Genomic DNA, 72089 nt, shown 5'->3' with positions numbered 1-72089 from the left:
TAATGAGCAAAACTCACCCCTCCTCCTTGCCTGCTCCAATGAGGGCAGGAATCACTTGTGAGCTGTTGCTCAGAGCCGCTCTGCAATAAATGGGCTTATACACCCCCTACTGGTGGAAAAAAAGTACTTTATTTTTTTTACTGGTCAGAAAACATTCAAGAAGGGTCTTTGTCATTAATTAAACTTGTAATTTAATAACATCAAATATGGACAGACTGGAACCTACATGTTTAAAAAACTATCTAATTATGATTGTAGTTATTTTTTTAGTCAATTTATTTTGAAAATATTGAAAATCTTACATACTCTACCTTTAAAGCGGAATTAACTTTTATTCAGAATTAAACAGGAATTAAAACTCCCATGTAAACGCACGGATTGACATGAGCAAAGTTTTGTCTTAAAAAGCTGTAATTCTTCCTCCGTTTCTTCGCAGACGACGTTTCTGCTGCCACTGATCTTCAAATGAATTAAAGAAGACACGTTTAGCTCTTTTGCCTCCGTCTGCAGCAGAACGAGCTTCACATCGAAAAGCTTCATCCTTCCCTGAGTGCACTCGCCGTTTGGGAAGCTGTTAAAGCTCATTAAACAAAGACACAACAGAAAGTATACCATCGTAGACATGACGGCTGTGTACTGCATTAAACAGGCAAACAGTAAAGGACTCCGACTACCTGCTGGGATCCAGTTGCTCCTGCTGGGATCCAGTTGCTCCTGCTGGGATCCAGTTGCTCCTGCTGCTGGATTCACACTGACCACTCAGACTGTCGACTGGCTGGAAGGAAATCCAGTCTGGTCTCTCAACCTCCAGAGCAGTAAGTGAGAAAATGACCACGTATAAGAAATGACTTGATATGGGATGTTTCCTTTGACCTCTGACCTTTTCTTTTCAGTCAAATGAAACACAGGATTAAGTTTAAGCAGGAGATACAGGATCTTCAGAATTCACTTCAGGGGACGGATCTTTGTCAACAACCACGACAGCTTCGGATCGACGCCCCCATGCTGCGTTCTGATGAAACAACCTTCATATTCTCTGTGAAATAAACCATCCTCGCTTTCCCAGCGAGCTCCCAGTGAGGTATTATGTTGTAATCCGTATGACACGGAGAAGCCAAGGAGCAGCCGACTGCAGAGCAGTGAGGAAAAAAAGAGCACTCACTCTTATTTTTTTTTTTTTCAAAACATTTAAATGGGTTTTAAAACCCATTTAAATGTAAGGATGTTCCCAACACGAGCAGAATAAACCATTTCAGTTATAAGTTACTGAATTCACGAAGATCTACAAAACAAATGCAACAAAAGAAACTCATACGAATAAAAAACAAGTGGAAGAGCATTCGACTGAATCTGCAACAGGTCAGTAAAGAGTTAAAGTCTCTCAGATGTAAAGCTGGAAAGAAGTTCTTCAATGGGAAAATCTGTGTGCAACACAAGCGGCAACATCTGGCGGTAAAAAGTGAAGCCAAAACCTGCAGTTCCCCCTTCATCCACTAGGGGCTGCAAAACAGAGCAAATCCCCATAGACTCCCATGTTAAAAAGACCAACTTCACAGCAGAAATAAACATGTTTACAGCAGGAATAAACATGTTTACAGCCTGGTTAAAAAAACAAAAAAAACAAAAACATTTTCAGTTTAATAGGTCAGGTTTATCTTTATGACAATTGTTGTGGGAGTGAAGTTTTTTTTTTTTTTTTTTTTTTTTAAACTCCTCCGTTTAGAAGTAATTTTAAATCAAAATCTGGCCTATTTAGGGGCGTGTCCTTTTGATTGACAAGTTCCCAATCTCCGGCTTCAAGTAGGAAGAACTAGAACAACTGCGGTTTTTAGCCGGTTAACAGCGTGACTTAACTTTAGCCCGCTTACCTCCGTTAGCTGGTTAGCTCCTGTTATCTCCGGGTTAGCTTGGTTAGCTCTTAGCTACAGGAAGCTCAGAGTTCGCTCGATGTCAATCATCCACCAAGTTGCTTCTCGTCTTTTCGGTCGTAAATTGTAAAAACTACATAATACGTACCAGTTTCGCCGCTATTTTTATTATGAATGTGAAGAAGCAGCTCAACACGAGCATACTACTTCACTTTCTGCAGCATCTGAGAAGGAGAAGAAAGATAGATCACCGAACAAAACAATGCGCGTCATCGGGACAGGACAAGGTAATGAGCATGCTCAGAACGACTGGAACTAACTTAGAGCGGAATGAAGGTTTACATGACAGAGGAATTAAATAGTTTGGAATTAAAATGTAAATAAACCAGACTTACATCGGAACTAAGTTTAATTCTGAATAGATATTTGCATTAGGAATAAATGTTTACATGAACCTTTTTACATCAGTTTAAAGCGGAAATTACTTATTCAGAATTAAAGAGGAATTAAATCTCTTATGTAAACGTAGCAAATGCGAAAGCCAGAATACGTGTAAAAAAACCACACTATTTATCGGAGGCAGGTGACTGTGAGAAACTCGCTGTTTAACTTTGCACAACTGCCTGCTCAGATCCGTGTACTTTGCTACATGTGGTGCAGACGCTGCTGAGACGATTACAAAACAAACTCTGACCTGAAGAAAAACCAACAAACAAGCTGACGAAAAAAACAACCCATCATATAATAAGTTATCTTTTCGTCAATCTGTTTCAAAGAATCATGCAATAGGGAAACTGGGCTTTAAATGACTCCTGAAATAGATAAAAAACTAAGTAAAGCTGGGCAGGAATGTGCTGTAGCTCACATGAACACCACTTTCACATGGACAAATGTTGAGCTGTGCCTCAGAGAGGCGTTGCCACATGCTGGCGACTGTAAATGGCAGCAAAGGGCAACTGTTTTACTGCACGTTACCGAGGTTTTAAAAACACAGTTCACACACTCAGTTTGAGCCATTTGCCATTACAAACATCCTCTGTAGTCATCAGAAACACACAGAGGATTTGTAAAGGAAGGCTTGAAGTGAGCTCATCAAACACTGGCAGCGCCGCGCTCTGACAGCGCTGACATCTGTAATATTCTCTTGGTTTGATCAGTAAATCCCACACATGTCGTTTTGTCTCGTTATTTCTACTGTGCATGACAAAGCCTGGCTGGGAAAGCAAGCAGCAGCTCAGTTCCAGCATGGACTCAGAACATCTAAACATGTACGGCAGATTATTAATGTTTAAGGAAACAGACTTAAAACAGAATGTGTGGAAACGGCTTCATCAGACGCATTCATCAAACTGATCATCAAACGGCCTGGTTGTTCGTCTCCTTTACACCAAACGAGGATACAATGAACAGATTTCAGTTACCAAGACGCTGTTGTGCTTTATGACTGAACTTTTGTCACTTTGAAGCTCCATAACAACATCCAGCATCTATCTACATCCCGCCTCTTCTCTGAGCTCTCTTCTGTCAGTAAAAGTCAGTCTGATATTGACTCTTGTGTCATTCCCGTTCCTTCTTTTTCTTTTGACTTTCTTCTGCGTTCAAAACCTCTAGTGTGTTGTAAATATACATCATGTATGAAAGATGGGCGGAGCCTCCAGTGGTTAAAAGTGAAGCCAAAACCTGCAGTTCCCCCTTCATCCACTAGGGGCTGCAAAATGGAGCAAATCCCCATATACTCCCATGTTAAAAAGACCAACTTCCCAGCAGAAATAAACATGTTTACAGCCTGGTTAAAAAAAAAACAAAAAAAACCCCCAACATTTTCAGTTTAATAGGTCAGGTTTATCTTTATGACAATTGTTGTGGGAGTGAAGTTTTTTTGTTTTTTTTTTAACTCCTCCGTTTAGAAGTAATTTTAAATCAAAATCTGGCCTAATTAGGGGCGTGTCCATTTGATTGACAGGTACGTGATATCCCGCTTCAAGAAGGGGAAATGTAGAACAATCGTGGTGTACAATGGTCTAGACCTGTTCTACATGCACAGCATTTAGAACAGGTGTTTTCACTAACAGGCTCATCTAACTGCGGTGGAGATGAGCTTATTAAATGCACCTTCCCAGTTGTACAGGACTAATAACCATAAGACTTTGTTTTAACAAATGAATAACAAATAAAACACCCATTTCTTTCTTTAAAGAGTTTGAACTGCAAAACAAACAAGACAGAAGCAAAAACATCTGCCATAGAAAAACAGAGACTTCATGGGAAATCAGTTCCACCTTTGTTTCACCTCGACCGAAGATAATCTTTGTACTTAAACTCAGGCTGACAAATCACTGAAAAATAAAGTCCAAAATTCTTAAGATGAAGAAATCCTGGTTCACAAAGGCCACGTGTGTCATTTCAGGGAGCTACGACCATTTTAACATGCTAAACAGGCCTTCAAAGGCCTTATATTGACTCTGCTTCAGTGTAGAAAACAACCAGTAGTGAATGGTAAAATGATAGCCTGTATGAATACACAGTGGGTGCAGTTTCAATTAGGAACAAAAGGTTTGGATCTATGTGGAATTATGCCACGTTGGCCTCGGGGGAGTCATGTTAAATCCAAGCAAACACAACACTCAACATGAACAGTGTGCAGTCACAAGCAAGAGTTAAAAAGGTTCAGTACAAAAGAACATGGCTTACAGCTAATGATTAGCTTCTGCACCAGTTGGCTGAGGCCCATCTCACTAGAGATGTGCCTTTACTAGACAAGTGTTCAGAGTAGAGGAATAAAAATAAAGCCTTAACTCCGTACGAGGAGGCTACGTGGTCCTCAGGCACCCAGATGCTACGCTGGGTTTAAAAATAACATGAATATGAACTAATTCATGATCAGGTTCAGATCAAGTTGTTTGTTTCAGGATGGAAAGCCTCGTGCAGTTCAGCAATGTCACAAAACATCACACGGAGAGGTTAGCGAGACAAGGTTGCCTAGCAACACGGAGATCAGAATATGAGCCAGTGACATCACCGCCTCTGATGTTCAACAGCTGGAAACCTGCCGCTTAGAGCTAAAGCAAAGCATGGGTAAGTTGGCCGCTGCTTTCAGGAGACTTCACAGCAAATCAGACAATCAGTACCTGAACACAACACAACCGTGGATCCAGCTCGTCGCTACTATGTGTTAGCTGCTAACCGCTGCAGTGAGAGCTCTTCATCTTTTTACCTTCCTTAACCCTTTCATGCACAGTGGACATGCAGTGGACACCCATTTACAAGCTTTTTCAGGCATATTCATAAATGAGGACAGTGTTTATGTAAATAAACCACTTCAGTGGATGTTAGTGAGTCATCCAATACGTTTCCACTCACCGGAGGATAAATAAATACATGATATAACTGAACATAATGTAATTACACAAGTTTGCCTTTGCGATAAATAGGAAAACAAAACGATACAGCTGTATTTTATACAAGATTTATATACCATAATTTCCGGACTATAAGTCACACTTTTTTTCATAGGTTAGCTGTTCCTGCAACTTAGAATCCAGAGCGACTTACACATGAAAAAAGAAAAAAGAAAAAATCACAAGCAGCAACAAGAGGGACTTCCGCACCGATATCTCCTACTTTTTAACAATTAAAAATGTAAACAGTAAACATTAGCTTAGAAAGACAACTGAGAACGACTGACCATAAATACCCCTCAAAATAAAATCATATCCTGCAAACTACAAGCTGTAAGTAGTAAAGATTTGCATATAAAAACAGTAACCGAACAGTGTGGTAAGTTTGGAGTTAGTGAGAAACTTGTTAGAGTTGAATGAAGAAGAATGATGAAGAAAACAAAAAAGCTAATTGCAGGCTCAAAGTTCGATGGCTCGCGGAACGAGTTCGCCAGTGGGTGCTTCAACAACGAGATGCGGGGAGACGCTTGTCAACGGTGCGTGTTACGTCTCCACGCGGAGTTGGCAGAGTTATTCAGAAGTCACACAAAGGACGGAGAATACAACGGATTTAGTGATGTGGAGTGAGATTGCATGTTATTAATTACAGTAAAGCTACAATTTAGGTTATAGTTACGTAAAACTGTTATGTTACATAAACACTGGACACTTTTTCTGTTCATGTTTATTTTTTGTGCAGCTGAACAACCTTCATTGTGTTACATATCTTACACCTATTCAGTCTGTTCTCTATTCTTTTATTAATGTTAAAACTTGCCTTCTAAGATGACGTGATGTCTGTTTTTGGTCAAGTCGTTTGCAAAATAAATTACCCGCAAAAATGCGGCTTATGTATGTTTTTTCCTGCCTAATAAAGTATATTTGGCCTAATGCTACTCATGCTACGGAGCGATTTATCGTCCGGAAAATACGGTAATATAATTAAGATTTTATATTATTTTATGGAATACATTGAAATAAATCATAATAAATTCTAAACACTAATAAACAGAAAAGTATTGCGTATGTTTGTAGAGGTAAAATACTGTATTTAAAAAAATGTTGCATTATTTTTATTATTTCATGCATGAAAAGGTTAAAGTAGGAAAAACAGAGAAATACTTTGTTTTTATACGACCCTTTAAATTATATTGTGTCATTAACTGAGTCAAAAGTCTTAAAGTCATTTAAATAATTACAAAGTTGGTCTTTTTAAAATCAGAACTAAACTAAAAAGTTAATCTATAATTTTCAGTTCAAAGCAGGTTATTTGGGGGATATTTTGTCCACTAATGACCCAAAATGATCATAAATAAAGCGACCCACGAGGGTTCTGGGTTAACTTGACGTTTAATGCAGATTTGGACATCCCTGCCCTCCAGATGTTTTTCTCTGAAATCCATTTTTATTCCTTGGTTTTTAACCCAGTACAATGCTTCTTCTGGTCAGCGTGCTACAGTTTGGTTTTATTTACTATTGTTGTTTAATCTCTTACTCCTTGTACGACCAATTGTTTAATTGTGTTATTTCTCTTTTAACTGGTTTATTCTCTTGTTGAGGCTGATTGTGAACAGTTTGTTCCAACTCTGGTTGTTTTAAAAGGCTTTACAAATAAAGCCAACCAGTTTCTGATGTTACAACACCAATTCCCGCTGCATCCCACAGAAAGTAGTGGTCTGAGCGTGGCCACTGGTCGTGAAGATGGCATGTACTGGTAACTGTACCGTCGTTTCAGAAGCTACCAAAAGAAGATCTTTGGTTTGGAAAAGCACCAACCTGTTTTTATCTAAAAGACCCCGAAAGGTGAACGATGGGAACAAGTGCAACTACGCTGTTGGAATAAAATCCCAACTGGTCGAGGAGTGAAAGAAGTGCAACTTGTTTCCATTAGATAAAGATGAAGAGCACGGCGACATGTGGAATATAAACTACTGCCACAAGATTAAAGAGTTTTTCCGTAACCGCAGTACAAAACGCAACCCTGAACTTTGTGTTAGTCTGATAATGGAAAACAGCAGATAATAAAAGAGCAGAACGGCACTTGGCTGAATCTTTGTGTGCAATCATTAGTGGCAGAAAGTGGGACATTTCACACTGATGGGAGGTCAGATCGGCCCTCTCCCTGATTAGCAAAGCCGAAGACGTCAGAAACCTCCAGGCAGGTGCAACTGGAAGTACATCAGCAGGAGCTTTTCTTACATAAATATCTCATTTTCAGTTAAATATTTGCTTTATATGACTGCAAAACTGACCTTCCTTTCAGACACGACAGGAAACATATTAAAGCTAAATGACTTCTTAACCAACGGCGCTGCTTCTGCCTGGAAAAGAGCTAAAAGAAAGCAGAAACTGGAAACTTGGTCTGCCAGCGACGTGTTCACACCGACAGTCTTAAAGCACAAGAATCTACACCGGAATCTGATTGGTTGCGCGGCACTTTGAGCTGCATGATATGGTAAAAAACATCCATACACATACATCCAACCCTGCAAATTCATAAACGAAATGGAAAATCACAGGAATATTCAACCTGAATCTCTCATGCTGCACTCCTTGCAAGCTGTTGCATTTAACCTGCACTGATCTCACCTGTTTTTGTCAACACACCTGTATTTAAGGGTTATTTTTTTATTGCTTCTTTCTTCTGTTCTACGTCCTGAAAACACATTCCGTTCCATCGTGTACAAACCTGAACTGTGTTTTACCACAAAGGTTTGTTTATTGCCGTTGGCAGTAAACAAACGTGTGCAGCAGGTGTCCTTGAAATTGATAGGAACATGAAGTTAATCTTCCTTTCAACCTTATAGGACCTGCGACGGGACTTTTACACACACACACACACACACACACACACACACACACACACACACACACACACACACACACACACACACACACACACACTGCAATGACGATGCTCACATTGTGCAGTCGTTCATATTATTACGACACAAGCTTCTTCACGGACAAACCTGACTCTCTTTCCAGCTTTTCATAAGCAGGAGTTAGATCTGGGCGATTAATCGGATTTTAATCTCAGTACGATCTGGGTTTTCAACGATGATAAAAATAAAAGGGTGTGATTATTTTTCTCTCTGCAGTTTCCTCTCCTGCTGTCTTCAGCTGCTAATCGAGCGTCTCTGGCGTTGCAGCGCTGTGCTGTAAACTCCTCCCACAGCCGCTTTGGTTTCACTCAGACACTGTTGCCAACTTGGAGACTTTCTTGCTAAATCTGGAGACTTTTATTGTTAAAAGCGACAAATCTAGCAGCTTTTACTGGAGTTATTAGAGACTTTTCTGGTGTTTTGGCGACTGACTTGAAGGCACATATTGTTCTGCAGTTACTGTAAGGAAGGAGCAGCGGGAGCCTCTCCCGTCCTAAAGCACTCCCAGGCGGCCAGTCTCAGTCGGCTCCGGCTGCAGGTCAATGTAGAATAACTGCAGTAGGTTGTGGAAGTTCACCTAAACATAGTTTATACCATTGTCAGTGACAACTGGTTGCATTATTTTCCTATACATAGTTCGGTGAGTTAAACACTGTAATATCCCTCGGTTATGGGGTGTTACCATAGCAACGCGTTAACCAGCTGGTTCAGATCAGCCGTCTTTTAACAGGTGAATGAGAGAAACGCGCTGCAGCCTGACAGCGGTTGTTTGGTATAAAACGTACATCCAGGCCAACATAAAATAGTTCCTATATAAGCGGTAAAAGCAGATTAAACAACTCGGAACCGTCCATTAGACGGTTATAATGCACGACACAGAGTCTAGAACACCACGACGCGCAGCGTTGTTTATAAATACTGGATAATTGGGTTAAATAATCGAGATCTCAATTTCGGTCAAAATAATCGGGATTATAATTTTTGTCATAATCGAGCATCCCTAGCAGGAGCCCCTCCCACACTGCTACACCTAGATCAGCCCCACAACCCCCACGCTGCCCCTAAATACACATTGATTTGAATCAGGTGTGTTGCAGCGGAGACACTTGGAAAAACCTGCAGGACACCAAGGTTGGGGATCCTTGGTCTAGTCTTCTGCAGCCACAGCCAGGAACAAATTATCCGCTCTGCCAAAAAGGTGATCGGCAGCCTCCCATCTCTGAACTGGACACCTCCAGGACCTGGAGACATGCCGCCAAGAACCCAAACATCGTGGACCCAGAATGTTTTCAGTCCCTGACCGCTTCATCAGGACCAGGACCTGACGGCACTCTGCAGCTGAGCCGTAATGCCCCCAACAAGTCATATTTAGCTTTGTTCATACTTAAAACTATTTATATTGTATGTATGCAAAGCCTTTTGTTAGCTTTTTATCTGTTTTTCCCACGACACGATAACAAATGACTCATACTGTAAATGGCCTTTACAGAACCAGTAAATAAAGTCTGTGTTTCCAGTCCCAGATGGATCAGAACCATTATATCTTCATTTATTACAGAACCAGTAAATAAAGTCTGTTTCCAGTCCCAGTTGGATCAGAACCATTATATATTCATTTACATTGGTTTCGGTGCTGTCTCTTTGGAAGGTGGGTTGTATTACACATACAGTAAAACGTGCAGCTTGATTTGAAGCCAGTATTACAAATGAAGCCACGTGCTTGTCAGAAGGGCTCGTGAGACAGCCGTAACAGGTAAACATTGGTGTTGCAGGAGAAAATAAAGCGGCATAAATGCCACTGTCAGCAGAAACTAATGAATAACCTTCTATTTGTTGGATTATTTAGAGATCAAGCAGGAATAAACCATCTACAACTCCGCTTTCTTCTTCCTAACACTGACTTACCAGACGCCGGTTGGGTAATTACTCCTCACGCGCTCTGTCATTCATTCCTGCTCAACACCAGTCAAACCAGCAAACTGGTTACAGCCAGCACGATACATTAACCAGTTCGTGTCAGGTGAACGACACAAGCGCCTTTAACCTTTAGGATGCGAAACCACATGGTGTTGTCGTCCAATCATCCTAACTTTATCTCAGCTACCGCGTGCACCAACCGGCAGCGTGCAACGAGCCAGGTAACCGGGCTGTCTGCGCGCGGGCCGCTGTCACGGAGCAGCACGAGCGTTTTAAGTCTCCTAACCGTGTATTTACCGGCTGAATATAGTGGCAGGATAGTCTTACCTTTGACCTCACGTCGCTGTCAGGACACGATAGGTCGTTTGAATGTGCCAGATCGTAGAAGTGCGCGCGAAGGACCGCCCATTCTCCTTGACGCCGGATCGATGCGCTGCGTTCACGTACACTTCGTAAAGTTCAGCTTCTACGCTAATCATAGAAATTATCTGCCTTCGTCAGTCGCATTCACTTTGTGTCACTGTCATCAGTCATTTGCGTTGAAAATACACAATTTATTTGTTTTGTCAAGTGCTAAAGAGGAGTCTCGTTAATAGTGCAAGTCGCTACAGGGAGCCAAATATATGTTATCTTCCCGACATCTATAAAGGCATCACAACACGTGCTTTTACTGCCTCCAACGCATTTAATAAGTAGCTACGTTGATTTTTTTTTTTTTTTTTAAATAATCCATGGAGGACATTTATGGTTGTACAAACTGTTTCAGACGTAAAACAGCCACGTAGCTCCTGAATAGCACCATGTTTTATATTTATCACGACGTCTTTCGTAACCTCTGCTGCAATAAAAGCAGGAAACACCGTCGTCATGGTGATTAATTACTATGGTAATGGCCGCAGATTGATTTAGCGGATGTCATTAAAGCCACGCATCCTGCTCGACGTACACCACGTTGTGCGCATCTTACCAGTTTTTCTTCACCTTGCAAGCTAATGTGGACTCATTTTGTCAGGAGCATCCTCTGTCCTCAGTGGAATCCGTCCTCCATGTTTCCCCAGTGCGCAGCTGCCACATCCCTCTCAGGCTGGTGACTCATGTCTCACCAAATTTATCCTGACACCAGTGTAAGTACCACAGTACCACAGGGTGAGGATGCATGTGGAAAAACACACAGAACAGGTAGACTCCTCTGATTCTCCAGCTTCATGTACATTTACACTGGAAAAAAAGTCATGCGCAAAAGTATATTTTAATAAAGTCATGTCATTATTCAGTCTTTAAATAGAACTGACTTTTTATGATATAAAGTTGAGATGAAAAATGATGAATGCTTTGGGAATCTGCAATGATCCTTCTTTAAAAGGTCAAAAGTTGACACATATGAAAGATGGACGACCTTCTGGCGGTTAAAAGTGAAGCCTATGAAGAAGTGCTTAAAACTGCAGTTCCCCCTTCATCCACTAGGGGCTCAAAAACGAGCGAATCCCCATAGACTCCCATGTTAAAAAGACCAACTTCACAGCAGAAATAAACAGATTTACCTTCACGATAACTGTGGAGGAAATGAATTTTTTCTAACTCGCCCGTTTAAAAGTAATTTAATGTCGAAGTTCAGCATTCAATTAAATTCAAACTTTATTTGTACAGCACATTTAACACAACCAACAATGAACAAAGCACTTCACACGGTTAAAATCAAATTAAGATTAAATATAACAGGCATCAAATTAAATATTAAAATTACAGGAGTGAACAGTAATCACTTAAGACAAAATATGTGGTATGTCACCACTTCAAGTACTTTTGCCATATCTGACAACTGCAAATATAAATTAACATATTTGTGTTAAAACCTGAAACATACACAAGTCATGTAGTTGTGTATTTTAAATGACATGTTATGGCCAGATAATGCCAAAGGTTATGAGAGTCTATGATAACCAGGTTAGAAAGAAAGTTCTTTTCACTTACCTAGTTTAGCCTCTGGCTTGTCCAGCATTTCTACAGAAGGTGTGTTGACAACGCATATTTTCAGTCTTGTCTTCAAACTGCAGTGAACTTTCTCTATCTTGTCCCGATTAGAGATTCCCATGGGTCCAAGAGGGGGAAAAAAACTTTAATTGTCATATGGCAACAACAAAGACTTTGCACCTTAGTGAAACTCAGGCAGAAGCCACTAACCATGTGAGTTTGATGATATCGGCTCGATCGTTTGAGGAATGACATTGCCATCATCACCTCGTAGTCTCCAGCGAAATGGATTAGGTTTTGACCTCCTTTTTTCTTTCTTCCCGAAGAATGGAAGCACAATCGAAACAATGGATGGGTCTTTCCCGGGGTCTCCTCCTGCAGGGACGCACCCGGAACAACTCATCAGGGAGGCATCTAGGAGGCATCCTGACCAGATGCCCGAGCCACCTCAACTGGCTCCTCTCAATGCGGAGGAGCAGCGGCTCTACTCTGAGCCCTTCCCGGATGACCGAGCTCCTCACCCTATCTCTAAGGGAGAGCCCGGCCACCCTGCGGAGGAAACTCATTTCAGCCGCCTGTATATGAGATCTTCTTCTTTCGGTCACGACCCACAGCTCATGACCATGGGTGAGGGTAGGAACGTAGATCGACTGGTAAATGGAGAGCTTTGCATTTTGGCTCTGCTCCTTCTTCACCACGACAGTCTGGCACAGAGTCTGCAGACGCCACACCGATCCGTCTGTCGATCTTACGCTCCATCCTTCCCTCACTCTTGAACAAGACCCTGAGATATTTAAACTTCTCCACTTGAGGCAGGACCTGACTCCCGACCCTGAGAGAGCAATCCACCCTATTCCGGCTGAGGACCATGGTCTCAGATTTAGAGATGCTGATTCCCATCCCAGCCGCTTCACACTCAGCAGTAAATCGCTGAAGTGAGAGCTGGAGATCACGGCCAAATGAAGCCAACAGGACCACATCATCTGCAAAAATCAGAGACCCAATCCTGAGGCCACCAAGCCGGATCCCCTCAACACCTCGACTGCATCTAGAAATTCTGTCCATATAAGTTATGAACAGAATCGTTGAAAAAGGGCAGAGTCCAACCCTCACTGGAAACGAATCCAACTTACTGCCAGAAATGTGAACCAAGCTCTGACACCTGTCGTATAGGGACCGGACAGCTCATACAAGGGGGTCTGGCACCCCATACTCTTGGAGAACCCCCCACAGCAGTCCCTGGGAGTTATGGTCGAATGCTTTCTCCAGGTCCACAAAGCACATGTAGACTGGTTGGGCAAACTCCCATGACCCCTCCAGGACCCCAAAGAGGGTATAGAGCTAGTCCATTGTTCTGTGACCAGGACGAAAACCACACTGCTCCTCCTCAATCTGAGATTCGACTATCCGACGGACCCTCCTCTGCAAGACCCCTGAATAGACCTTACTGGGGAGGCTGAGGTGTGTGATTCCTCTGTAATTGGAACACACCCTTCGGTCACCCTTCTTAAAAAGGGGGACCACAACCCCAGTATGCCAGTCCAGCAGCACTGTCCCCGATGTCCATGTGATGCTACAGAGGCATGTTAGCCAGGACAGCCCCACAGCATCCAGAGCCTTAAGGAACTCCAGGCAGATCTCATCCAGCTCCAGGTGGCTATGCCACCAAGGAGCTTTTTAACCACCTCAGCGACCTCAGCCCCAGAGATAGGAGAGTCCACCCCGAGTTCCACTCCTCTGCTTCCTAATTGGAAGATGTGTTGGTAGGATTGAGGAGGTCTTCGAAGTATTCCCTCCACCAACCCATAACGTCCCAAGTTGAGGTCAGCAGCTCCCCATCTCCACTGTACACAGTATTGATGAAGCACTGCTTCCCCCTCCTAAGTCGCCGGATGGTGGAGCAGAATCGCCTCAAAGCCATCCGGAAGTCTTTCTCCATGGCCTCGCCGAATTCCTCCCACAACCGAGTTTTGGCTTAGCGGCAGCCGAAGCCACATGCCGCTTAGCCTGTTGGTACCTATCAGCTGCCTCCAGAGTCCCACAGGCCAACAAGGCCCAATAGGACTCCTCCTTCACCTTGATGGCATCCCTCACTGCTGGTGTCCACCAACAAGTTCTGGGATTACCACCACGACAGGCACCAACGACCTTACGGCCACAGCTCCGGCTGGCTGCCTCAACAATAGAGGCACGGAACACAGCCCACTCCTACTCAATGTCCCCCGCCTCACTCGGGACATGATTGAAGCTCTGCTGAAGGTGGGAGTTGAAGCTTGCTCTGACGGGGGACTCAGCCAGACATTCCCAGCAGACCCTCACAACACGTTTGGGCCTGCCAGATCGGACCGGCTTCCTCCCCCACCATCTGAGCCAACTCACCACTAAGTGGTGATCAGTTGACAGCTCCTCCCCCCTCTTCACCCAAGTGTCCAAGGCATGTGGCTGCAAGTCCGACGATATGACTACAAAGTCGATCACCAAGCTGCGGCCCAGGGAGTCCTGATGCCAGGTGTACATATGGTTGTATGTTCGAACATGGGGTTGGTTATAGACAATCCATGAAGTACAATAACAAAACACCACTTGCGTTCATGGGGGGTTGGGGGACAATGCTTCCCAATCACTCCCCTCCAGGTCTCGCTGTCATTGCCCACGTGAGCATGGACGTCCCACAACAGAGTCCCCAGAAGGAGCACCCTCCAACACTCTCTCCAAGGACTCCAGAAAGTCAGTACTCTGAACTTATGTTCAGTGCATAAGCACAGACAACAGTCAGGACCTGTCCCCCCACTTGAAGACGGAGAGAAACTACCCTTTCGTCCACCAGGGTAAATCCCAATGTGTAGGCACCAAGCCGGGGGTCAATGAGAATGCCCACATGAGAATGCCCACACCTGCTCAGCACCTCTCACCATGAGCAACTCCAAAGTGGAAGAAGGTTCAGCCCCTCATGAGGGTACTGGTTCCAGAGCCCAAGCCATGCATCGAGGTGAGTCCAACTATATCTAGCCAGAACCCCTCAACCTCGCACACAAGCTCAGGCTCCTTCCCCACCAGAGAGGTGACATTCCACGTCCCTAGAGCCAGTTTCTGCAGCCGAGGATCCAGGGTCCCGGCCTCTTGCTGCTGCTCAGCTCACACTGCACCCGAGTGCCATCTTATTTTTTGTAAAATACAGTATTTATAAAAGAGTGTATCTTTAGGCACACATTTTGGACACAACATGTAGACCTAAACATCAATAAGACATTTAAATATCAGGAACAAACATGCTCACTATTAAAAAAAAATATTTATGTTGAAAACATCACATTACCACTGCTGCCTTAAGTTCATCAGCCAGGGTATGGCTTCTCTGAGAGCAAACAACAGTGAAGTTCTTCAAACTTCACTGTTTTTGAAGTCCTACTGCCTAAACATAAAAATAAAAGATGAGATCCTCAAACAGTTGTTCCCAACATATGAGTTAAAACTGCAGTTTGAATAATTAATAACATGTTCTACGAATTCTGTCACAAGTTATCTGCTTTTTATAATCAAATTATGATTTGCAATGCAATCATTCAAATATTGAAATATACTATACATATCATAAGATCCTAACATTTAAGCTAGCATTCTTAATAACACAATGTGAAATAATCCTATATTATTTTGTTACCATAGTAACAAAAAAATCTATTTTGAAAATCTATTTTAGCAACTTATCCAGATATTAGTTGTGCAAGCTAGCGATCTACCTAGCAAGACAGACAGAAACACAGGTGATATTTTATGTTTTTTCTATGTTCATCAAATAAATTCTAAATGTCTTATCATTCACACAAATCATCAGTGCTAGTCACCATATTATTTATAAATGTCCAAAGCATCCACGGCCACATCCACGTCCATGGATACTTGTTCATGGAATGAGCAAGCGCACTGATTGCAGGGCATGCGCAGGCGCACTGGTTGTTGGAAATATGTAGCAAATCCTACGGAATGCTGAACATAGTTTTTCGTAGATCTTGTATGAATCAGTCATGAGAATACGTTGAACCGCCACAGTAACATTATATCATGCATTTGAGGCTGGTTGATGTGTGTTGTTTTTGTAAACAATCAGTAGCAGCCATCTATGGTCGATGTAAGTAGAAAGAACCAGTTAACCAGTCACCAGTCGAGTCTGTATATATTGTATGAAGATAAAAAGTAAAGACTTAATGATGTTGCTGTAATATATATTGAAATTAGCCGACAAACAGGTTCCCTCTTTGGGTTAATGTTATGTTCGCTAGTGTTTAGCTAAAGACATCATGCAAGCAAGATTAATCAGATCCCTCCACACTTTTAATTAAAAAAAAAAAATCATAAACCAACCAGTAAATATTGGTTTTACTCACCTTTTGCTCCTCTAAATATGATATTTGATCCTCTGAGACACCTCTGTCTCGAAGAAAATCAGTAATATTAGACATTTTCAGACCTCTCTTGCTCTCCTTTAGTGAAACACTGACCCCAGATCCGGCTCCTTGTTAGCAGAAGGCACAGAATTAATATATTATTCTTTTAGGTTTCGAAAAAATCTCAGAATTCTGAGAAAAAAAGTCAAAATTCTAAAAAATAAAGTCAGAATTATGAGATTAAAGTCAGAATTCTGAGAAAAAGTCAGAATTCTGACTTTTTTCTCAGAATTGAATTTTTATCTGTAGTGGCCCTGATACTCTTCCGTCAATAGCGATATAGAGATTTTTAATTAACTATTATATTAAACTTCACAACTTCTGTTTAGGCATAACTAGTAGATTCAATCAATCCATTTAAGAGTTGATCTCTAAACATTTTTCCTCCATGTAAACTGTTTAAAGTGGAACTATTATGTGCATTTCATGCTAATTTATTTTTATTTCTGAGCCCAGAAGGGCTGGGATTGATCGAGTTATTGTCTCAAATCGCTTTATTTACTTCAGACCGACCCTCTCCGTAGGCTGTCAGATCAGCCTGCGGGCTAAACGAGTGGATTGAGACTCTTCCGCATTAAGCCCCGCCTCCCGCCACTGCACTACATCGGGAGCGCGCACCGCAACTGCTTTCGCCGTTTATGTAACATCTCATAAACAGAAAGATTAGGCTGATATAAACTCAATAAAAAAATAAAATACAATGTCAACACATAGCATACAGCCCTACATGTTGGAACCTGAATCAGAGCCCGAAAACGAAGTGGAAAACAGCAACCCACAGCAACGAATGCAGCAGGATGTCTCTCTTTGGTAAACTCACCAGCCATCGTTGGAAATAACTTTATCCCGCGTTTTCCACCCGCCTGATGTATTTGTACATGCCCATGTTAACCAGTAGAAGGTAGCCAATCAACGAACCTTATCCCCCGGGACGTCAAGGATTTCCAAGTAGAAAAAACTCTCTAAAACGGCGCATTTTTCATTGCCATGGAAACCGAACGGAGAGAGTGCTGGAACTCAAACTCAAACATGCGTTTAGGTGATAATGAGTGATAATGGGATAATGTCTGATGAGGATTTAACACAGTAACACTGTAGAAAGCTCAGAAAACTCAAAATACCATAATAGGACCTCTTTAAGCTTTCTTTCTGCCCTTTGCTATAATTTCTATAACATACAAATGGTTTAGCATATTGATACACCAGTTTGAGCTTGCAATACTTATTTTGACCTTAGCTTTAATATGAGGCTACGTGAGCAAGCAGATGTCATCTGGTAGGTGTGTTTCCATTACAGCAGCGTCCTTAGGCCGAGAAACCAACACTATGCAACTTTTACATCCAGGACACGACGTGATGTTTTGCTTTGCGGTGGAATAAGGAGCTGGCTGCTTTGAACATGCAACGTTGCTGATTCAGCAAAGAAATGCAAGAAGGTTAAAAGGGAGAGAGAAACAAAATAAGACTTATCGAAAGATTGTCTTTTGCTGGCTGGAGAGAGCTAACAGGTCAAGTAGGAAGTAAGATCGACGCTGAATTAGCCAGCAACAGCGATAGGGGCGCGTGATGGGAAAATGGCAATCCCTTACAAGCTGTTGTCTCATGACTTGTGTTTTTTTTATAGTAATAGTTATTATAAATCTCCACATAAACATAAGCTAAATCCAGATCTTGTCAAACAACTCGGTGCAACTTAAATACAACTGATTATCATGTTTTTAGTTTTTGCTGCAGCATGAAGTTTTATGTCGAGTCTCCAGGCAAGTGAGCACCAGATCCTCTCTTATTGTATGCTGCTTGGTTATCTCCTCATTGTTCTAGCACAAATAGCTTTCTCTGTCAGCATGGCTTTCATTTCCTCCAACAACACAATCATTTGCTCCTGCTGAGATTGTTAGCTTTGCCAGCACACCTGACATAAAGTTAAAGGAACTTTCAATCTCCTCCTGGTTGTCTGTTGTTGCTATTTACCTATTTCATCCACATGCTTTTCTATGTGACATCCCCTCCACCAAGGTGAGCTGCTGCTGAGTTGTAGATGGATAACTGCTGTTATCTCCCAGGTCTGGGGGAAAGTTAGCCTGTTGGCTAACGGTGTGTTCAGACCAAATGCTCGACGCTGGTCACTAAACTGCCACTTTTGTGTCCGACGCTTCTGCCGCTTGTCTGGAGCGAGCGGCAAACGCGGCGGAAAAGAGAGGAGGGAGGCGGCGCTTTCCTTCTGGTCAGTTTGAATGATGGCGGATATGGCGTGGTTTTATTTAATAAATAAAGCTAGAGGATGTTGTCATAGGGCAGTAATAGTCAGTGGTAATGCAACAAGAGCCGCACTCAGAGAGCTGCCCCCAAACAAAGCGTTGCTAGGCAACGTATCCTGCTAAGTTGCCAAATCAATAACATTCAGCTTTTTAGCAAGGAATGGTTATCCTAAACATTGCACAGAGTAATCGCATCTCAGCCCCGTGTCTGGGTTCACCACAGGCATCCTCCAGGAGCTGCGAGCTGATCGCTCTGATTGGTTGACACCCCGCGTCGAGCGGCCAAAGTTCAGCTTTGTCCATCTCTGGCTTTTGATGCGTGTTACGGAACGGAGCGGAACGCGCGTCGAGCTTAAAAAACTGCTTAAATTTTCGGTACGTTGCATGCAGAACGCCGACGCCCAAAACGCTCAAAACGCAATGCGAGAAAGCTCAACGTCCCCTTGCCACGCCTGCTGCTCTTGACGCTCAAAACGCATTTGGTCTGAACACACCGTAATGGTGGCTCCTGTCTTGGATTTTGGTTTAGATTTTTGGAGTGTTATTGTGTTTAATTCTGAGTTCTGTATAGTTTAGTGCTGTTTGTCTTTCTGAGAATGGATCTTGATTCCATTAAATTTTAGGAGTGTTGTTAAAGGTGTTTTATTCTATTCTATTCTGCAGTCCTTTGGCAGATCCTTTGATCCAAAGTGACTTACATGTGAGTGAGAACAACACAAGCACGTAATTAAACAGTAGATGCATCGTAGGAAGGTGCTGGTGGACTGTCCAGTTGGACGCAGGTCCTTACCTGAAGTGCTACTTTTTTTTCTTTTCTCCCTTCCCACCCCACAATATCAACTATGTTAAAATACAAAGAATTAATACCATGTTTGTTGCAAAGAACTGGGCTCAGTTCTCCAACTTTCCCGACAAATAAAGCTAAACAAAGTGTGGAAGTGGGCTGTACGGTGGCATGGTGGTTAACACTGTGGCCTCACAGCAAGAGGGTTGCTAGTTTGATCCTCGGCTGGGGCGAGGTTTGGACGGTGGCCTTTCTGTGTGAAGTTTGAATGATCTCCTTGGGTTCTCTCCAGGTTATCTGGCTTCCTCCCACCGTCCAAAGACGTGCATGTTAGGTTGATTGGTTACTCTAAATTGCCCCTAGGTGTGAGTGTGAGTGGTAGTTTGTTTCTGTGTGGCCCTGCGATGGACTGACGAGCTGTCCAGGGTGTACCCTGCCTTTCGCCCAGACTGCTAGGATAGGCTCCAGCTTCCCTGCAACCCTTCATCAGATTAAGCCGTTAGGAAAATGAATGTGTGGAAGTGCTCCTTGAAGAGCTGAGTCTTCTGCTTGTCTTTAAAAGTATGACTCTGCAGAGCGGACAACGTTTGGAAGGTCATTCCTCCATCGTGGTACAACAGAGGAAAAGCTGGTGATTTAGTCACAATATCACATTGCAGATGGAAAAGAGCTACCTTTTGCAGGTTTGTGCTCTTCAGTTGTCATTTTAGTTATTGCTTTAGATTACAAGGCTGACGTTGTTATTCATAAATGAAATGTTCTACATTCCATTTTTCTGTCATAATTTAAACATTTTTAGCCTGTGTTGTAAAATGCTGTTTTATGCTGTGAAAAATTGTGATTTCCTTCGATTTATATATCAATGTCTGGTAGGCCGTCTTTGGAAACTGGATTTCTACTGGTAAAAGACTCAGTCACTGATTGGCCATCTCTTTCAGGTGATGGAAGGCACAGTGATTTGTTGTCGTCTTCCTTTGATTTTCCTTCTTCAAGCGTTCCAGAATCAGAGAAACTTTGCTTCTCACTGCTTAAGGGAATGTTTTTATCTACATCAGAGGAAGATTCGATATGTTCAGCTCCTAGGAAGTAATCTGAGTCCAGGACTGAAGTGTTTATTTCTGGATTTGATGAATCTTTCTTCAAAATGTGTTTATTCCAGAAGTGTTTGACCTTTGTGTGGAAGGGCTGTGTTAACTTCTTAATCTGACAATCTTTATGTACTATGTCCTTCTTCAGCTGGTCATTTTCCTTCACTAACAGAAAACACATTTCTTGTGCATCACACATGGCCTTCAGTTGCTTATCACTATAAAATCTATCCCGCATGTACTCGAATGCCTTACGCATGTTGTCCACTTCCCTTTTATGTGACTCCTTGATCTTGTTCATGCGATTGCTTGCTTTTGTCGCCTCTTTTTTTATGAACTGATCCACTCCTCTGGCTTGTGAAACTAAGTCTTTGTTGATGTATTTTTTGACAAATAGACCAAATTTTTTAGGAAATGTTTTTTGGTTGCAATAGGCATCGTGGATGCTCTGTAGATCTCGCTGGAGAATCAGGTTTGCATGAGACATACGGTGGATGGTGTCTCTTAGCTCTTCAATCTTGTGCTCATAGTTTTTTCTAATTGAATTGAAGTGTTTGCTTTTGTCTCGGAGTTGGAAATTCTCAGACGTTAAAGTGTTCTTCTTGGATTTTTCTTCTTCCAATTTCAGTTGAAGTTTATCTGCTTCTTTCTCCTTTTCCGCCAACTTCTCATTGGTTACTCGAAGTGTTTCTATCAAGACGGATTTCTTACATTCGAGTGTTTGTGACTTTTCCAAACACTCTTTTACACTTTTTGACTGAGACTTAATTTCAGCATTCTTTTGCCCCAGAAGTTCAGTCAAATCTTTGATTTGTTTTTGTAACAAAGTTACTTTTGGCCTAAGGTCCTCCCTCCCCTTAATTAAGTTGTTTTCTTGTCTCAGATATTCTGTGTAGTCTTTATATTGACAGATTTCCTTGAAATTTTTCTTAATGGACATAGTTAAATCCTTCTGATCTTGTTTCTGTTTCTTTATGATACCTTCCAGTTCTCCGATCTTCAAATTAGTGTAACCCAGGTCGCCTTGTAATTTCTGTGTTTCTTGTTGATGTTTTTTTCTCATTTCTGCCATATGTTTCTCTGCCTGCTCTTTCTGTAATTTCAGTGAGATTTTATAGGCTTCCTCTGCTTGTTTGTATTTCTCTTTTGCCACATCCTGAACTTGCAAGATCTCTGCTTTCAGTTTTGACACAATCATTTGGTGTTCCTCGTTTAATTTAGCCACAGTTTCTTGTAAAAGATTACAACTGTTCGTTACGTCGTTTTCCAACTTACCATTCCTATTGTGAACTCTCGTAATTTCCGCTATAAAATCGTTTTGTAACACCCTGAGATCTTGTATTTCATTTCTTAGACTTTGCATCCTGTTTGTTGCATCTTCCTTGTCTTTCAAGACACTGTTGTTTGACAAAAGTAATTCATTTGCATGTTCTTTTGACTGTTTTAGTTGTTCCTCAAGAGATGAAATTGTTTCTTTGAGTTCTTGACAATGTACCATTAAAGAAAGGTTTTTTTCCTCAAACATCAACCTTTCAATCTCCATATCGCGTAGAATCTCTTTTTTCACAAATTCTCTATAAGATTTCATTTCTTTCCTTGACTCGGCGTTAGATTTGTGTTCTTTCACTGATGCCATGTTGCGTTAAATGAAATAAATCTAAAATTACAAGAGTGAGCTGTCAGACTGGCAAAAACCTGATCAATGTAGATGTCTCAGGGTGGAATGCCTTTATAGTGGAGCTATGACATCATAAAGCCAAATTTTTTCATGTTGCTTGGCAACATCTTTGAAGAATTCCCCAAGCTCCACCCCCTTTCCACATCACAGGATTTAAAAAAAAAAAGCCCAGGGACATTCTGTTGCTATGGTGACGCTCATTCACCATAGGAACATCCAGGTCTGTGGGTGTGTCCCAATCTGAGCACTAACACTACTTCAACACTACGTTTAAGTGCGTAGTGCGTTTACACTGTCATTTATGCAAAAAATTAAGTGCACCGAAAGTACCCGGATGTTGCCCTAAAATTGTCCAAAAATGTTGTGTGAAATGATCGACACTTCTCACACTAAACTGACACCATGTTGCTGACGTAGAAAAGAGGAGGGACTTTTGAGGAATTTCGAGCAATGTCCAGAGCAAGAGGATGGCGGGGATTAATTTATCGGTGCCTGTAGAGGGAAATTAAATGAAATGAAAATTAATGAATGAAATGAAATAAAAAATACTTTATTAATCCCCAAAGGGAAATTCAATATTATAGTATATAATAATAACTAGAGGAGGTCTTGTTCCGGAGGCTGATGGCTGCTGGCAGGAATGATCTGTATCTTTCAGTCTTACATCAGACCTGAAGAAGCCTCTCACTGAACACACTTTGTTGTTTCATCACTGTGTTGTGGAGAGGGTGTGAAGAATCCTCCATCATCTTCATCAGCTTGTGCAGCATTCTTCTTTGGACAATCAGCTCCAGCGGCTCCAGAGTTACTCCAAGCACAGAAGCAGCTTTCTGGATCAGTTTGTTGATTCTCTTCAAGTCTCTGGTTCTGATGCTACTACCCCAGCAGATGCTGCAAAGCTGACTGCACTCTCCACAACAGACTTATAGAAGATATGCAACATCTTGGTGCAGACGTTAAACCATCTCAGCTTCCTTAAGAAGTACAGTCTGCTCTGACCTTTCTTGTAGATGTAGTCAGTGTTGCACTTCCAGTCCAGTTTGTTGTCCAGCTGAACTCCAAGATACTTGTATTCCTCCACCACCTCCACCTCCTCTCCCAGGATGGAAACAGTGCTTTGTTTATTCTTCTTCCTCCTGAAGTCAACAATCATCTCTTTTGTTTTGCTGCTATTTAATATGAGATGATTGTCACCGCACCATTTAACAAACTGACGGACCAGTTCTCTGTACTCTGCTTCTTGTCCATCCCTGATACACCCCACAACTGCAGAGTCATCAGAGTATTTCTGCAGATGACAGGACTCAGAGTTGTACTGGAAGTCTGAGGTGTACAGAGTGAAGAGGAATGGCCAGAGTACAGTTCCTTGTGGTGCACCAGTGCTGCTGACCTCCATCTCAGACACACAACCTTTCAGTCTCACAAACTGGGGTCTGTTTGTGAGGTAGTCATAGATCCAGGTGGTTGTGGAGGTATCCACCTGGAATTTATGGAGCTTCTCACATAACAAAGCAGGCTGAATGGTATTAAAAGCACTTGAGAAATGAAAGAACATGACCCTCAGAGTGCTGCCTGAATGGTCCAGATGAGAGTGTGCTCTCTGGAGCAGGTATATGATGGCATCTGCAACCCCAAGTCCATTACAATATGCAAACTGTAATGGGTCCTGAAAGGTGTTTACTTGCTTGTTGAGGTGAGCCAGTAAGAGTCTCTCCAGGACTTTCATGATGTGAGATGTCAGGGCAACTGGTCTGTAGTCACTTGGTTCAGCTGGTTGTGTTTTTTTAGGCACTGGAACAAGGCAGGAGGTTTTCCACAGCACTGGGACTGGTGTTGAAAAGGTGCTGGAGACTCGGACATAGTTGTTTTGAGCAGGTCTTGAGAACTCTCTGGTAATATATATGTATATATATATATATATATATATATATATATATATATATATATATATATATATATATATATATATATATATACACATATATATACAGTATCTCACAAAAGTATCTCACCCCTCACATTTCTGCAAATATTTTATTAAATCTGTACATGGGATGACACTACAGAAATGACACTTTGATATAATGTACAGTAGTCAGTGTACAGCTTGTATAACAGTCTGAATTCACCGTCCCCTCAAAATAACTCAACACATAGCCATTAATGTCTAAACTGCAGGCAACAAAAGTGAGTACACCCTTAAGTAAACATGTCCAAACTGGGCCAATAGTGTCAATATTTTGTGAGGCCACCATTATTTTCCAGCACTGCCTTAACCCTCTTGGGCATGGAGCATGGACGAGAGCCACACAGATTGCCACTGGAATCCTCTTCCACTCGTCTATGATGACATCATGGAGCTGGTGAATGTTTGGGACCTTATACTCCTCTACCTTCCGTTTGAGGATGCCCCATAGATGCTCCATAGGGTTTAAGTCTGGAGACATGCTTGGCCAGTCCATCACCTTTACCATCAGCTTCTTTAGGAAGGCAGTGGTTGTCTTGGAGGTGTGTTTGGGGTCGTTATCATGTTGGAATACTGCCCTGGGCCCCAGTTTCTGAAGGGAGGGGATCATGCTCTTCTTCAGTGTCACAGTACATGTTGGCATTCAACGATCTCCCGGTGCTGGAAGAACTCATGCAACCCCAGACCATGACACTCCCACCACCATGTTTAACTGTTGGCAAGACCCACTTGTCTTGTTACTCCTCACCTGCTTTCTGCCACACATGCATGACACCATCTGAACCAAACAGGTTTATCTTGGTCTGGTCAGACCACAGTAATCCATGTCCTTAGTCTGCTTGTCTTCAGAGAACTATTTGCTTGCTTTCTTGTGCATCCTCTTAAGAAGAGGCTTCCTCCTGGGACGACAGCCATGTTGACCAATCTGATGCAGCATGCGGCGTATGATCTGAGCACTAACAGGCTGACTACCCATCCCTTTAACCTCTGCAGCAATACTGGCAGCACTCATACATCTATTTTTCAAAGACAACTTCTGGATATGACGCTGAGCATGTGCGCTCAGTTTCTTTGATCGACCGCAGCGAGGCCTGTTGCGGATGGAACCTGTCCTGTTAAACCGCTGTATGGTCTTGGCCACCGTGCTGCAGCTCAGTTTCAGGATGGTGGCAATCTTCTTATACCAAGGTCATCTTTATGTTGAGCAATAATCTTTTCTTTCAGATCCTCAGAAAGTTCTTTGCCATGAGGTGCCATGTTGAACTCCCAGTAAAAAGTTTGAGTCTTACTGCAAAAACAGCTAATTTAACACACCTGCTCCCCATTCACACCTGAGGACTTATAACACTAGTGAATCATATGACACCAGGGAGGGAAAATGGCTAATTGGGCCCAGTTTGGACATGTTTACTTAAGGGTGTACTCATTTTTGTTGCCTGCAGTTTAGACATTAATGGCTATGTGTTGAGTAATTTTGAGGGTACAGTGAATTCAGACTGTTATACAAGCTGTACACTGACTACTGTACATTATATCAAAGTGTCATTTCTGTAGTGTCATCCCATGCGCAGATATAATAAAATATTTGCAGAAATGTGAGGGGTGTACTCACTTTTGTGAGATACTGTGTATATATATATATATATATATATATATATATATATATATATATATATATATATATATATATATATATATACATATATATATATATATATACAGGTAAGTATACATCTTTACATAGTTGTTTACATTAGGTAATGTTTAAATTGCAATGAATGTGTGCTGATTCATTAATAATTATAGGGTGAACACAATTGCAGAATAATGTAATATACTCTTGACCAGGAGTCTTTTACTAGTAGAAATCCAGTTGCCTACCAGACATTGATATATAAAAGTTAGCACATATAACTGTTTTCTTTAGAGTATAAATACCTGTAGATAAGAGTGTAAAGTACCTATGAAGTCCATAGAAACATAAACAATGTTTGCTTTCATATGAACTGCCTACACTACCTCACCAGTGTCTTTTTTTAAAGAAAGAGGCCTTGAGAGGAAGGTGGAGTCCAAGGCCCTTAACCTGGTCTCCAAATACAAGGTTAGACATGCCGACTTTTCGCTTCTACAGTAAAATGACGTAAATTAGTAGATTAAGATCAAAGCGTATAGATGTATGTGGAGTGCATGTTTTATTTGAGTGTCTTTAGTTCTCCAGGATCTTAGGCGTCCCCGAACCGGGGTCAGCACAGAGGGGAGTGGGTTCACTGCCGCTTCTTGGAAGGGGTATCTCCTTATGGATGAGGCAATAGGGAGCAGGCTGTCTGTGACAATGCCTGTTCTTTCCCTCATCCAGCCTAGAGGTGGCAGTGACCACACTCCTCCAGTGGAGAGGGGCACCACCACCACCTTGTCAACCCCATAAGGACGGCGGGTAGACAGGGTGAAGTATACACTTGGTGCCCTAAAAGATAGCGACAGGGACTACCAGGAGGCGCTGATGGAGATGCAGAGAGAGCAGCAGCGGAGAGAAGAAAGGGAGGCTGCAGAGAGAGAAGAGAGGTGCCATAAGGAGCTGATGGAGAGAGAAGAGAGGAGGAACGGGGAGATGGTTGAGCGGGAGGAAAGGTTTTACAGGCAAATGAGGAAGAGGGAAGAGAGGAGGGACAGGGAGGCTGGTGGTAGGGAGGAGCACCTCCTTGCAACTTTAGAAAAACTCAGATAAGTTGGAATTGTGTTGTAATGTTTGTTGAATGTTCAGTTTTTTTATATTGTTTTTCCAATAATCATAATATAAAAATTTAATTCTATTAAAAAAATGTAAAGACTTTATATTATACATCTTTCTTATACAGACCCACAATTTTCCCAATTAGTCAAATGATTTATTGTCTAGATGTAAATGTAGTTGTGATCGGGGGAGTGACATATCGTTGCCATCCTCTACCTCTCATCAGCCCTGCAGATGGAGGTGCTGGTCCTGCTGCTGGATGTTCCCATCCTGGCATCTTCATCAGTATCCGACTCCAGTAGGTCACCGTTGCTCATGCACATGTTGTGGAGGACGGTGCATCAGACAATGACCTCTGGCACCTACTTCACCTCCAGAGGCTTTAAGAAGATGGACCTCCACCTGGTCTTTAGATTCCCAAAAAAACACAACACACCTCGCATTTCACAGGTAAGAGTTGAAGCGAGCTTCCAGGTGGTTTCGGTTGGGTTTCCCTGAAGGGCGTCATGAGGCAGATGGGCTTCGACAAGCAGGGGTAGCCACTGTCTCCAAGGATGCAGTAACCTGGTGGGGGGTAGGACTGCTGGTAGTAGATGGGGCTGTTCTGCAGGACTCGGGCATCATGAACTGACCCACAATGTCCCACAAAGACATCCAGGAACCTCCCAGTGTCGTCGCAGATGGACTGCAGCTGGACTGAGTGGAACTGCTTTCTGTTAAAATAACAGGGAGCATCCTCTGCAGGGGGCTTCACCCAGACATGGCAACCATCAATGGCTCCCACCACTCGGTTGAAGGCTGCAGATCCAGCTAGGCGAGCGAGATCCTCTGCAGTGGGATGGCAGACCACTTGTTAGAGGAGGCCAGCGATCTTTGCACGGCTCGATGGATGGTTGACTTGGGCATATCAACAGCCCTGGCAACCACACGGTAAGAGGTGGCGCTGGCCGGCCAGAGCAGAAACACCATGGTCTCAAATTCTGGCCCCCAACCATGGTCAGATGTTTTACCCAGCACAGCCATTAGGGCGTTGAAAGACTGCCTTGTCAGGCGGAAGTCAACCTGCAGGTCACTGTGGCCATCAAAGTACGGTGCAAGCAGCGGCACTGAGGCGTTTACTTGGCAGTACCGCCAGGGGCTGGGAGCGGAGATGAGACGAGAGTAATGTGTTTTAGTATCTTTATTTACAGCATTGCTTTACATTATTATTTATAATCTGTGTCCGGATGCCAGATGTGCATTTATTATAGTGAACTAATAAAACAGATGTGTTTAATGTCTGCGATGGACTGGCGAGCTGTCCAGGGTGTACCCCGCCTTACGTCCAAAGACAGTTGGGATAGGCTCCAGCTTCCCCGCGACCATGAACTGGATTAAGCGGTTTAGAAAATGAATGAATGTGTTTAATGTAAAGCACATTAATTCCCTGAAAATATCTTTGCATATTTAAAAGCTGTTTTGATTTGTACTTCATATTAATAGGTATGTGGGAGACATGTAAAGACAGTCTGATGCTTTCTATTCTCACCTGAGGTAACCCACCTAATATCAGGATCACTGTTGGGGGGGGTGATGTGTAGAAACGACCCTGAGTTGAGTGAAACTGGGTTTTCTGTTTCAGGAAGTCTTATCCTGAGTGTGTTACCATGGTAACCGTCTCTGAAGCAAACCCGCAGGTTCACCATGGAGAAACCTGGGTTGTGATTACCTGAACTAATGCGCAGCAGTTCATGCAGCGCCGCCTGATAATTCCCTGACGGATGTTGCACCAAGCGACCACATCGCAGGAAGATTCTCACCGTGGACAGATGATGACATGTCTGCAGGTTTCTGAGCTGCGACGTCTTGTTTTGAAATACTGAATGAAATACTGGAATATTTATACCAGGCTACACCCACTTTATTTTACAATGGTTTATATATCTTAAATAAGCCATCAGATTTGCCTTTTATCAACACGTATCATATATACTAGTTGCGTTTTATTAGGTATTTCATTTTTGATTCATGAAGCAAATACATGTTTTCCCAACCTATAGAAACTACAATCATGGTGTTTATTTGTTTTCAGCTAGATGGCGCTGCTGTAGGGACTTGTAGTTCTGACATCCTAGGAGCATTTCGCCATGAATATAAAATATTGAATTTACAACATGAAAGGAGTTTAAATGAACCGTGGACACAAATGTGGATTCAGATTTTCATGATCTAATTGTGAAAGGGGTGTAAATGTATTTCCTCCTGAATGAGCAGCGACTCCAGGTGGTGGTACAACACAAGCATCATTCCAGACCTCTCTATAACCGTCTTTAGACCCTTTTGTTGTGTTTTGAGCCTTAAAATATGCACTTCAGGCAAGGAAATGACCCCGACTTGAGTGAAACTGGGTTTTCTGTTCCAGGAAGACAGCAATGTCTTATCCTGAGTGTGTTACCATGGTAACAGTCTCTGAAGCAAACCTGCAGGTTCACCATGGAACTTGGGTTGTGATTACCTGAACTAATGCGCAGCCGCCTGATAATTCCGATAGATGTTGCAGCAAGCGACCACATCGCAGGAAGATTCTCACCGTGGACAGATGACGTGTCTGCAAGTTTCTCAGCGGCGACGTCTGGTTTTTTAAACGCTGGCTACGACATTTTAGAAAGAAAAGTGTGCCGAGTCAGAAGAAAAAGTCCTCACACGTCTGAAAACATAATTCCAAACAATAACCTGGTGTTGACAGGCGGATTTACTGCTAGTTGCACATTAAAGTCGGACCTCCATCAGCCTGTCTGGATCCCAGCAGACTGCTCCTCTCCATCCTCTTCCTCGTCCTGAGATGAAGGTGGTCAGTCTGAATCTGTGTGTATGACTGAACCCACGCGCTAAATATCATGCCAGCTCTTTTCTCCCATGATGCATCTCTCTCCTCAGCAGCAGGGAGAACTTCTCGTTTCAGCATGATGAAATGATGCCACACTTCTCTTAGTGGTTGCCGTGGTGACTCCAGGTGTCTGATGGTTTTTAAGGTGGACTTGTCTCGGGGTGGAAGCACAGCTGGTTGAACCACCCCGAAGCAGCTGTACTGGACCTGAAACCTCAGAATCAGGCTCAGGGTTCAGGTTAAACTGGCTTTCTGGAACCTTCTGCTGGTTCCTGCTGGAGTTCAGCAACTCACCTGTTTCATTCGGAAAGTCTTTAACTGAATTCATGGACAAACCCTAAAAACACACCGCCTTAAAAACATGTATCAATCAAATTTATTCACCACTGAGCACATTTTGTAGACAGAAAACCAGAGAACAAAGTAAATATTTACTTAGGGGCCGTCAGCTCCTGAAGGGACGTTCTCATTATGTACGGATCAGCAGAGGAACGCTCCTGTATGTCAGAGTTTAACACAGTCAGCTTCAGGGAGGATCTGATTAGATCGAGCCTCAGTACGATGAACAGCACTACACCGCTAAACATGGCAGAAAGAGACCCCATTTGTGGTCTTTGTGTCTCCTCCCAGCAGGATGTTCGTACGTGTTTCCAATAAAACACGACGGGATGAGTTTCTTTATGAAAAGGGAAACCAACACGTTGTTGTCTCGGCTCTTTGCTCCGTCTGGTCTTTACTCAGTTCAGCTGTCTGATGATGGAGTTAATGTCGGAGCCGCGGAAGCCCGGGTTTCCCAGGTCCTTCAGGAGCCCGGCTTTGTCCCTGGCGGCGTGACGAGGCACCGACAGCTTGAAAGGCAGCAAGAAGTTGTTGGCCGCCCGGAAGCTCTTTCCGACCGAGTAGATTTCATGGATCAGGTCTTCCAAACAGATGATGCCGTGTTTACCTGAAGGACAGGAGGAAGGAGGTGAAGGGTCGAGCAACGGCCATCACGTTTTCACACAACACATATCGGCTGCACATCGGAGAAAACCGGCTGCTGCTTCCAGGGGTTACATCTGGACCAGAGCCCAGTACCGCTCATAGACCGGACCACCCATGGAAGCAGACCAGGGTTAGAAGACGGCATCCTCCACGAGGAGCAACGTTTTTGTTCTTCTCGAGGCTCTGAGAAGGAATAGACGTCGTTTTGTTCTCACAGATGTGACTAAAGACGGTTCGACACATCAGGCCAGGAGAACTTTCTTCTAGAGGTGCTCTGAGACGCATCGTGTGATTGGTCGGACATATGAGGTGGGTGTGGTTCAAATGGATGAAGCGGAAAGTTACCGACAAAACGGATTGTTTTGATAAAACAGCTGATGGAGGTGGTGAGAAAGCACGAACATTTTTACGACACGCTGTATTAAAACAGACGGACGAAGCCGCGTGCAACAAAGTTTCTGGTTAAATGTGAAACTAGCAGCTCGTTGCACATATGAGCCGCTCGACGTGACCCCTCCCCGCTGCAGACAAAGCTTCTGGTGGAAGATGAAAAAGTGTTTCCTTGCGGCCTTGAGAGGAAGAGCAACGTTCTGTTTTCTCGTGGACGACGGGACGAGCTCAGGCGTTCCTCTTTCAGTTCGTGCTTCCAGATTAGGTTAGCGATGCAGGAGCAGCTCTTAACCTCCCTTCTACAACTGCTTGTCCACAGATCTGGATCTTTATGGACGAGACGTGACTGCTACTTACCCATGTGCTGCTCGATGAAGGTGTTGTCTGTCAGAGGAACTCTCCTCCTGCCGACCCTCGTCTGCCCTCGCTTCAGTATGAGCTCACGGACAGACTTCAAGTTGGGAAATCTGTCGGGAAGAAGATCAGCGTTTGTGATCCAACTTAAAATGTCGTTTTATTTCACACATCATCAGTGAGAAGGACTCACCCCCACGCCACGTAGGGCTCCACTATCTTCATCATGGCAACGGAGGTTTTATTAATTTTGATGAAGGCCCCACTGAAGATCTTCCTCAGCCTCATCATCTGGACCACCTTCATCACTTTGGGGCTGACACCTTTAATCCTAGCAGGAAAGCAGGAAGGTGAAAAAACAAAAATTCATTCTGATTCATGTTAACTTCCTCATCATCGTGCCGCAGGACGTGTTTCTCTCCTTTTCGTACATCTCAGGACACGTTAGAACGTGTTTTTCCAACAAACAGGCCTCATCTTACTCACTGATCTCCAGTCGACGGTCGCTGCCAGTTCGGCTTCATTGTTTCGCACACAGAGGTTGTTTTTTCCTGATGCAGCCGATACAAAACGTTTATCTTTGTGACATTTTACTTTACATTCCTCTGGGCATCAACACTGACTTCATACTGGCCAGATGAGACAGTAAGCCAGAGAAATGACACCCTCTTGGTTTAAATGAACCCCCCATCCTACTAGCTGGGTCTTTTCACAATGATGGAAACCTACATTTACTAAGTATTCATCCTGAGCTACAGCTGAACACATGAAATCGTTGGATATTTCTTTAGATTTCATTTGCAACCTGATTTCAACCTAGAAGTTTTACAGTGTAAACAGATGTGCTACGTTAGCTCTCGGCTCAGATGCCTCACAACCAGCTGATCCGGCGACGGTGTCACGAAGCTTCATCAACGTGTCGCGTCTTTCTGGTCAACTGCTTTGCCTCAAGGCGCAGCCCACTGGGAGTCCAGTACTGGTTATTTTATGTAGCTTGCATCTGTCCTGTGATCTCTTACATGGACTAAATACCAAAGTATGTGTAAACATAATGACGTGTGTGTGTGTTTTAGCAGAATCCCCATATCAAGTATGGCAAAGGAATCTGTGCTATTACTTTATCTTTGTTTTGGTTTTTTTTAAATGAATAATAGGAAATGTATTTATTGCTGTAAACTTGAGTGAAATGTTTAAGGAGTCATGTTAGCTTTGGTTTGTAGCAGATTAGCTTCATTAGCCACATTTAGCTTCTACTGAACAGCAAAACAAAGACACAGACGTATCCTGCAACGTTCTGCAGATCATAAATAAACGCTGCTAAAAAAAAGTATAAAACATTTTGCTACATTTGTACAACAAATGCTGTACACTAACTTAGCAGTCTGATAACATGGAAATCATCCGTTCTTACTCACAATAGACTGATGAAAGCGACCGTCTCCTTTTAATCTCATCTGATCTAATCTGACTAGCTAGATATGACTACAAGCAGCTGTGGAGACAAAACAACACAGTCTAAAAAAAAAAAAAAAAAAAAAAAAAAAAAAGACATGACGACCAACACTAACACACTCACTGTGCCATTTTCAATTCTTTCTCTCCACAACAGGAACATAAAGAATCAGAGCTGCCTGAAGGCTTCGTCTCTTCAGGTTGCCTCCTCCTCATTAAACTACATCCCACCAAACAGAATAAAAACTTCTGTCACTGGAAATGAGACGAACATGCTGAAATGAGTGAAGACTGATGTTCAGTATTGGGTGATCTACACGATGCAAAGCTGGAGCTAATATAGACTGACATGATCACTGCTGCAAGATCAGCAACCAGTTAGCAACACCAACGACTGTCACCCTGCTGACTGGAATAAATAAACACACCAGACAGATAATGAACGCTGTTGCTTTCATTCAGCCATCTGGGTACACACAGGTGCTCCTCCCATTAACAGCTGATATGATATGTAAAAGCTAATTTACATGAGCACACCCATTTCTCCTGTATGTACACACACAACGAAAGGAAGAGCTATAGGTTAAAAGTTTTAGGAAGTGAAGCAGCCTCCAGCCAACTGTCTGCTTGCTACAGGAACAATGGTCCTTCAGATTAACCCCAGAAAGAGGAAACAAAAGGAATCCATGATGGCAGCAAGTTTCTTTCTGTGTTCTCTTTTTTTAGATTTAATCACCATTTTGAACTTTTTGACAGTCTGTTTTTGTGGACTTGAAGACGGCATCCTCCTGGATTTAACTGGCCTGAGCCTCCCAGAGCTAACCAGGTGGAACTAGAGTCTGCCATATCCTCCAACAGATAACCAGGCTAAGGTAGAGTCTGCTATACCCTCCGACAGCTAACCAGGTGGAACTAGAGTCTGCCATATCCTCCAACAGATAACCAGGCTAAGGTAGAGTCTGCTATATCCTCCGACAGCTAACCAGGCTAAGCTAGAGTCTGCTATATCCTCCCAGAGCTAACCAGGTGAAGCTAGAGTCTGCTATATCATCTGACAGCTAACCAGGCTAAGCTAGAATCTACTACATCATCCGACAGCTAACCAGACTAAGCTAGAGTCTTCTTTATCCTCCGACAGCTAACCAGGCTAAGCTAGAGTCTGCTATATCCTCAAACAGCTAACCAGGCGGAGCAAGAGTCTGCTATATCCTCCGACAGCTAACCAGGCGGAGCTAGGGTCTGCTATATCCTCAAACAGCTAACCAGGCTGAGCTAGAGTCTGCTATATCTTCCGACAGCTAACCAGGCAGAGCAAGAGTGTGTTATATCGTCCAACAGCTAACCAGGCTAAGCTAGAGTCTACTATATCCTCTGACAGCTAACCTGGCTAAGCTAGAGTCTGCTATATCCTCCCAAAGCTAACCAGGCTGAGCTGGAGTCTGCTATATCATCCGACAGCTAACCAGGCAGAGCAAGAGTGTGTTATATCGTCCAACAGCTAACCAGGCTGAGCTAGAGTCTGCTATATCCTCCCAGAGCTAACCAGGCTAAGCTAGATTCTGCTATATCCTCAAACAGCTAACCAGGCGGAGCAAGAGTCTGCTTTATCCTCCGACAGCTAACCAGGCGATGCTAGAGTCTGCTTTATCCTCCGACAGCTAACCAGGCGGAGCTATAGTCTGCTATATCCTCCGACAGCTAACCAGGTGGAGCTAGAGTCTGCTATATCCTCCGACAGCTAACCAGGCGGAGCTATAGTCTGCTATATCCTCCGACAGCTAACCAGGCCAAGCTAGAGTCTGCTATATCCTCCGACAGCTAACCAGGCTAAGCTGGAGTCTGCTATGTCCTCCGACAGCTAACCAGGCGGAACTAGAGTCTGCTATATTCCCTGACAGCTAACCAGGCTGAGCTGGAGTCTGCCATATCCTCCAGACAGCTAACCAGGTGGAGCTAGAGTCTGCTCTATCCTCCGACAGCTAACCTGGCTAAGCTAGAGTCTGCTCTATCCTCCGACAGCTAACCAGGCTAAGCTAGAGTCTGCTATATCCTCTGACAGCTAACCGGGTGGAGGTAGAGTCTACCATATCATCCGACAGCTAACCAGACTAAGCTAGAGTCTTCTTTATCCTCCGACAGCTAACCCGGTGGAGCTAGAGTCTGCTATATATCCCCTGAAAGCTAACCAGGTGGAGCTAGAGTGTGCTTTATCCTCCGACAGCTAACCAGGCTGAGCTAGAGTCTGCTATATCCTCCGACAGCTAACCAGGCTAAGCTAGAGTCTGCTTTATCCACCAACAGCTAACCAGGTGGAGCTAGAGTGTGCTATATCCTCTGACAGCTAACCAGGTTAAGCTAGAGTCTGCTATATCCTCCGACAGCTAACTAGGCTAAACTAGAGTCTGCTTTTTCCTCCGACAGCTAACCAGGCTGAGCTAGAGTCTGCTATATCCTCCGACAGCTAACCAGGCGGAACTGGAGTCTGCTTTATCCTCCGACAGCTAACCAGACTAAGGTAAAGTCTGCTATATCCTCCGACAGCTAACTATGCGAAGCTAGAGTCTGCTTTATCCTCCAACTGCTAACCAGGCGGAGCTATAGTCTGCTACATCCTCCGACAGCTAACCAGGCTGAGCTAGAATCTGCTATGTCCTCCAACAGCTAACCAGGCTGAGCTAGAGTCTGCTATATCCTCCGACAGCTAACTAGGCGAAGCTAGAGTCTGCTTTATCCTCCGACAGCTAACCAGGCTGAGCTAGAATCTACCATATCATCCGACAGCTAACCAGACTAAGCTAGAGTCTGCTTTATCCTCCGACAGCTAACCAGGCTAAGCTAGAATCTACGATATCATCCGACAGCTGACCAGACTAAGCTAGAGTCTTCTTTATCCACCAACAGCTAACCAGGTGGAGCTAGAGTCTGCTATATCCTCTGACAGCTAACCAGGCTAAGCTAGAGTCTACTATATCCTCCGACAGCTAACTAGGCGAAGCTAGAGTCTGCTTTATCCTCCGACAGCTAACCAGGCTAAGCTAGAATCTACCACATCATCCGACAGCTAACCAGACTAAGCTAGAGTGGAGCTAGAGTCTGCTATATCCTCCCAGAGCTAACCGGCGTGTGTTTGAATTTGCTGTGTCCTCCTGGAAATAAGTGGCTTGAGCCGGAGTCTGTTATGTTTTCCTGGTGCGAACTGGAGTCTGAGCGTCTTCAAGCGAACTGGCCTGCTGGACCTACTCGGTCTGAGCCTTTTGCGTCCTCCTGGAGCTAACAGCCCCTAAGCCCATACCTTGCAGAATCATTCTCCACTGTGAGGTTTGTACCGTTCACTTCTGTTAAGTGTTAAAAGATATGTATGTTGACATTATTTACTATTCTTACGTGCGTGTCAGGTTTTTGGGTTATCAGAACAAGTGTTCATGGACACATCGTTTAGGAGCTTCTAGCATTTGACCCAATATGAAAAGCAAACGCTACGAATCAACTTGCTTTAACGCTTTATGGAACTATTCAAATTCAGCTGAAGAGGATAGAAATTTGTTCCTAGTTTGCCCAGAGACATACAGAAATTCTAATTATGGTTTTTTTTTTTTCACCCGTTCAGCTGATGGAGGTCTCAGCTCGGTTTCAAACAGAGAAAGTTGACTGTTTTACTTTAGTCTGGAAATGTACAACCAGATCCTGGCCCTGAGTTACAATGCTCCCAGACTCCTTCTGGTTTTAAACCACTATCTCATCTCATGTGTACAGTTCACTGGACACGGTCAGAATTTGGGTTAAATCCGCAGGTGCACATGTTGTAACGTGTAGTTCCTGCAGATAAAATCTGTTAGACGTTTCATATTTCAACCTGACGGTCCATCACGCACCAGCCAGTCAACCAGTAGCAGTAAAAACTGATGTTAATACAGTGTATGAAGGTATAAATGCTTTTCTGATAAAATAATAATTTAAATTAAATGTATTTGTTTATCATCCACAAGCCTGGGAGACCCTTTCTTCTGGGACTTTAAAGAAAACAAACAAAAACACTTTTTTGCACAAGACTGTGTTATCCTCTTCGAAAAGGGCCCACAGACGGGCACTGATGGTTCTGGGTTTAATTCTTGGAAATAAAAACAGACCCAACACACAGTACTTACTCTCTGATGCGAACAGCAAAAGCCAGCTTGTTCTCAGCTGGAGGCAGAGGGGCAGGTGGCCTGTGTTCGCCTCTACGTATGCGAGTCTCATCACGGTGTTTCCTGTGGCTGTCTTTCAAAAAGTCCTCCAGACGCTTAAACCTTACAGGTTTCCCTCTTGATATCTGAAATTATTCAGAAACACACGTGACTGTTTACAATCAGAAAGACTTTTATTGCCATTGCCTTTGAACAATTCACAGACTAGGAACTTGTTTCGGTGCTGAATAATAAAAATAATAATACGAACACTGAATAACAATATAAAAGTAGGAATACTGCTATTTTACAAATAAGGGCATGCAGAGAAATTAACATATTTCTCTCATATTTCTTTAGCTATTATAAGACTTTTATTGACTCCACAGCAGCCACAACAAGAAGGACAATTAAAGAAGCGAGACGTGTGGAAAACATGGAAGAGGATATGAAACAGGGCGCTGGTTAAGTGGGCTTACATGTGGTATTGCCTTTTTTAACCTTAAGCTGTGTTCGAATGTGAAACCTGTTCCCTAAATAATGCCGAAGGCTGCAACGATTCGTTGACAAAGTTGACTATAAAAATTCATCGACACAAAATTGTTGACGCGTCGTGTTATAAACGGCCGCAGCGACTTTACTAATAAAACGCTGCGCCAGACAACTTAACATTTACCAACTGCGGCTTCTCAGACAGTATAAGAACTCTAAACACCAAGCAAACAACGCAAAGCACCACAGGAAGTGCTGGGGGCAGTATTTTCACTTTGTGCAGCGTCTTTGTTTAAACAACGAAGAAGAAACTGATAGCAGAGCAACCTATTTCCAAAGTTTGGGGATGTTTTACACTAAAGAAAGTGTCAAACAAGTGAAATGTGTCGTCTGCCACGCAGAGTTGGCGTACCACAGCAACACGACAGTCATGAATGAGCATCTGGAAGGAAAGCACTCCGGAGTCGTGGTTTCCAGCGTTCCGGATGGCAAAGTTAGCATTACCGAGTAGTAATGTGCTGTTTACCTTATAAAACAGGCTTTTTCAAGATGTAAATAATCATTTCGATGCAATTTGAGAAAATTAAGATGTTAAAATATTTTATTCATTTTGTTTTCCTTTTGAGGCAAATTCTGTACAGCTTGGATATGACACTGTAGCTAAGTTTGAATGATTCAGAATAAATTAGTAGTAAGCTGTTCAGCTTAATTTAGTATTCTACTGGTTCAGTAGTCGTTCTTTTAACTTACTAAAGGACATTATGTTGTGACTGACTGGGAATCAGGGGGACATTTATACAACCGGATTCCAAAAAAGTTGGGACACTTTAGAAATTGTGAATAAAAACTGAATGCAATGATGTGGAGGTGCCAACTTCTAATATTTTATTCAGAATACAACATAAATCACAGGTCAATAGTTATAGAGAATAGAAATAGAGAAATTGTATGATATTAAGGAAAAATATGCTCATTCAAAATTTCATGGTGTCAACAAATCCCAAAAAAGTTGGGACATGGCCATTTTCACCACTGTGTGACACCCCCCCTTCTTCTTACAACACTCAACAGACGTCTGGGCATTGAGGTGACCAGCTTCTCAAGTGTAGACATAGGAATGTTCTCCCATTCTTGTCTAATACAGGCCTCTAAGTGTTCAATCGTCTTGGGTCTTCTTTGTCTGACCTTCCTCTTAATGATGCGCCAAATGTTTTCTATAGGTGAAAGATCTGGACTGTTGGCTGGCCAGGTCAGTACCCGAATCCTTCTCCCACGCAGCCATGATGTTGTGATTGATGCAGAATGTGGTCTGGCATTATCTTGTTGAAAAATGCAGGGTCTTCCATGAAAGAGACGACGTTTGGATGGGAGCATATGTTGCTCTAGAACCTGAATATATTTTTCTGCATTGATGGTGCCTTTCCAGATGTGCAAGCTGCCCATGCCACACGCATTCATGCAACCCCATACCATCAGAGATGCAGGCTTCTGAACAGAGCGTTGATAGCAACTTGGGTTGTCACTGTCCTCTTTGGTCCTGATGACCTGGCGCCCCAGATTTCCAAAAAGAACCTCAAAACGTGATTCGTCTGACCACAGAACAGTCTTCCATTTTGCCACACTCCATTTTAAATGACTCCTGGCCCAGTGTAAACGTCTTCGCTTGTGGATCTTTGTTAGAAATGGCTTCTTCTTTGCAGAATAAGAGTTTCAGCTGGCAACGGCGGATGGCAAGGTGGATTGTGTTCACTGACAATGGTTTCTGGAAGTACTCCTGAGCCCATGCTGTGATTTCCTTCACAGTAGCACTCCTGTTTTTGATGCAGTGTCGTTTAAGGGCCCGGAGATCACGGGCATTCAGTATGGTTCTCCGGCCTTGACCTTTACGCACAGAGATTTTTCCAGATTCTCTGAATCTTCTGATGATATTATTCACAGTTGATGATGACAACTGCAAACTCTTTGCAATTTTTCGCTGGGTAACACCTCTCTGATACTGTTCCACTATCTTTTTACGCAACATTGTGGGAGTTGGTGATCCTCTTGGTGACCCATCTTGGCTTCTGAGGGACACTGCCAATCTGAGAAGCACTTTTTATACCCAATCATATTGCCAATTGACCTGATTAGTGCTGATTGGTCTTCCAGGTGTTTGCTGTATGCTCAAATGACTTTTTCCAGCCTCTAATAGGTTCTTGTCCCAACTTTTTTGGGATTTGTTGACACCATGAAATTTTGAATGAGCATATTTTTCCTTAATATCATACAATTTCTCAGTTTGAACTATTGACCTGTGATTTATGTTGTATTCTGAATAAAATATTAGAAGTTGGCACCTCCACATCATTGCATTCAGTTTTTATTCACAATTTCTAAAGTGTCCCAACTTTTTTGGAATCCGGTTTGTATGATGCAAATGAAGAGAGTGGGGTAAAACATACTGGAGCCTGTAAAAAGAGCTGCGTCAACTGGAAGCACAGATGGTGGGCGTGACTAGTTGCAGCCCTGTATAGCCCTTTTCCACTAGTATCAGCTTGTCTCACTTTAATATCAGATTTTTCATACCCCTGATATTTATGTTTCATTTTGTTACGTATGTAATGTCTAGTGGGGCATGATTATAATCTATGATGTAACTATTTTCAGTGTGAAAGAAAAAAAAAAAAAAGGTATTAGCTTGTCTCAACCTAACTCGCCTCGGCTTGTTGGGTTTTCCACCAGGTTTTTGTACTTTTTTTTGGAACTCCTCAACCCAGGTTCTAAGCGAGCTGAGTCGGGTTGTATGTGACATCGCCAGACTGCATGCCGCTATTGGCAAGGGGTGCGTCCAATCGGGCCAATCAGAGGTCAGAATTAGAGAGCGACATCACTGGAAGAGTGACTCCAACAAGCAATGCAGCAACAAAAGTCTGTTCCATGGTCCAGCTCTGAGGTGGAGACATTTCTTTGCTTGGTTGCTGAGGAAAGGATAAAGAGTTAACTAGATGGAGCGACACAAAATGAAAAAAATCTATCAGGAGCTTTCTGATTCAATGGCTACGGGTACCAAAGGAGTTTCCAGCAGGGTCGAGAGAAGCTGAAAAAGCTCAAAAGTGACTATCGGCAGGTCAACGACCACGATGGTCGGAGTGGATCAAACAAACCAGACTGGAAGTGGTTCCAACAAATGGATGCCATTTATGGTCAGCGACCGGCGAGCAATGGGAAGACAATTGGTGTTGATTTGGCCACTACCGTGTTGGAGAGTGTATTGGTGGATGGTGAGTGGATTTCCATTGTTTACATGGGTTATCATTTAGTGTAGAGGAGAGTGTAGAGGAATTAATTACAATAATAACAGCTACTTACTAATGGATGATGGCTTCATACTCTTCTGCTTTTTGTGTGACCGTTAATGTCGGCTAATATCAGTTAGCGCAAACAGCTTGGAGCCGCTGCTCGCTCTCTTTTTTTATTTTGTTGCTGAAAATTCACCACAGACCACGTAGCAGATATATTTAGTCTTTTTTTTTTTTTTTTTGTTGCTCACAATACTGACGATACAGTGATTTCACACAAACCCGCCCATTTTTAGAGCTGGTACTGATTTGTAATTGAAAACAGGACCAAGCTGAGACGAGTTGAGTTGAGACAAGCTGATACCAATGGAAAAGAGGCAATAGTGCCCTATATAGTGCTTACGGGTGTCCGAATGTCCAGAGAGAAAAAGTAATGCACTCAAAATTACCCATAATGCATCTGGAAAGGTAGTGAGCATCGATAGTCACCTGACCACAATGCATTGCAGGCAGGCAGGAGCGCAAAGTGGTAAAAGTGACACGAATGTCCCAGCAGGTTGAGAGAAAAACTACAGATCATTCATTTTGTGTCCTAATTTGTTGAATAAATGTGCAACAAAGAAAAGATAAAATACAACATTAGATTTTTTTTTTTTACCACGAGTTTGACTTGGATTTGGAACAACACGTGGTGGTTGCCATGGTGACAGTAGGTAGTCACATGATCTGCTCCGAGAAAACAGCTTTGTGTCCGAATCGTCAACAAAATGAGTTCACTAAATAGTGTGGTTTATAATGTTGTAAATGAGGGATTAGGGAGTAGTGTAGACACGCGGACATAGCCATTGTGATGCAGAATAACCACCACAACAACACCATCTCTTACCTTTCTCTTCTCGAGCAAAGCGAGCTTGGCTTGAGTAGCTTTAATCGCCTGGTACGCTTTCCTCTTTTTCAAGAGATATTCTGGGACTAACTGGATCGCTTTTTTTGACCTGCCACCAGGAGGAAACACAATGAAAATACAAGTACATATTAGACTCGTCAGGGTCAAAACGTTCCAGAAATATCTACTATAGATGAGTGGGGTACATTAAGCTGGTCCGGATGGTTTACAGCATCAGTTTAGGGATAAAACTCTCTGAAACTAAGAGCACCAAAATGACATTGCAGCACAACATATGCTCCACATTCTAAAACCATTATTTCTACATGCTTTTTTTTTTATCATGCTCTCAGTATGACACATTAACCCATTAGCGGCGGCTGTTTAGCCACCAATCCTATACATATGAAGGTTGACAGGCGCAGAAACATTAGGATTTGTTATATACCACAAAAGTAGCTTGTTAGCGTCTAACACAGTAAAGGATGGGATTAGATATAAAAACTTTGAAAAATATACATACTCCGCATCCGCCATGCTTAAGCCGTCGCACTAGTATGACGTCATATATGTAAACGCGCGAGATCCGAGGAAAACATATGTACGTCGATATATATATATATATATATATATATATATATATATATATATATATATATATATATATATATATATATATATGTATACGAAAACATATATGGACATCATATATACGTAGACGCCGCATTGTATCACGCCGCCTTTTTTTTTTTTTTTAGTTTTTTTTTTTTTTATTAAAGAAGGTAGCACATTCAGAACAAATGTATGTGAAATAGACAGAATAAAGCAAGAAAATTTAAAAAAAAAAATGCATTATTTAGGGCCTTTACACCGAACTGTCGTGTGCTAGAAAGTGGTTGTTAAGAGGCTGAACTAAGTGACCCTTATTTTGCAATTAACTAATTAATTAGTCTGAATCAATTTCCGGTATAATTTATGATGTTCCCCAAGAGTTCAAAGTGTCAATGCTTCTTTCCAGAAGAAGGAAGGGCAATGGTGGCCAAGATTATCCAAAAGAGGTTGTGCGTACTCTGTGTGATGATACCTTTCAATACCTCACTGCCATCACTACAGGAGGCTGGAACAAGAACTTAAGTTGACCATTCCCTTGCCTGAGAGTCAAATATCGAATAATCACAATTCTGATCAACAGATTAGCAAAACTTACAAAGAGTGTAACAAATATAACTACACATACATAAAAGAAGATGTAAAGAGTAAAAATGAAAATAAACAAACACATGAGATAAAATTATGCAGAAGCGAACGAGAATAAAAGTAAAAATAAAATAAAATAAAATAATAATCAGCAAGTGTAGCTCATAGAGGACAGAAATAATGCAAAGCACTTAAACTGAGTAAGGTGCACTGGGGACTAAAATAAGTCATATTTGTTTATCAGTTCCTTCAGTCTTTGAGCCTGAGGCCAGTTTGACATTCTTGTACGAGCTGACGTCTCATCGCGCCGCCATCTTGAAGGGTCTCCCATGCGCCTCCAATGCATTTATTTGTAAGGTGTCGGCCCAACCACGGCAAGAACTCCACGGATTTTTACCTGTTTTTCCTCACAGTTTGGTTTGTGACAAAGGGCAGAGATATTGTTATGATACAGATTAGGGCTGGGCGATATGACCTTTCCGATATTTTTATGGCATGTCACGATATACGATATATATCTCAATATTTACCTTAGCCTTGAATTAATGCTTTGGTGCATACAGTCACATCAGTAAGATGATTTTGTGTCTCCATTAAAACATAATTGTTAATACTGCATTAAGATATGCTGATTTTAAACATTCATGCCAAAAGGATGAAATTGTAACGAAGCAAACTGATCAAAACCGTATTTATTGAACAGTTAAAGCAGTGGCAGAAACATGTCATTTTAAAACAAAATAAAGTGACTTTGCATGATGTAATAAATGCAACGTATGAAAATAGGTGCTCTAGGGGGGACTTTTCAAATGATGAACTATTATAAGGCTTTGCTTTATGGATACGTTTTTGAGTTGTCGTGTATGTTTTTTTTAATCGCAGAGTTTAGCGTAGAAATCAGTCTTATAATCCAGGCAGAATGTCCTCGTATCGTTTCCAATAAACGGCTTCAGCCAGTTTTTAATTCAGGATTTGATTCCCACTGCTTTCTGTATGTGGCAGGAGGTCCTCTTCCCCCAGGCCACTACATGGCGCTGTGCTGCCGGAGTGTCGCATGTTGACAGATTGGCAGTACAGCGCAGGTGAAACTCCTGTTGTCATCCCCTTCTCTGGCTTTCTCTGGCTGCGGTGGCGTGATCTGTCTCCATCAAAAAAGTTGAGCTGGTCGCTCATGTGGGGCAAGATCGGCGCACCATAAGATTGCTCACAGTTGACGCTGCAGATCTGTGCTCCCTCTGTCCCCGCTGCGCTGATGCTGTGATTTTGCTGTGCTGAGTTTGATGCTGGGCTGGTACATGCAGACCCCCCTTGGATCTCAAGTGATCCCGGCCCCGCTGTTTTGGCTCCACCTCACGTACCGGTTCGACTGCCTTCCGGGCTCTGGTTTAATGTCCCGGCTCGCCCCACATCATCTTTGAGTGCTGCGAGGGGCTTCTGACTGGACGCGGTTGGCCCTGTTTTCTGGGCCCACCTTATGATTGTTTGTTTTAACCCATTAAATTTCCGTTGTGTATTTTGTTTATTGTATTTCGGGTTTTTTTTTTTGCTTTGTTTTAATTAGTATTGTATTAACTTTTATCCTGTGTGCAGGAGCTGTGGGCCGGAGGCAGCACTCCCTTCCCTGGTGGTGGGTTTTGGTTTCCTCACGATTGTTCACTTGGGGTGCAGTGCACAGGTGATTTGGTTTGTAAGTTTTCTTCTTTTGTTTAAATGCTGCAACGGCCCATTTCTTTTGTCTCCATTTCAGTTGGCAGCCTGGCGATTTTAAATGAGATTTAGATTATTTTTGTAATTTGTTTCAATAAACTTTGTTTTGTAACTTGAACAGTCTCTGCCGAGTGGTGACGAATTTGCGTGCCTGACCAGTGTGTTCTGGTTAGCAGTTTCCCAGGGGAAGCATTCCCCCTGGGTGGCGTTGTCAGCAACACATTTTTGAATTCTTCCCTTACATCACGCCACATGTACTTTCTAGAGACATGACGAGCTAGATAAATATGCTTGTGTCACACACAGTGGATGAGGTGAGTAAGTGACAGAGGCTGTGAATGTAATCAAATAGAATTAATTATTTTTGCGTGACGTGAAAAACTTTGTAATTTACGTCCCACTCTGTAATCCAGAGCGGGATCAGTGGCGGATTTGGCTGTTCATTGTGACTGTAGGTGGAGTCGTGCAGGTGTCCTCTCTGCTCCTCTGACTGGCTGCAGCTGCAGCCGGAGCGACTGAGTGCTTTAGGACGGGGAGAGACTCTCTTAACTTTACAATATGCGCTTTATAGTCAGTCGCCAAAACATCAGGAAAGTCTCCAATAACTCCTGTAAAAGTCGCTAGATTTGTCGCTAGTCGCTTTTCACAAAAAAAGTCGCCAGATTTAGCGAGAAAGTCGCCAAGTTGGCAACAGTGGCTCCACGGTGCCTCTCATGACGTAGCACGTAGCTCACGTTATGTACGTAACGAGGTGCGCTTGTTTTAACTCTCTGTGCAAAGCGGTGCAGAGTCGAGGAGGAGGGAGAAAACCCCGCCCACAGCTAAAAACAACTGCGTGTCAACAGGATACTGGTGTGTGTGTGTATGTATGTATATATATATATATATATATATATATATATATATATATATAATGTATATGTGTGTGTGTGTGTATTAGTGTTAATTTAGGTTTATTTTTATTCTTCATTCATTGTTAAATGTAATGTCTTCTCCCCACTTGTTGTCTCATGATTGTCCTTTGTGCCGTACATTAAATCCTCCAGCGCTCTGCTTTGTTACTCATATATGAAGCTACGCTTTTTTTCTACTTCTACTTTTTAATCCTGTGTTGCCTCTACTGGGTTCTTGGTGTGCAGGAATAATTCGAATAATATCATGATAATTCTAATAATTCACTTACATTTAGGAGATTATTCACTGTGTTAATATTATTTATCAACCAATTATGTAGAAAAGTGTTTTGTTTTTTTTGTTTTTTTAAGTGTGTAATATATACGCGTTGTTCCACAAAGAGTTTTGTAGGGAAACTACGTTGATGCAGCAAAACTCGACAGCAGAGACCCATCAAATATGGCGGCGACGCTGGTTTACTCTCCAGCGCTCAATGAGGCGTCTACGTATATATGATGTCTATGGGAAAACCTTTTTTATCATTATTATTTTATCATAAATTAATTGCTTTTTTGGAGGCCTGAACATGCTCGAAAACTCACCATATTTTGCGTAACCCCCAAAGGGCATGTGAAAAATTTTGTATTTTGAGGCGCTCGAGACTGAGACCAAGTGCTGTCTCAGTTCAAAGGCTCCTTCAAATCCATCCTTCAAATCCGCCCTTCGTTTGGCTCCAGATTGGCTTAAAATGAAGGATACAAGAGATGTATCCTTGGCGCCCTCCAGAATTCATTGTGCCTGATAGAAAAGAATGAGCAGCAGAGCACTGGTGTAGGTACCACACCAGCCAGACATTTTGTTTATTTTTTTGTACATACACACACATATATTTCCCAGCAGACAAGCTGGGAGGACAGCGGTATTGTGTCCAATAACCACAAATGAATTTCATTCCAGTCGGCCTCAGATGTCTTCGTTCCCTTTCATTAAAGAAAAGGCTGAATTTATTACAGTCACTCAGATAACTGGAGACTGGAATAAGGAACAATAATTAAAAATGTGCTAAATTATAATTCAGTGATATAAGACACTGTTTTGTCATTACAAATGAGTCCTGGACAAATTAGAGTATTTTTCTGATGAACAGTAGGACAAAATACCTGCCAACTGGTGCAGAAGTCTGAATGAGGACCATAAAACACCAGACTGGACAGAAAACATCAAAGGATTAAAAAAAAAAAAAAAGACAAATATATATATATATATATATATATATATATATATATATATATATATATATAATGTATGACTGTACATGTGTCTAACAAGGACACATGTACAAGGACACACATTTTCCACTGAAGTTAACATCAGCTTGACAGGATGAGCTGTCAGCCAGAGGAGAGCTCGTATAAACCGCCTCATGTTTGTCATTTAATCACAAAGTGAAATGAAAAATCAAAGTTAAATTAGTGGCACCCTTTTCTGTTATTTCAAAAATATTTTTGTGTCTTTTTTGTGAAAGAATGGGACCAGTAATTAGATAAACTTGGCATATGTAGTTGCTAGGCAACAGAAGACTGGAGCACTATGGGTAATTATCATACACTAGAGAGGCCGTCTCATTTTACTGGCAGTAAGTGCACTTTGGTGTGTGCAGACCACGTAGAGCAGTTCGTTGCCTATGGAACTTGGAAGTGTGCAGACCCTGAATTGAGAAACTCATCATATTTTGCGTACCCCCCCAATGGAATGTGAAGAATTTCAAATTTTGAGGCAAAGCTGAACGACAGCGCCATCTATTTTAGATGCCCCCCCCACTGCATGTCATTAATCTTTATGAAAATTCATACACATGATCTACATGACAGGGCGAACAAAAAATCCTCTTAATGTCATGGTGAAATATCGACAGGAAGTTGTCTATTTAAGGTCAAAGTCGCCATTTTGGCGTTTTCCACACCTCGCATTTCAACGAATTGGTCCTGTAATATGGAATCAGATTTGTTTCAGAATCTCCAAGCCAAACTTTATTAAAACTCAAGCAAAAACCAACAATTAAAACCAAAACTTTCTAAAACTTAAGTAAAATAAAATGATCTCAAAATCAAAGATTATCAATCACGAAAACCATTCGGTTTTTATTTGGTTAAATTGATTAGTTTTGTTTGCAGTTTCCTTTTCTTCTTTCTCTCTTCTCTCTATTTGGTTGCGCTTCACAGTCTGGTTTTGATTCTCGATTGTTTGGTTTAATTTCTGACACAAACCTTTCATGGGCGGGCTCTTTCAGGGTCGCATTCCGATTGGCTGGTGAGTTTTGGAGTGACACAGCTGTAGCCCATGTTGTTTAAACCCTTGTTCTGTAGAAAGAACAAAGCGAGGCACCACTAGCTGGATGTGACGGCTGAGTTGGTCAGGCTCAGAGAACTGATTCCTGATGGTAGCAACCTTTTCAAAATCGGATGCAAACATTTCTGCAGTCAGTACAGTGGGAGGCTGAGCAGATTATGGAGAAAGAAGAGAGTTAAAGGCTATGAACAGCTGTTGTGAGCAGTCCCAGCATCATGAACATCATCCCGGCATAATTGGGGGCTGTACCTGCCCATGGATTCAGCTCAGCCCACCCTGGACTAAAAGCCATTTTTTTGTTTATTTTATTTAGGCTTTGTTTTTTTGTCAGTGTAGCCATCTTCTGTTTAATCTATCTATCTTGATTTGTCAATCCTACAATCAGCCGATACAGATGGAAGAGGGCAGGTCACTGAGTCAGAATGATTGCAGACGGAGTGGTAGACGGAGTGTAAATTACAGCTTTTTACTACTGGTAATAAACCCGAATATACTGAATTATTTCCACAAACAAGTACAGAAATGAGAGCGCAGACAGGGGTGAGTAGGAAGTGGCCAGTCAGCTCCACTTCCGCCAGAAACATCAGCACAAAAGTCAACAGTCACAGCTGCGGCAGCTGGGGGCATGAAGAGAAGCACCAAGTAGCAATACATACTCCGAGCCAAACATACTTATTTTACTTGCAGGTAGAATGGTCAGACTGCCTTGTGGTCCGTACAGCCCCTCGCTGCTGTAGCTAGCTGTCCTCTCATGAATGTTTCCTCCTGTGTTCAGTTTGACATCAGTGGTGTTTGTAAGAGAAGGGAAGCTGAGTGGTGCTGCTCACTGTGCTCCTGTGTCGCTGTTGTTTGCTTTTGAGTTGAATAAATGGACACAGCATCACACTACACTGTGTTTTAAAAATATATTGTAACTGTAGGCCTTTTGGCACTCCTGGGTTGCCGTAGTGAGGTAGTGGACGACATACTTCCTCATTGTCAATTTGCCCCCACCTATAAAAAGACAAGCAAACAGCTGGGTTTACACTATGGGAATCTGCTGGATGTGGGCATAGCGTGTGTGTGGGCTCGGTAGGTGTTTTGTGTGCACCTAGTGCAGAATTGTTTGTGCTGTATTTTTAAATATGGTTCCTCTTTGTTGTAGGAAAGCTTTTCACAGAGGTTCCACATAGCCGGTCGGCACGAGGTATGGTGTTTATTTTATGACGTTACCAATTAATTTATTTATTCTGTTTTTGTAATGGTTGATTTAATTTTAAAAGGGGTTTTTGTTTATATCAAGAGGTGGCTGAGTAGTGTGGGAGAGGTTTAGTCCTCCTGCTGAGCAAGGATATAAAAGGTAATCTGGATGTCAGCTAGATCTGGGCGATTAATCGGATTTTAATCTCAACTACGATCTGGGTTTTCAACGATGATAAAAAATAAAAGGGTGTGATTATTTTTCTATCTGCAGTTTCCTCTCCTGCTGTCTTCAGCTGCTAATCGAGCGTCTCTGGCATTGCAGCGCTGTGCTGTAAACTCCTCCCACAGCCGCTTTGCTTTCATTCAGACACTGTTGCCAACTTGGCGACTTTCTCGCTAAATCTGGAGACTTTTATTGTTAAAAGCAACAAATCTAGCAGCTTTTACTGGAGTTATTAGAGACTTTTCTGGTGTTTTGGCGACTGACTTGAAGGCACATATTGTTCTGCAGTTACTGTAAGGAAGGAGCAGCGGGAGCCTCTCCCGTCCTAAAGCACTCCCAGGCGGCCAGTCTCAGTCGGCTCCGGCTGCAGGTCAATGTAGAATAACTGCAGTAGGTTGTGGAAGTTCACCTAAACATAGTTTATACCATTGTCAGTGACAACTGGCTGCATTATTTTCCTATTCATAATTCGGTGAGTTAAACACTGTAATATCCCTCTGTTACGGGGCGTTACCATAGCAACGCGTTAACCAGCTGGTTCAGATCAGCCGTCTTTTAACAGGTGAATGAGAGAAACGCGCTGCAGCCTGACAGCGGTTGTTTGGTATAAAACGTACATCCAGGCCAACGTAAAATAGTTTGTATACTTCAGCAAATGTTGTAGAAAAGAAATACAAATGTGTTTTGAAAATATTTACTGTGTGGGACCCTGAGCGGATTAAACAACTCGTAGCCGTGTGTTAGACGGTTATAACGCCCGACGCGCAGCCTTGTTTAACCCTTACTTATGTTTATCTATTCAGTTTACATCAATATTTGCACTTTCTCAAGAAAAAGCTTCATGTTATTTGTTTGTTTTTCTAAAATATGTGGAATCCTAAACACATTTCTTTAGAAGTCACAGTTTCATGTAAAAAAAAAAAAAAATCATGTTGTTAAAGATAAAATGGATAATTGTGTTAAATAATCGAGATCTCAATTTCAGTCAAAATAATCATGATTAGAATTTTTGCCATAATCGAGCAGCAGTAATGTCAGCCAGCAAACTTTTATGGTTTTTGTTCTTTACTGATTTCTGTTTTTTTTTTAACCTTTTAGACATAGCCACATTTACACTGCTGTTTTGTCCTTTTAATTTTCTTGTATGGATTTATTTTTCTTTCTCATTCATGACAGTGTCTTTTGTCCTCTTTGTCATTTGGTTCTTCTGATTTTATGGGGGAATTCTGGAGGTTGGCTCCAGATGTTTAGGCCAAGGATTCTGGTGGTCAGGACTTCACCGTGTCTGTGGCCTGGCCGGTTGGTTTGTATTGATTTTAGTATTTTCTTTTGGTTTGTGAAGTTACACTTTATATTCAGTTGCATGTGTTTTGTTGTTGCTTTGTCCTGGTGGGCCCTGGTCGCGGTGGGAAGAGGCCTGACCCTAACAAATTAATTCCTTGTGTCCACAGCTGTAGCCCTCTTCTCGTGGACAACCCTGGATTCTTTGTATTATGTTTTAACAGATCCATTTTATTATTTGTTAATAAAACTTCAATTTAAATGGTTGTTCACTGTAGTGGTAAATAAAATATTTTTGATCTAGAGAGGACTCTGTGTCTGTGCTCATTCTTGGACCACGTGTTTTCCCTCCTACACTCTAGACTGGGCAGTTCTTTGAAATTATAGGTTTTTGCCTTTGCACTGCCGGTCACAATTTATTTTAGGATTAAACCCCCTTTTTAGTGAGTGCTTTATAGAAGACAGAGAAGCGGGAGTAACTTAGTGTTTGTCGTAAAACTGCGAAGAAATCGCAAGTCCCTTTACTTTCTCATTGATTCTGATGGGCAATGCACCAGGGGTCTCTCCTTCCGTAGCTTTACACAAACACCTTAATCCGACAAAATGCAGGCGAGGTTCATGTTTTGGACTGTTCAGGGCTTCTACTAGATATGACAGTCCAGTGGTGGTATTGTGTCATGGGAAGCTCAGTGTATGACACGCAAAGCAAGGAGCTGGAAGCTCACATCAGTTCAAATCAAAAGTTTGATGACCCCCCCCCCCCGTCATTAGTTTCTGCAGCTGCGTCTGGTAGGGAGCATTGCGGATCTTGTTCTGATAAGTCTATCTTGGCATCTAACCGATCCTTTAGGTTGGATGTAAAAAGTGAGTTTTTGCCAGTACTCAGACAAGTCAGTGATTTCTTTTGATTTGCGCCAATTTCTTTCCGCTGACCTGAGACCTGCTCTGGGATGTTTTAGGACCTCAGTGAGCCATGAACTGGGAGGATTTTGTCTGGCTAGTTTAGACCATAGACCGTACGTGAAAGATGGACGGAGCCTTCGGCGGTAAAAAGTGAAGCCTATCCAGAAGTGCATAAAACTGCAGTTCCCCCTTCATCCACTAGAGGCTGCAAAACAGAGCGAATCCCCATAGACTCCCATGTTAAAAAGACCAACTTCACAGCAGAAATAAACATGTTTACAGCAGAAATAAACATGTTTACAGCCTGGTTCAAAAATCCATTTTTGGTTTAATAGGTCAGGTTTACCTTCATGACAACTGTGGGAGGAGTGAATTTTTTTCTAACTTGTCCTTTAAAAGTAATTTAATCTCAAAATTCGGCATATTTAGGGGCGTGTCCTTTTGAGTGACAGGTTCCCAATCTCCTGCTTCAAGTCAGAAGAACGTAGAACAACCGCGGTTTTTAGCTGGTTAACAATGTGACTTAGCTTTAGCCCGCTTACCTCCGTTAGCTGGTTAGCTCCTGTTATCTCTGGGTTAGCTCGGTTAGCTCTTAGCTACAGGCAGCTTGAAGTTCGCTCAATGTCAATCATCCACCATGACGCTCACAGCCCCCCTCTCAGCTCCACCTCTTTGCCCAATTTTGTATTTTCCAGACGACACGACACGCATGCCCCTGCCAAGATGGCGACGGTAGGAACCGCCCACCGAGCTTCAATTCAGCTCTTCAGAAACCTACGGGTGACGTCACGGAGGCTCCGCCCATCTCTTTATATACAGTCTGTGGTTTAGACAGCAGAGGACAGAGTTTGTCTAGAGAAGAGGTGAGAGAGGAGCAGAAAGTTTCTGTAGCCTCATCAACAGACAGTAAGGAGAAGGGTTAGGGTCTGAGTGCGAAGGGAGGGGAGAATAAACCTCGTCAGACAGCCGTGTTGGGCTTAGAGATCTCAGGTTTCTTTTAATTTTTTTTTCCAATTTTATTTTTAGTCACCAGAGGGTTACAAATAAATGATACACAAAATGTCATACAGCTTTACTCCTCTAGTCAAACAAATTACATAAAATAAAAGAAACAAAAACAGGAAAATTAAGAAAATTCTTAAAATCAAATTCTATATGAGATTGCCAAATTTTAAAAAGTTCTGAGGATCTGCCTTTATTCTCATAATAAATCATGTGTAGGATAGCTTGAGAGCTCATTCCACCAATGAGCGAATACTGGGGGTTTTGGTTCTTTCCACATCAAAGTTACACATTTCCTAGCTGCCAACAAGGCAAGGTCTATATGTGTACATTGATATTTATTCCACTTGTCAGACACACTGGTTCCCAAAAGACATAGACGTGGGGACAAAGGGACAGTTATACCTAAACAACGAGACATCAACTTGGTGATAGAATTCTAAAATTGATGTAATGCATCACATGACCAAAACATATGGAAAAATGTCCATTTTTGTTTCTTACAACGCCACCAAAGCAACGACATCTCACTGTTCATTTTATGCAATTTCTCTGGTGTGTCATAACTCTTATGTATCATCTTAAATAAAGCTAATTCATGCCTTAAATTATACAAACATTTATGAACTTGGCAACAAATATAAGACCAATCTTCTTTCTTTATGTCCACACACGTTCTTAGAGCCTCTTCAGTGAGATGAGAGAAGAAGGCTGAGAATGTGACCAGGAAGTGGTCTGAGAGGTGCAGTGGGGTGACCGTGTTACCAGCTTTGTGTGTTGGAGAAGTCTGAACCGGTTTGACACTGAAAGAGTAGATAAGATCCAGGAAGTCATTTGCCTGTGTTTTGCCTTGTGAATATTCATGTTTCCCATGACAACTGGCAGTGCACCATCAGCATGAATGGCAGCCAGTATCATGCCCAGCTCAGAGGTAAACTCCGTCATATTGCCTCCTGGAAAGACCAGAATATGTGTATTGATGGATGCAGAGACCTTTATTGCATGAGACTCCAGCAGGTCGCTATGGACAGAGCGAGGTAGAGTTCAACGTTTTATAATGTTTCCACCTCCTCGTCCAGCAGAGCGAGGTGTTTGGGTGAAACCTGCAGTGACAGAGAGGATCAGCTGGAGTAGCTGTGTTTTCTGGACTGATCCAGGTCTTAGTCAGGACCCGGACCTGAATCTCTGAGAGACTCATCAATAAACTTCTGAATTTCATTTTCTTCACTGCAGACTTACAGTTCCAGACGGAGGATGCGGCCGACGGGACACAGGTAGGCACACCTGTGTGGTCTCAACCTGATGTGGGCTGATAGAATGGCAGATGCCTTGTTGACACATCATGTGGCGGAGTACCTGGAGCTGATGCAGCTGATTTCACTTTGATTGCAACCGGCTGAAACCGCCTCTTTCTGTTTGGCCTGAACATTAAACAGTGAGCATGACTCAGCTGTTTGTGTTCAGAGTGCAAACAATAAACCGAAACCCCAGCGGTAACCTAACATGATAAATGCTTAAGAAGAAATTACACAATGATGTGTGACGTGACCTGAAGATTTTTTATGTTTTTATGTTGGTGGATTTTTTTCTTTTACCCTGTCCTATCCAGCATCGTAGCATACAGAATGGCAAATTCAACCAGACATTGTCATTTTATTTTATTTTATTTTATTTTAAATTTAATTTCATTTAATTTTAATTTCATTTAATTTAACTCACCTATTTTTTATGAAACCTGTCACCTGTTATAAAACATTTGTACATGCGAGCTGAACCAGTCTCCATTGTTTATTGTTTGTTTTACCCACAGGAGAAAAATTAGCACCATTTCACCATAAAGGATCGATAGAAGTCTTTATTTTTGTTTTGTAATAGTTCTACAATAATTTTGTTTTGTCTATTATATTTCTATTAATCCCTGTCAGGTTTCTGCTTGAACTTATACAGTATATTTTCATCTTGAATTTAATTTTCGCATAAATATAAATGGTCATAGAAGCCACAGTCCTTGGTGTTTATCAGTAACTTAAAGGAAAGTAAATTTTACAGTTATTTTCAAAGCCAGATATTAATTGATTTTTTTTGCCATTTTCCTGAATAAAAAATAAAATTGACACAAAATGAGGTTGCTGTTTACTAATTCAGTTTTTTCTTCCGGTAACATTAAATAACCAGGTTTGATTTTGATCAAATAAAGTCTTTCATTATGGTAGTAGCTCAGGTATTAAAGTGTTTCCAATGAGTAATTTCACACAAGTTAAAACAGTATTTTGTGTTTTATTGAATTTTTTCTATGAGAGATCTTTGTCACAATGAGCCGATGTTAGCTTACTTTGTATTAATGACTACAAACATACAAGTAAATTGGTAAAAATGTTTTAATTTCCTAAAAGTTTAATTTAATTGGCTTATTGGTTCATGGTGCATATGTCTGTAGTCTCCTTGTTACGCTCACCTGTAAAGCCGAGGTAGAGCTAATCGCTCTAGCTAGATCTAATGCTTCTGAACAAAGTTTTAAGCAGAGATGCGACATTTGAAACAGAAGCATCGAAGTTGGTTTCAGTTGGAGCTGTTCCAGACATCTTAATAAAGCCTGTATCCGAGCTCTGCCATGACGAGACCGGTGATGTGTCTGTCTTCATACGCCCCAACGAGACACCTGAAATGACGTTACAGACTCAAAGCGTTAGCGGTACTGGTGCAGAATGAGACTATAAACGCCCGGCGTTGTGTCTGTTGATCAAGTGGAAGCCTCGGCAGCTTAGTGAGGCTTCATTGATTCATCTCTACCGGTGAAGATATTTAAAAAAAAATGGACATTTTTAACCGTGACCATTTTTGTCTCCCAGGAGTGATGCATGGAGAAACGAGCTCCCCAGGTGTTCAGGCACCTTTGAATGGCTCCGGCGGGAGGAAACTGAAGGCTAGGAGATTTTGTGGGGAGTAACTTGGTTTGGTCAATCATTGGTTGGATTACTTGGTATAATTGTTTGGGTAGTTTGGGTTTGTGAAACTTTTAGTGTAAATATTTCCATGATTTCCGTGTAAATAGTCGTCTTTGGGAACTGGTGGGAATGGTTTGGTCCATTCTGGTTGGTTGGTGTTGGGTGTCATCGTAAAAAAAACAAAAAGAAAAAAGAAGTGCACATTAAAGTAGGTCAGCATCACACCTAGTCATTTGCCTCTCCACAACGGTTGTTACAGGGACTGCTTACTGAAGGCCATATCAGCGGTAAAGTATGCTCCTATAAAGATCTGATCTTTATTATTGGCAATTTCCAAACATTCAAACTGTTATAATGCAAATCCTCAAACCTTTCAGAAGATGGGTTTTTGGGATGTAAAACCACATTGATTCAGTTTATAACAAAAGTTTTTACTCAGTTCATTTTAAAATCTACTTCCCTGACAATGGGATTGTTTTACCTCCAGCACAGTGAGGACTGGGAAGGTCTTGACCAAGTTGGACAGCAATGTGATGGTGAGCACCATCGTCTGAAGGCAACAGGGCGTTTCAACCTCAAAGGGTGGAGTTTAAATGTGCTCCATGTGGGTGTGGGTATTCCAGCTTCCTCCCACTGTCCACAGTTTGGTTGACTGATGTTTCTAAACTCTGAGTTGTTGGTGTAAAAACCAGAGCTGAAAAGTCTGAATTAAACCAACAATAATCCAAGAGACAACCTTTCTTTGGCCTTTAAACCCAATGCTTTAAGTGGGCCGGTATGCACCGATACGCAGTACTGGTACTTTTAAATTCTATCCCTTTGCGTACCGGGACTATGTTTTTTTACAGCGTAATGCGTAACGGGACTTACTACAAGAGTACTACTGTAGTACATAGTCATTTACTACAGTAGTACTACTAACAGTCATTTACTACAGTAGTACTACTGTAGTAAATGACTGTTAGTTGTACTACTGTAGTAAATTACTGTTAGTTGTACTACTGTAGTAAATTACTGTTAGTAGTACTACTGTAGTAAATGACTGTTAGTAGTACTACTGCAGTAAATGACTGTTAGTAGTACTGATGTTGTAAATGACTGTTAGTAGTACTACTGTAGTAAATGACTGTTAAGTAGTACTACTGTAGTAAATGACTGTTAAGTAGTACTACTGCAGTAAATGACTGTTAGTAGTACTACTTTAGTAAATGACTGTTAGTTGTACTACTGTACTAAATGACTGTTAGTAGTACTAATGTAGTAAATGACTGTTAGTAGTACTACTGTAGTAAATGACTGTTAGTAGTACTACTGTAGTAAATGACTGTTAGTTGTACTACTGTAGTTTTTTTACAGCGTAATGCGTAACGGGACTTACTACAAGAGTACTACTGTAGTACATAGTCATTTACTACAGTAGTACAACTAACAGTCATTTACTACAGTAGTACTAATAACAGTCATTTACTAAAGTAGTACTACTAACAGTCATTTACTAAAGTAGTACAACTAACAGTCATTCACTACAGTAGTACAACTAACAGTCATTTACTACAGTAGTACTACTAACAGTCATTTACTACAGTAGTACAACTAACAGTCATTTACTACAGTGGTACTACTAACAGTCATTTACTGCAGTAGTACTACTAACAGTCATTTACTACAGTAGTACTACTAACAGTAATTTACTACAGTAGTACAACTAACAGTCATTTACTGCAGTAGTACTACTTAACAGTCATTTACTACAATAGTACTACTAACAGTCATTTACTACAGTAGTACTACTAACAGTCATTTACTACAGTAGTACAACTAACAGTCATTTACCACAGTAGTACTACTAACAGTCATTTACTGCAGTAGTACTACTAACAGTCATTTACTACAGTAGTACTACTAACAGTCATTTACTACAGTAGTACTACTAACAGTCATTTACAACATTAGTACTACTAACAGTCATTTACTGCAGTAGTACTACTAACAGTCATTTACTACAGTAGTACTACTAACAGTAATTTACTACAGTAGTACAACTAACAGTCATTTACTACAGTAGTAATACTTAACAGTCATTTATTACAGTAGTACTACTAACAGTCATTTACTACAGCGGTACTACTAACAGTAATTTACTGCAGCAGTACTACTAACAGTCATTTACTAAAGTAGTACTACTAACAGTCATTTACTACAGTAGTACTACTAACAGTCATTTACAACATTAGTACTACTAACAGTCATTTACTGCAGTAGTACTACTAACAGTCATTTACTACAGTAGTACTACTAACAGTAATTTACTACAGTAGTACAACTAACAGTCATTTACTACAGTAGTAATACTTAACAGTCATTTACTACAGTAGTACAACTAACAGTCATTTACTACAGTAGTACTACTAACAGTCATTTACTACAGCAGTACTACTAACAGTCATTTACCACAGTAGTACAACTAACAGTCATTTACTACAGTAGTACTACTTAACAGTCATTTACTACAGAAGTACTACTTACAGTCATTTACTACAGTAGTACTACTAACAGTCATTTACTACAGTAGTACAACTAACAGTCATTTACTACAGTGGTACTGCTAACAGTCATTTACTACAGTAGTACTACTTACAGTCATTTACTACAGTAGTACTACTAACAGTCATTTACTACAGTAGTACTACTTACAGTCATTTACTACAGTAGTACTACTAACAGTCATTTACTAAAGTAGTACTACTAACAGGCATTTCCTACAGTAGTACTACTAACAGTCATTTAGTACAGTAGTACAACTAACAGTCATTTACTACAGTAGTACTACTAACAGTCATTTACTGCAGTAGTACTACTTAACAGTCATTTACTACAGTAGTACTACTTAACAGTCATTTACTACAGTAATACTACTAACAGTCATTTACAACATTAGTACTACTAACAGTCATTTACTGCAGTAGTACTACTAACAGTCATTTACTGCAGTAGTACTACTAACAGTCATTTACTACAGTAGTACAACTAACAGTCATTTACTACAGTAGTACAACTAACAGTCATTTACTACAGTAGTACTACTAACAGTCATTTACTACAGTAGTACTACTGACAGTCATTTACTACAGTAGTACAACTAACAGTCATTTACTACAGTAGTAATACTTAACAGTCATTTATTACAGTAGTACTACTATCAGTCATTTACTACAGCGGTACTACTAACAGTCATTTACTGCAGCAGTACTACTAACAGTCATTTACTAAAGTAGTACTACTAACAGTCATTTACTACATGGGTACTACTAACAGTCATTTACTGCAGTAGTACTACTTAACAGTCATTTACTACAGTAGTACTAATAACAGTCATTTACTACAGCAGTACTACTAACAGTCATTTACTACAGTGGTACTACTAACAGTCATTTACTGCAGTAGTACTACTTAACAGTCATTTACTACAGAAGTACTAATAACAGTCATTTACTACAGTAGTACTACTAACAGTCATTTACTACAGTAGTACAACTAACAGTCATTTACTACAGTAGTACTACTAACAGTCATTTACTACAGTAGTACAACTAACAGTCATTTACCACAGTAGTACTACTAACAGGCATTTCCTACAGTAGTACTACTAACAGTCATTTACTGCAGTAGTACTACTTAACAGTCATTTACTACAGTAGTACTACTAACAGTCATTTACAACATTAGTACTACTAACAGTCATTTACTGCAGTAGTACTACTAACAGTCATTTACTACAGTAGTACTACTAACAGTAATTTACTACAGTAGTACAACTAACAGTCATTTACTACAGTAGTAATACTTAACAGTCATTTATTACAGTAGTACTACTAACAGTCATTTACTACAGCGGTACTACTAACAGTCATTTACTGCAGCAGTACTACTAACAGTCATTTACTAAAGTAGTACTACTAACAGTCATTTACTACATGGGTACTACTAACAGTCATTTACTGCAGTAGTACTACTTAACAGTCATTTACTACAGTAGTACTAATAACAGTCATTTACTACAGTAGTACTACGAACAGTCATTTACTACAGTAGTACAACTAACAGTCATTTACTGCAGTAGTACTAATAACAGTCATTTACTACAGTAGTACTACTAACAGTCATTTACTACAGTAGTACAACTAACAGTCATTTACTACAGTAGTACTACTAACAGTCATTTACCACAGTAGTACTACTAACAGTCATTTACCACAGTAGTACTACTAACAGTCATTTACTACAGTAGTACTACTAACAGTCATTTACTACAGTAGTACTACTAACAGTCATTTACTACAGTAGTACAACTAACAGTCATTTACTACAGTAGTACAACTAACAGTCATTTACTACAGTAGTACTACTAACAGTCATTTACTACAGTAGTACAACTAACAGTCATTTACTACAGTGGTACTACTAACAGTCATTTACTGCAGTAGTACAACTAACAGTCATTTACTACAGTGGTACTACTAACAGTCATTTACTGCAGTAGTACTACTAACAGTCATTTACTACAGTAGTACTACTAACAGTAATTTACTACAGTAGTACAACTAACAGTCATTTACTACAGTAGTACTACTAACAGTCATTTACTACAGTAGTAATACTTAACAGTCATTTACTACAGCGGTACTACTAACAGTCATTTACTGCAGCAGTACTACTAATAGTCATTTACTAAAGTAGTACTACTAACAGTCATTTACTACATGGGTACTACTAACAGTCATTTACTGCAGTAGTACTACTTATCAGTCATTTACTACAGTAGTACTACTAACAGTCATTTACTAAAGTAGTACAACTAACTGTCATTTACTACAGTAGTACAACTAACAGTCATTTACTACAGTAGTACAACTAAGTCATTTACTAAAGTAGTACAACTAACAGTCATTTACTACAGTAGTACTACTAACAGTCATTTACTACAGTAGTACTACTTACAGTCATTTACTACAGTAGTACTACTAACAGTCATTTACTACAGTAGTACTACTTACAGTCATTTACTACAGTAGTACTACTAACAGTCATTTACTGCAGCAGTACTACTAACAGTCATTTACTAAAGTAGTACTACTAACAGGCATTTCCTACAGTAGTACAACTAACAGTCATTTATTACAGTAGTACTACTAACAGTCATTTACTACATGGGTACTACTAACAGTCATTTACTGCAGTAGTACAACTAACAGTCATTTAATACAGTGGTACTACTAACAGTCATTTACTGCAGTAGTACTACTAACAGTCATTTACTACAGTAGTACTACTAACAGTAATTTACTACAGTAGTACAACTAACAGTCATTTACTACAGTAGTACTACTAACAGTCATTTACTACAGTAGTAATACTTAACAGTCATTTACTACAGCGGTACTACTAACAGTCATTTACTGCAGCAGTACTACTAATAGTCATTTACTAAAGTAGTACTACTAACAGTCATTTACTACATGGGTACTACTAACAGTCATTTACTGCAGTAGTACTACTTATCAGTCATTTACTACAGTAGTACTACTAACAGTCATTTACTAAAGTAGTACAACTAACTGTCATTTACTACAGTAGTACAACTAACAGTCATTTACTACAGTAGTACAACTAAGTCATTTACTAAAGTAGTACAACTAACAGTCATTTACTACAGTAGTACTACTAACAGTCATTTACTACAGTAGTACTACTTACAGTCATTTACTACAGTAGTACTACTAACAGTCATTTACTACAGTAGTACTACTTACAGTCATTTACTACAGTAGTACTACTAACAGTCATTTACTGCAGCAGTACTACTAACAGTCATTTACTAAAGTAGTACTACTAACAGGCATTTCCTACAGTAGTACAACTAACAGTCATTTATTACAGTAGTACTACTAACAGTCATTTACTACATGGGTACTACTAACAGTCATTTACTGCAGTAGTACTACTTAACAGTCATTTACTACAGTAGTACTAATAACAGTCATTTACTACAGTAGTACTACTAACAGTCATTTACTACAGTAGTACAACTAACAGTCATTTCCTACAGTAGTACAACTAACAGTCATTTACTACAGTAGTACTACTAACAGTAATTTACTACAGTAGTACAACTAACAGTCATTTACTACAGTAGTAATACTTAACAGTCATTTATTACAGTAGTACTACTAACAGTCATTTACTACAGCGGTACTACTAACAGTCATTTACTACAGTAGTACTACTAACAGTAATTTACTACAGTAGTACAACTAACAGTCATTTACTACAGTAGTAATACTTAACAGTCATTTATTACAGTAGTACTACTAACAGTCATTTACTACAGCGGTACTACTAATAGTCATTTACTACAGTAGTACTACTAACAGTCATTTACTACAGTAGTACTACTAACAGTCATTTACTACAGTAGTACTACTAACAGTCATTTACTACAGTAGTACAACTAACAGTCATTTACCACAGTAGTACTACTAACAGTCATTTACTGCAGTAGTACTACTAACAGTCATTTACTACAGTAGTACTACTAACAGTCATTTACTACAGTAGTACTACTAACAGTCATTTACAACATTAGTACTACTAACAGTCATTTACTGCAGTAGTACTACTAACAGTCATTTACTACAGTAGTACTACTAACAGTAATTTACTACAGTAGTACAACTAACAGTCATTTACTACAGTAGTAATACTTAACAGTCATTTATTACAGTAGTACTACTAACAGTCATTTACTACAGCGGTACTACTAACAGTAATTTACTGCAGCAGTACTACTAACAGTCATTTACTAAAGTAGTACTACTAACAGTCATTTACTACAGTAGTACTACTAACAGTCATTTACAACATTAGTACTACTAACAGTCATTTACTGCAGTAGTACTACTAACAGTCATTTACTACAGTAGTACTACTAACAGTAATTTACTACAGTAGTACAACTAACAGTCATTTACTACAGTAGTAATACTTAACAGTCATTTACTACAGTAGTACAACTAACAGTCATTTACTACAGTAGTACTACTTAACAGTCATTTACTACAGAAGTACAACTAACAGTCATTTACTACAGTAGTACTACTTAACAGTCATTTACTACAGAAGTACTACTTACAGTCATTTACTACAGTAGTACTACTAACAGTCATTTACTACAGTAGTACAACTAACAGTCATTTACTACAGTAGTACTACTAACAGTCATTTACTACAGTAGTACTACTTACAGTCATTTACTACAGTAGTACTACTAACAGTCATTTACTACAGTAGTACTACTTACAGTCATTTACTACAGTAGTACTACTAACAGTCATTTACTAAAGTAGTACTACTAACAGGCATTTCCTACAGTAGTACTACTAACAGTCATTTAGTACAGTAGTACAACTAACAGTCATTTACTACAGTAGTACTACTAACAGTCATTTACTGCAGTAGTACTACTTAACAGTCATTTACTACAGTAGTACTACTTAACAGTCATTTACTACAGTAGTACTACTAACAGTCATTTACTACAGTAGTACAACTAACAGTCATTTACTACAGTAGTACAACTAACAGTCATTTACTACAGTAGTACTACTAACAGTCATTTACTACAGTAGTACTACTGACAGTCATTTACTACAGTAGTACAACTAACAGTCATTTACTACAGTAGTAATACTTAACAGTCATTTATTACAGTAGTACTACTATCAGTCATTTACTACAGCGGTACTACTAACAGTCATTTACTGCAGCAGTACTATTAACAGTCATTTACTACAGTAGTACAACTAACAGTCATTTACTACAGTAGTACTACTAACAGTCATTTACTACAGTAGTACAACTAACAGTCATTTACCACAGTAGTACTACTAACAGGCATTTCCTACAGTAGTAATACTTAACAGTCATTTATTACAGTAGTACTACTATCAGTCATTTACTACAGCGGTACTACTAACAGTCATTTACTACAGTAGTACTACTAACAGTCATTTACTACAGTAGTACAACTAACAGTCATTTACTACAGTAGTACTACTAACAGTCATTTACTACAGTAGTACAACTAACAGTCATTTACCACAGTAGTACTACTAACAGGCATTTCCTACAGTAGTACTACTAACAGTCATTTACTGCAGTAGTACTACTTAACAGTCATTTACTACAGTAGTACTACTAACAGTCATTTACAACATTAGTACTACTAACAGTCATTTACTGCAGTAGTACTACTAACAGTCATTTACTACAGTAGTACTACTAACAGTAATTTACTACAGTAGTACAACTAACAGTCATTTACTACAGTAGTAATACTTAACAGTCATTTATTACAGTAGTACTACTAACAGTCATTTACTACAGCGGTACTACTAACAGTTATTTACTGCAGCAGTACTACTAACAGTCATTTACTAAAGTAGTACTACTAACAGTCATTTACTACATGGGTACTACTAACAGTCATTTACTGCAGTAGTACTACTTAACAGTCATTTACTACAGTAGTACTAATAACAGTCATTTACTACAGTAGTACTACGAACAGTCATTTACTACAGTAGTATAACTAACAGTCATTTACTGCAGTAGTACTAATAACAGTCATTTACTACAGTAGTACTACTAACAGTCATTTACTACAGTAGTACAACTAACAGTCATTTACTACAGTAGTACTACTTACAGTCATTTACTACAGTAGTACTACTAACAGTCATTTACTACAGTAGTACTACTTACAGTCATTTACTACAGTAGTACTACTAACAGTCATTTACTGCAGCAGTACTACTAACAGTCATTTACTAAAGTAGTACTACTAACAGGCATTTCCTACAGTAGTACAACTAACAGTCATTTACTACAGTAGTACTACTAACAGTCATTTACTAAAGTAGTACAACTAACAGTCATTTACTACAGTAGTACTACTAACAGTCATTTACCACAGTAGTACAACTAACAGTCATTTAGTACAGTAGTACAACTAACAGTCATTTACTACAGTAGTACTACTAACAGTCATTTACTGCAGTAGTACTACTAACAGTCATTTACTGCAGTAGTACTACTAACAGTCATTTACTACAGTAGTACTACTAACAGTAATTTACTACAGTAGTACAACTAACAGTCATTTACTACAGTAGTAATACTTAACAGTCATTTATTACAGTAGTACTACTAACAGTCATTTACTACAGCGGTACTACTAACAGTCATTTACTACAGTAGTACTACTAACAGTAATTTACTACAGTAGTACAACTAATAGTCATTTACTACAGTAGTAATACTTAACAGTCATTTATTACAGTAGTACTACTAACAGTCATTTACTACAGCGGTACTACTAATAGTCATTTACTACAGTAGTACTACTAACAGTCATTTACTACAGTAGTACTACTAACAGTCATTTACTACAGTAGTACTACTAACAGTCATTTACCACAGTAGTACTACTAACAGTCATTTACCACAGTAGTACTACTAACAGTCATTTACTGCAGTAGTACTACTAACAGTCATTTACTACAGTAGTACTACTAACAGTCATTTACTACAGTAGTACTACTAACAGTCATTTACCACAGTAGTACTACTAACAGTCATTTACTACAGTAGTACAACTAACAGTCACTTACCACAGTAGTACTACTAACAGTCATTTACTACATGGGTACTACTAACAGTCATTTACTGCAGTAGTACTACTTAACAGTCATTTACTACAGTAGTACTAATAACAGTCATTTACTACAGTAGTACTACGAACAGTCATTTACTACAGTAGTACTACTAACAGTCATTTACTGCAGTAGTACTACTAACAGTCATTTACTACAGTAGTACTACTAACAGTCATTTACTACAGTAGTACTACTAACAGTCATTTACCACAGTAGTACTACTAACAGTCATTTACTACAGTAGTACAACTAACAGTCATTTACCACAGTAGTACTACTAACAGTCATTTACTACAGTAGTACTACTAACAGTCATTTACCACAGTAGTACTACTAACAGTCATTTACCACAGTAGTACTACTAACAGTCATTTACTGCAGTAGTACTACTAACAGTCATTTACTACAGTAGTACTACTAACAGTCATTTACTACAGTAGTACTACTAACAGTCATTTACCACAGTAGTACTACTAACAGTCATTTACTACAGTAGTACAACTAACAGTCATTTACCACAGTAGTACTACTAACAGTCATTTACTACATGGGTACTACTAACAGTCATTTACTACAGTAGTACTACTAACAGTCATTTACTGCAGCAGTACTACTAACAGTCATTTACTAAAGTAGTACTACTAACAGGCATTTCCTACAGTAGTACAACTAACAGTCATTTACTACAGTAGTACTACTAACAGTCATTTACTAAAGTAGTACAACTAACAGTCATTTACTACAGTAGTACTACTAACAGTCATTTACCACAGTAGTACAACTAACAGTCATTTAGTACAGTAGTACAACTAACAGTCATTTACTACAGTAGTACTACTAACAGTCATTTACTGCAGTAGTACTACTTAACAGTCATTTACTACAGTAGTACTACTTAACAGTCATTTACTACAGTAATATTACTAACAGTCATTTACAACATTAGTACTACTAACAGTCATTTACTGCAGTAGTACTACTAACAGTCATTTACTACAGTAGTACAACTAACAGTCATTTACTACAGTAGTACAACTAACAGTCATTTACTACAGTAGTACTACTAACAGTCATTTACTACAGTAGTACTACTAACAGTCATTTACTACAGTAGTACAACTAACAGTCATTTACTACAGTAGTAATACTTAACAGTCATTTATTACAGTAGTACTACTAACAGTCATTTACTACAGCGGCACTACTAACAGTCATTTACTGCAGCAGTACTACTAACAGTCATTTACTAAAGTAGTACTACTAACAGTCATTTACTACATGGGTACTACTAACAGTCATTTACTGCAGTAGTACTACTTAACAGTCATTTACTACAGTAGTACTAATAACAGTCATTTACTACAGTAGTACTACGAACAGTCATTTACTACAGTAGTACAACTAACAGTCATTTACTACAGTAGTACAACTAAGTCATTTACTACAGTAGTACAACTAACAGTCATTTACTACAGTAGTACTACTAACAGTCATTTACTGCAGTAGTACTACTAACAGTCATTTACTACAGTAGTACTACTAACAGTAATTTACTACAGTAGTACAACTAACAGTCATTTACTACAGTAGTAATACTTAACAGTCATTTACTACAGCGGTACTACTAACAGTCATTTACTGCAGCAGTACTACTAATAGTCATTTACTAAAGTAGTACTACTAACAGTCATTTACTACATGGGTACTACTAACAGTCATTTACTGCAGTAGTACTACTTATCAGTCATTTACTACAGTAGTACTACTAACAGTCATTTACTAAAGTAGTACAACTAACAGTCATTTACTACAGTAGTACTACTAACAGTCATTTAGTACAGTAGTACAACTAACAGTCATTTACTACAGTGGTACTACCAACAGTCATTTACTGCAGTAGTACTACTAACAGTCATTTACTGCAGTAGTACTACTTAACAGTCATTTACTACAGTAGTACAACTAAGTCAGTTACTAAAGTAGTACAACTAACAGTCATTTACTACAGTAGTACTACTAACAGTCATTTACTACATTAGTACTACTTACAGTCATTTACTACAGTAGTACTACTAACAGTCATTTACTACAGTAGTACTACTTACAATCATTTACTACAGTAGTACAACTAACAGTCATTTACTGCAGCAGTACTACTAACAGTCATTTACTAAAGTAGTACTACTAACAGGCATTTCCTACAGTAGTACAACTAACAGTCATTTACTACAGTAGTACTACTAACAGTCATTTACTACATGGGTACTACTAACAGTCATTTACTGCAGTAGTACTACTTAACAGTCATTTACTACAGTAGTACTAATAACAGTCATTTACTACAGTAGTACTACTAACAGTCATTTACTACAGTAGTACAACTAACAGTCATTTCCTACAGTAGTACAACTAACAGTCATTTACTACAGTAGTACTACTAACAGTCATTTACTGCAGTAGTACTACTAACAGTCATTTACTACAGTAGTACTACTAACAGTCATTTACTACAGTAGTACAACTAACAGTCATTTACTACAGTAGTAATACTTAACAGTCATTTATTACAGTAGTACTACTAACAGTCATTTATTACAGTAGTACTACTAACAGTCATTTACTACAGCGGTACTACTAATAGTCATTTACTACAGTAGTACTACTAACAGTCATTTACTACAGTAGTACTACTAACAGTCATTTACTACAGTAGTACTACTAACAGTCATTTACCACAGTAGTACTACTAACAGTCATTTACCACAGTAGTACTACTAACAGTCATTTACTGCAGTAGTACTACTAACAGTCATTTACTACAGTAGTACAACTAACAGTCATTTACTACAGTAGTACTACTAACAGTCATTTACCACAGTAGTACTACTAACAGTCATTTACTACAGTAGTACAACTAACAGTCATTTACCACAGTAGTACTACTAACAGTCATTTACTACATGGGTACTACTAACAGTCATTTACTGCAGTAGTACTACTTAACAGTCATTTACTACAGTAGTACTAATAACAGTCATTTACTACAGTAGTACTACGAACAGTCATTTACTACAGTAGTACTACTAACAGTCATTTACTGCAGTAGTACTACTAACAGTCATTTACCACAGTAGTACTACTAACAGTCATTTACTACAGTAGTACAACTAACAGTCATTTACCACAGTAGTACTACTAACAGTCATTTACTACAGTAGTACTACTAACAGTCATTTACTACAGTAGTACTACTAACAGTCATTTACCACAGTAGTACTACTAACAGTCATTTACCACAGTAGTACTACTAACAGTCATTTACTGCAGTAGTACTACTAACAGTCATTTACTACAGTAGTACTACTAACAGTCATTTACTACAGTAGTACTACTAACAGTCATTTACCACAGTAGTACTACTAACAGTCATTTACTACAGTAGTACAACTAACAGTCATTTACCACAGTAGTACTACTAACAGTCATTTACTACATGGGTACTACTAACAGTCATTTACTACAGTAGTACTACTAACAGTCATTTACTGCAGCAGTACTACTAACAGTCATTTACTAAAGTAGTACTACTAACAGGCATTTCCTACAGTAGTACTACTAACAGTCATTTACTACAGTAGTACGACTAACAGTCATTTACTAAAGTAGTACAACTAACAGTCATTTACTACAGTAGTACTACTAACAGTCATTTACCACAGTAGTACAACTAACAGTCATTTACTACAGTAGTACAACTAACAGTCATTTACTACAGTAGTACTACTAACAGTCATTTACTGCAGTAGTACTACTTAACAGTCATTTACTACAGTAGTACTACTTAACAGTCATTTACTACAGTAATATTACTAACAGTCATTTACAACATTAGTACTACTAACAGTCATTTACTGCAGTAGTACTACTAACAGTCATTTACTGCAGTAGTACTACTAACAGTCATTTACTACAGTAGTACAACTAACAGTCATTTACTACAGTAGTACAACTAACAGTCATTTACTACAGTAGTACTACTAACAGTCATTTACTACAGTAGTACTACTAACAGTCATTTACTACAGTAGTACAACTAACAGTCATTTACTACAGTAGTAATACTTAACAGTCATTTATTACAGTAGTACTACTAACAGTCATTTACTGCAGTAGTACTACTTATCAGTCATTTACTGCAGTAGTACTACTTATCAGTCATTTACTACAGTAGTACTACTAACAGTCATTTACTAAAGTAGTACAACTAACAGTCATTTACTACTGTAGTACAACTAACAGTCATTTACTACAGTAGTACAACTAAGTCATTTACTAAAGTAGTACAACTAACAGTCATTTACTACAGTAGTACTACTAACAGTCATTTACTACAGTAGTACTACTTACAGTCATTTACTACAGTAGTACTACTAACAGTCATTTACCACAGTAGTACTACTAACAGTCATTTACTACAGTAGTACAACTAACAGTCATTTACCACAGTAGTACTACTAACAGTCATTTACTACATGGGTACTACTAACAGTCATTTACTACAGTAGTACTACTAACAGTCATTTACTGCAGCAGTACTACTAACAGTCATTTACTAAAGTAGTACTACTAACAGGCATTTCCTACAGTAGTACTACTAACAGTCATTTACTACAGTAGTACGACTAACAGTCATTTACTAAAGTAGTACAACTAACAGTCATTTACTACAGTAGTACTACTAACAGTCATTTACCACAGTAGTACAACTAACAGTCATTTACTACAGTAGTACAACTAACAGTCATTTACTACAGTAGTACTACTAACAGTCATTTACTGCAGTAGTACTACTTAACAGTCATTTACTACAGTAGTACTACTTAACAGTCATTTACTACAGTAATATTACTAACAGTCATTTACAACATTAGTACTACTAACAGTCATTTACTGCAGTAGTACTACTAACAGTCATTTACTGCAGTAGTACTACTAACAGTCATTTACTACAGTAGTACAACTAACAGTCATTTACTACAGTAGTACAACTAACAGTCATTTACTACAGTAGTACTACTAACAGTCATTTACTACAGTAGTACTACTAACAGTCATTTACTACAGTAGTACAACTAACAGTCATTTACTACAGTAGTAATACTTAACAGTCATTTATTACAGTAGTACTACTAACAGTCATTTACTGCAGTAGTACTACTTATCAGTCATTTACTGCAGTAGTACTACTTATCAGTCATTTACTACAGTAGTACTACTAACAGTCATTTACTAAAGTAGTACAACTAACAGTCATTTACTACTGTAGTACAACTAACAGTCATTTACTACAGTAGTACAACTAAGTCATTTACTAAAGTAGTACAACTAACAGTCATTTACTACAGTAGTACTACTAACAGTCATTTACTACAGTAGTACTACTTACAGTCATTTACTACAGTAGTACTACTAACAGTCATTTACTACAGTAGTACTACTTACAGTCATTTACTACAGTAGTACTACTAACAGTCATTTACTGCAGCAGTACTACTAACAGTCATTTACTAAAGTAGTACTACTAACAGGCATTTCCTACAGTAGTACAACTAACAGTCATTTACTACAGTAGTACTACTAACAGTCATTTACTACATGGGTACTACTAACAGTCATTTACTGCAGTAGTACTACTTAACAGTCATTTACTACAGTAGTACTAATAACAGTCATTTACTACAGTAGTACAACTAACAGTCATTTCCTACAGTAGTACAACTAACAGTCATTTACTACAGTAGTACTACTAACAGTCATTTACTACAGCGGTACTACTAACAGTCATTTACTACAGTAGTACTACTAACAGTAATTTACTACAGTAGTACAACTAACAGTCATTTACTACAGTAGTAATACTTAACAGTCATTTATTACAGTAGTACTACTAACAGTCATTTACTACAGCGGTACTACTAACAGTCATTTACTACAGTAGTACTACTAACAGTCATTTACTACAGTGGTACTACTAACAGTCATTTACTACAGTAGTACAACTAACAGTCATTTACTACAGTAGTACTACTAACAGTCATTTACTACAGTAGTACTACTAACAGTCATTTAGTACAGTAGTACAACTAACAGTCATTTACTACAGTGGTACTACTAACAGTCATTTACTGCAGTAGTACTACTAACAGTCATTTACTACAGTAGTACTACTAACAGTCATTTACTACAATGGTACTACTAACAGTCATTTACTGCAGTAGTACTACTAACAGTCATTTACTACAGTAGTACTACTAACAGTCATTTACTGCAGTAGTACTACTTAACAGTCATTTACTACAGTAGTACTACTTAACAGTCTTTACTACAATAGTACTACTAACAGTCATTTACTACAGTAGTACTACTAACAGTCATTTACTACAGCAGTACTACTAACAGTCATTTACCACAGTAGTACAACTAACAGTCATTTACTACAGTGGTACTACTAACAGTCATTTACTGCAGTAGTACTACTAATAGTCATTTACTACAGTAGTACTACTAACAGTCATTTACTACAGTGGTACTACTAACAGTCATTTACTACAGTAGTACTACTAACAGTCATTTACTACAGTAGTACAACTAAATGTCATTTAGTACAGTAGTACAACTAACAGTCATTTACTACAGTAGTACTACTTAACAGTCATTTACTACAGTAGTACAACTAACAG

The 72089-nt window shown here is 40.2% G+C and overlaps 1 protein-coding gene across 1 annotated transcript; it reads right to left on the bottom strand.

Annotated features, from left to right (window-relative positions):
• Positions 1 to 30253: 30253 nt before the first annotated feature.
• Positions 30254 to 42456, bottom strand: LOC306767719 (large ribosomal subunit protein uL30-like). The gene is made up of 6 exons (XM_079255810.1): positions 42417 to 42456; positions 41894 to 42002; positions 37220 to 37383; positions 31816 to 31953; positions 31626 to 31735; positions 30254 to 30840 (listed from the first exon to the last, which is right to left on the bottom strand). The coding sequence occupies exons 1-6, from the start codon at positions 42428 to 42430 to the stop codon at positions 30632 to 30634; spliced, it is 744 nt and encodes a 247-aa protein (XP_079111936.1). The 5' UTR covers positions 42431 to 42456; the 3' UTR covers positions 30254 to 30631.
• Between the last annotated feature and the right edge of the window lie 29633 nt (positions 42457 to 72089).

This window comes from Telmatherina bonti (assembly GCF_933228915.1).
Source record: "Telmatherina bonti genome assembly, chromosome: 16".
In the NCBI taxonomy this organism is placed as follows: Eukaryota; Metazoa; Chordata; class Actinopteri; order Atheriniformes; family Telmatherinidae; genus Telmatherina; species Telmatherina bonti.
The sequence above is the reverse complement of the archived record's forward strand: the minus strand, read 5'-3'. Positions and strand labels throughout refer to the sequence as shown.

Excerpts from the sequence above, each read along its gene's own strand:
- LOC306767719 (XM_079255810.1), bottom strand. Across the intron at positions 37,384-41,893 it reads CTTTGCTCGAGAAGAGAAAG|ATATCAAGAGGGAAACCTGT; the intron begins GTAAGAGATGGT and ends GAATAATTTCAG. Across the intron at positions 31,736-31,815 it reads GAGCCCTACGTGGCGTGGGG|ATTTCCCAACTTGAAGTCTG; the intron begins GTGAGTCCTTCT and ends TCTTCCCGACAG.